Genomic DNA, 72,089 nt, shown 5'->3' on the forward strand with positions numbered 1-72,089 from the left:
CAATGTCCTACCAGTCAATGACTACTTCATCTTCAACTGCAACAATATAAGAGCACACAACAAATACAAACTCAAGGTTAACCGCTCCAAACTTGATTGCAGAAAGTACGACTTCAGCAACAGAGTGGTCAATGCCTGGAATGCACTACCTGACTCTGTTGTTACATCCTCTAACCCTCACTCCTTCAACCTCAAACTATCCACTATTGACCTCACCTCATTCCTAAGAGGTCTGTAAGAGGCATGCATAAGTGCACCATTGTGCCTCCCATCCCTGTCCTATTGTCCCCATTTATTTGTACCTATTTCCTGTATTCTTATTCATGTTTATACTTATATCTTTTCTTGTAAGTGATTGACAAATCAAATCAAATCAATAAATTTCTCAGTATTTTCTAAGGGCTTATGTAGAATATGTTATAATCGTCAAACTGCAAGTGAAAAAAACAGGTCTAGTGCTATGTACAATCACAACTGATGCATAGCTGAAGTTCTGCATAGGCATTATGACCATGACTTCTACTTCTATTCTATAGAAATCATAAGTTCAGAGTTCTCCCAGTTCATATATCTGCTCCTAGACAGATAGTACTTTCTATCAGAAACAATGATTTCCACAGCAACTCAGATTTACTAGTATTCAGCTTCTTCCTGTCATTTCTTAATCAGATACTAATACCCTGAACACTGATAAAAAAAATGTTTGACTACATTTCTCTTACTTTCCAGTATACATCATTCCATCCATTCCCAAACAAACCAGGATGGCTAGATCCAAGCATAGATGAAAACCAAGGTAGAACTCTACATGGCTTTTGGTCATAGAGCAGAAGGATCTCCAGAAAACAGAGTAAGCTGCTGACCCAGTCACCATCAAAGATATAGAGTCAAAATTGCAATATATTTTTATGGAAGTTTGCTTTTTTAAAAACCTTCCACACACTTAAATTTGCAGTATGTTTGGGATGTGTTTGTTCTTTTCTAAGAAGTGTAGTAATTAAAATATTAACATAATCTATAGCTATACACTGAAGAATTGTATAACATGCAAGACTTTTGCTATTAAGAAATTATATGAACATATATGTGAAAACTTCAGGATGCAACACAACAGACATATTGCTGTGATAAACAAAACAACAGATTGGGAGTTCCAATTTACAAATATCTGAAAGCTGTGTAACTAAAAAAAATACAAAAAATTCATATATTAAGTCAGAGGCTTTTTCTAAAGTATACTAACTTTTGGAAAGATAATAATTATTGAAATAGATGCTTTTGATCGGAAAGGATTTTAAAAAAGCATCAGTATCTAATTAGCCATCTAGGAATGATGGTACATAAGGAAAGCATCTAAAATGTTTTACTCTGTCAAGTTATAGAAATTCCAAAGGAAAACATATTTAACTAGCATTTTCATTGTTGGAAAGCAAATTTTAAATAAAAAAATAAGGCAATGCATCCATATGTAATCATTAAAAAAAAGAAAAGCTAGAAACTTTCTCCTGGTGATCCTTAGAGTTTTGTTCCAATCTACCATGAATAAAGCTTTCTTTAATATAGGGTGTTTTTTTCAGAGTATTCCTGAAAAGGAAAAGTCAAGTCTATTAGGAACTCTCTAGAAATGTTAAGGGAATTCAAGCACTGGAAGTGAAAAGAGACGTCGACCGTTGAAAAATGGATTTTAAAATTGACTGAATTAGCAGAGATGGTGAAATTAACTGCTTTGATCAGAGATAATGAACTAGACCACGGATGTCAAGGTCAATTTCATTGAGGGCCACATCAAGGTTGTGTTTGACTTCAGGGGGCTGGGTGGGCATGGTCAGTTCAACATCACACATGTTGGGAGCACAAGCACTCAGCCTGTGAAAATGAAGCTCAGTTTTTGCTGGCAAAGGCACTGCAGGACACTCCTTTGCTGTTTCCAGGGTGGGTCAGATCTAAGCACCCTGTGGGCCAGATTCAGCCTGTAGGCTTGAGTTTGACACCCTTGGACTAGACAGTTTTATAAGATGCTGGAAGCCATTTGTGGACTTTCTGTATGTTAAGTACAATGATGTTAAGTACAATAACAGAGGGATTTGAAGATTAACGTAATGTTTAGTTTAATCCTTAACCTGTTATTGTTCATATGTAACTGTGTGTGTGTATATAAGGGGAGGAGAATTTATTCTTTTCTCTTTTTTTTCAGCATCTAGCCAGGGTGGATTCTATATGTTTATTGTTAAATTTATTTGATATTTGGATCAACTTTTTTCCCTTTTTATACACCAGAACAATGGTTGTTAGTACTGGCTGTATGTTTTTGTTTGTTTGTTTGTTTTTGTGTTTTGTATTTTATTTTTAATGATAAAACAAAATAAATACACTTGAAAATAGAAATGCTAAAATGCTTTGATCAGAGATAATGGACTAGACCAGGGTTGTCAAGCTCAATTTCATTGAGGGTAACATGAGGGTCACTTGAGTTTGCAAAGACTTAAATGTCCAAATCCATCATGGTAGAGGGGGACAAAAAACCAATGATAACTGGGAGAAATTTTCTAGCTTCTCTTTTTTAAAAAATGAGATTACATATAGATACATTGCTTTATTCTTTTATTTAAATTTTGTTTTCCAACAATGAAAATACTATTTATAAGCATTGATAAGCAGGGAAAGTAAACACTGTTGCTTCTTTGTAGAAAAGGAAAAGATGCCTTAGGAAACCTTGGCAAATGTTCACTATATTTATTTCAGGAATGATACAAATATCACAACAAAATGGCAAATGTTCAGTAGCTAGTTGTTCTCATTTGGTAATAGATACATAATAATAATTATTTTAAATAGATGAATTCAATGACAATGTTTTTATTATTAAGTTTTATTATTAAATGTTCCAGATTTAGTTGCATATTATTATTGAAAAATGAAAAAAAAATTGTTTGAAGATTAAGGCCTACTTGATATCTTCTCCATTTTTACCATTCAAAATATTCTCAAAGCAGAAAACTATCTACAGTATCATGGATTATATTTATCTAATTTATATCCTGGCTTTTTATTCACAGTCACTGCACATATCAACTGAGTGTTTTTACTTGAGGCACAAGTGAGCAGGCTGAAATTATCCTATTTTGGATATAATAGGCTGTAATGCTGTCAAACATAGAAGAAAAGAAAAGAGGACAATCAGTATCATGGTTGCTAGATTCAGTGATAGAAGTGAGGGATGCACCATTGGAAGATCTGAAAGACCAAGCTGGGGTCTCTATCTCTATCACTGACTTAGTTAGGGTCTCTAATCAACCAGTGGAATATAACCAGTGGTGGGATTCAGCTAGTTAGCACTGGTTCACTAGAATCAGTAACTGTTTGTTCAGTTTGGTGAACCGGCTGAGGTCTTGACCCTACCCTCACAACCATTCTTCCCAGTGGTGGGATTCAATTTTTTTTACTATCAGTTCTGTGGCCATGGCTTGGTAGGCGTGGCAGGGAAAGGATACTGTAAAATATCCAGTCAGAGGTGGTATTTGCTACTCAACATTTCTGCTACCAGTTCTCCAGAACTGGTCAGAACCTGCTGAATACCACCTCGGATTCCTTCCCTCTCCTTGCTGGGATTCCTTGCTGGGCTGCTCAACTCATACATTGGGTGAGAGTAGGGGGCTATTGACAACCTGCTTCCCCTTCCCTCCTTATGCTGTGCCAAAGAGAGTCACTGCCTTTTTGTACTTTCCCGTCTGGCCAGATTGACGCCATTTCAAGCATCTTGGTGATCCCCTAACCACCCACTCTGCCTCTTCCAAGTATGTGACATCTGCGCAGGCAAAACCCCAAGGCATTTCTAAGGTATACAAGAGAAGGAAGCATGGGAGGAGAGCATATTGGCAACTGGACTCAGAGGAGCTCAGGGCCTGGTCGCGACAAGTCCCATGCTCCTGGGAAGATGGGGAAGAAGCTCTTCAGTTTGCTTGCCTCCCACTGTCACAGCAGAAGCAGCAGTAGCAGCCAGGGAGGAAGCTTGTGGAGATAGTACCTTAGCAACTGGACTGTTTCTCTCTGACCCCCTTTTCTGTTTTGTCTGCTGGATTGATGCAGGTGGATATCAACCCTAGTTTACTGTTCATTGCAGCTAGGAGTACTAAATAAGGCTGTAAACGAAAGTTTGTGTTGTACCCAGTCCAGACATTAGATTAGCCCCCTGCGAAGTCCTCATCTGCCAAGCTGAGGACTCACTTGCCACCTGCTTAGGTGCCTATACTTCCAGGGATGGGATAAGGTCCTTCAGGCACTTAGCTTGGCCACCGGTTTAGTAGCTCCAGCCCCGCTCTTTGTCACTGGGAGTCCAGGGATAAAAATGCTCAATGGTGCCTGGTATGGAAGGAAGCCCTGGATATAATAGGAAGCAGATTGGCATGATTGGCAGACATGATTGGCAGACAAATATTGATTGATCACTTCAGGGGAAACCATTAGCAATTTTGTGGCAGTTCTTCTGATTCAAATGACTGTCCATGACTGCTTTGATGCAAAACTTACACAGACAAAATGACATTGAGATCATCATGCAGCTCATGCCCTGAGGGTTTGAAATTGATATATTACAAAATGGCTTCAACTTTATGAACTTTACGAACCAATGTAAAAGTTAACCCTGATTAATCTAAACGTTATCTTATTTTGTTAAAAAATGTAACTGGATATTAAAAACTGAAGAAGACAATGAAATTAACTTGGAAGTAGAATTTTCTCTTTCTCCCTCATCAAATTTTAAGGCAATGCTTTCTGGAACATGTTTCAGCATCATTTAGAAGCAAATCATATATCTTTTCTTCAGAACAGTTGTCTTAGTCACATCAAATTAGGCCACAACAGTCAATTAATTAGTCAATGAACATTATTAATTTGAAAAGGCTGCTAGTTTTACGTGAAAGTAAATCTCATTGAACATGCTGGGATTTGCTTCTAAATAAATATAAAGTTAAATTGTCAAAGAAATTATTTATATTTAAGTTGTATATTTCTTTCCTCAAAACCAGGAGTGTAATTCTGAATAAATTTGCATAGGATCATTCTAGGAAATAATGTGTGTGAATGTTCTTATTTTTATATTACAAAGAAATTAAAATTCATATCATTTCTTAAAAAAAATAATCAGAATTCTCATTACTGAAAAACTTATTTGACAACTTCAAGTTCACTTAGTTCACGTCAATTGCTATAACTTTAACAAGCATGACTTTGTTTCATTCACTTGTCAAAATCTGACTAAAATCGAGACAGACATTTATGCTGCATATATGACCTACTGTCAATCTACACAGTTATACCTGAAAGTGCTCGAGAAAGTTACATCTTTGCAGTCTACCACCTGTCATGTCATTGGGGGTGGGGGTTTAGACAGAAAATTATTTTCAGTTTCTGATCTATGAATGCTGTCACACAATTTCAGATTATAAAAATATTTCTAGAAAAAGTAGTAATATTGTGTGGTATTTTTTTAAAAAACAAGAAACTGAGACATATTACACTTTCAGAAATTCACATCTATCACTAAGGGTTGCTTCAGATTATGTCAAAGATTTTTGTAAGCTGTACTTTAAGTAGGCATTAAATAATAGAATACAATATTCCTGATAAACTATATTAAACTTGTTGGCTGTTTCAGCTGTCCTTTAGGAAATTATGGCAAATCAAAGAAGCTATCTTCGTGTTCAGACTTGTACTGAGGCATTAAAAGTAGCATTTTAGATGAAGATGACTAATATTTACTACATATATATTTTATTTTATTTATTTATTTAGCTACCTATAATCTCCTTATTGGAGAAACATCTGTATAAATACATAATCAAGTAAGTAAATAAATATTTAAAAAGTATTGAAACTGCTAGCCAAAATAATCTGTTCAGATTTGATCTTAAGAAAGCAATCAATTATTTTAAAGCAAGTTTTTTATTTATTTATTTTAAGTCTGATCAGGTACGGAATTGATGAACTGTGTACTTTTTTTTAAGAACAAGTTTCTACACAGTAGCAAATAATACAATATTTGTGCCAAATACAATTTTGAGGATGCTATTAGTTCACAAATATATATTTAATTTTTAAGATGGATACTTTTGTAGTATAGCACAAATACTGCATAAGCTTTATGTATTCTTCTTGGATAAACTTCCATTTTTTACTTTTCAGGGTCAAAATGAAGTCATTTCTTTTTTCAATCACATTTAAGACTTCTTCTAGTCTGAGACAATTTCAGCAGCTATTGAGATAGCTATGCTTCCATTCCAATTTACACAGCTTCTTCTTGCCAGGAGAGTAAAGGGAAAGAAAGAAATACTTTTATAGGATGTGGAGGGTTAGCAAAAATAATAAAGGAAACACTGGAAGTCCCTCATTTACAAGCCTAGGTATATTACCAGGATGTCTTGTAGCATAATACAGACTAAGAATTATAATATTACCAGAATAATAGATAATATATTTTATTCACAAGGCTTTTAAATGTTTTTGGAAACCATTACTAATGTCCTTCAACTGCTATTGAGAATGACAGAAAACATTGGTATGCAGTTGAACAGGGTCACAAAGAGAATGCTTGACATTACAAATCTGGGATTTTTCTGACTGACCTGTAAGTCATCATAATATTTCAAGAGAGATGTGAAATTAATGCACACATGATTAGGCCAAGATTTTTTTTAACTTGGCTTGAAATTAAGGAGAATGTATCAAATGTCCAAATCACAACGGAATATAGCATAATCTCTCTTCTCTATCTCTCTATCATTTCTATTTTGGGCATTGTTGCAATGCTAGTCTCTCTCTCTCACTCTTTCTCCCCTCTTATAATGAAATTGTACATATATCATTTCCACACAAAATGGTTGCATCCTGCTTGTTGAAACAAGTCTCAGATATGGAAAGTACTGCATGAGTCATTCAGCAGTGTTGTCTGAATATGACAAAGTGGCAGGTGAGGCAGGTATCCATGTTCCACTATGAAATGCATTCAAATTAAAACTGTTCTCAGATAAAAATACTAACAGTTATCAAAAAAGTTATCAAAACAATGAACAGGAGCAAACTAACTCACCTGTACTAAAGCAACATGTTACCAGTGTTAGATATGGGCTAGATTCAAGAGGCAGGACAACGTGGAGAGGTAAAAAAAAGATCTCTTTATTCTGCTCCATGTAAAAGATTGCTCCAGGCCATGCCTGCTGCTCTTTTTATAGGCTACTGTCCAAACTTCAGCCACTAATGGCTGTTCATTTTCCCACCAGAAAATGAACCAATGGGGAAAGTCTGACATCACTGACTTTTCCCCATTGAAACCCCTCTCCTCCTGGAAGAAGTATTCATTCAATCAGCTTTCACTCACAGAACATAATCACATAAGTAGGCAGAACTCCTGTGGGTGTGACTGGACCTGCGCAGTTCAGTCTCACCAGTGGTGGTGACCTGACTAGTTGGGTCTGCTGCCATTCCAGAGCTGGCCCTTGGAACTTCCCTGAAGTTTTCTGGGGGTATGGCTGGCTCCGACGAAACAGAGGGTTCTGAGTTTCCTCGCTGGATTCCCTACCCCCAGCTAAGTTATCCTGCGGTGTACTGGGCTTTGAGTTTAGTCCTACATTGGGGAAGCTTGTGTTTTCAGTATTTTTAGTTGTCATGGTTGGTGTTTCCTCTCCATGTTGGATATCTGTCTCTGAGGCTTTCTGGTTGTTCTGATCCCAGTCCAGTCATCCTCTGAGTTGATCTATGTGTCTGCTCCATATTTTCCCATATTCTAGTCTACTCTATAAGATCGAGAGCCTGTGACTGCACTACTCATGCAGAGATCCATGACCCCGCCTCCCCTCATAGTTATGAGCATAAACCAATTGGCCTATGCCCAAATATCTGCATTTACTCATCAAATCTGCAGGTGTGCTTGGATTGTAGTGTGGATGTAATCTATCTAACGCTATCTTCTGCCACATTAAAAATTCTGCTGGACTTCTATGTGTGGCAGCTGAGGGTGTGATCTTGTTTATCATTAAGAATTTGTCTATTTTTGTTTGCCATTCCTCTGGTCCCATTTTTGCTAAGGTTTCCTTAGTGGATCTTATGACCCTTTATGCCTGCCCATTATTTTAGGGATACCGCAGTGCTGATAATGCATGGTGGATTCTCTGTTCAGCTAGAAAGCATTCAAAATTGTTTGCTGTGAATTGGGGCCCATTATCTGATTCCACAACATCTGGTAAGCCATGTGTGGCAAACAATTTCCTCAATACCTTAATCACAGTGTCTGCTGTGGTGGTTTTCATGATCGTTACTTCCACCCACTTTGAATATGCATCTACAGTTGTTAGAAATTTTTGCCCTAGCATTGGCTCTGCCAGGTCTATAATTATTCTAGACCAAGGTGCTTTTGGTGATTCCCATTCTTGGTGCTGAAGGGGGTGCGGGTCTGGATTCCAGATAAGGCATACAAACTGCAACCCATTTTTCAATTTCCTTATCCATTCCCAGCCACCAGGTATAATTCCTGGCTAATGCTTTCATTCATACTATCCTGGGTGGCCCTCATGCAACATTCTTAAAATTTGTTCTCTCAGTTTCTTGGGTATCACAACTCTATCCACCCACAACAAACACCCCTTAATTACAGTTCATTTTGCTGGATTTTAAATGGTTTAAAGTCACTTTCCAGTGCTCCTTCTGTCCATCCTCTCAACACCCAGTTTAAAATGCTTTGATCAGAGTTTTGTCTTTGGCTGATTGTTTGGCTATCTATGACACTGTGATAGGGCCAGTGGCAATGTCTTCAATGAGGAGTATGGATGTGGCTGGAGTGGAGTCTTCAACAGGTTCTGGAAGAGGGCAATCGTTGAGTGCATTTGCATGATTTATGGTCTTGCCCAGCCGATGTATAAGACAATAGTTATATGCAGCTAAGAAAACAGTCCATGTTGTCATTCTGGGGGATAATATGTTTGGTGTTGGTTTGTTCCCTGCTATGATGCAGAGGAGTGGTTTGTGGTCTGTGACTAGCTCAAATTGTCTCCCATAAAGATATTCGTGAAAATGCTTAATTGACTGCTACTGCAGCCAGTGCTTCCTTATCTAGCTGGCTGTAATTCCATTCAGCTTTGGATAAAGTTTTTGAGTAGAAAACAATGGGTGCTTCTCTGCCATTTGGGAATTTATGGCTGAGAATGGCCCCTATCCTAAAGGGGGATGCATCACATGTTAGTGAAAGCAGTAATGTTTCATTATATTGTACTAAAACACTGTTAGAAGTTAGGTGTCCTTTTATGGTTTTAAATGCAGATGCTTTTCTGTGTCCCCAAGTCCATTCTGCTTTTTTATTGAGAAGTCTGTGAAGTGGTTCAGCAACTGTTGCTTTCTGTGGTAGAAAAATACTGTAAAAGTTTAAAAGTCCCAGGAAAGTTTGTAATTCTGTTTTGTTTGTTGGGGGGGGGGCTTCTTTAATTGCTTTTATTTGACTATCTGTGGGGTATATACCTGTGTTATCAATTAAATATCCCAAAAATTCAATACTTGGTACTACTATGTGGCATTTCTCTTTTTTGATTTTAAGGCCAGCTTCTTGAAATCTGCTCAGGACTAACCTTAGTCTTTGTTTAAGTTGTTCTTTGTCCTCTACTGCCATGAGGACATTATCAAAATAAGGTACTACTCCCAAAATACCTGCAGTAAGCATTCCGTTAAGCTTTGAAGTAGTCCTGGGGCTACGCCAACCCCAAATTGCATTCTTTTGCATTTGAAAGCACCCCTGTGGGTTACAATGGTCTGAGCTTCTGCTGTTTCTTCATCCAAAGGTAACTGCTGATATGCTTGAGCCAAGTCTAATTTGGCAAAAAAAATCATTTTCCTATTGAATGCAACAGATATTGTTCTACTGGATATGTGGTCTGTTGCGATATTTATTGATATTTTATAATCAGCACATATCTTAATGGACACACCTGGTTTAACTGGGGTGACTATAGGGGTCTCCCACTTAGTATGATCAACTGGCTTAAGGACTCCTTGGGATATTAGTTTTCCTAATTGTTCATACACCTTGGGCCTCAGAGCAAAAGGGACTTGCCTTGGTTTTAATCTGACAGTGGCAACTTTGAGATCAAGGTTTGAAGAAATAAGGGTCTCCATATACTTGCCTAGGCTCCCATCGAAAATATCCTTGAATTCAGTCTGTAGGTCCTCTCTCATTTGATTGTAATCCTCTGCTTGCAGGGTGTGGATAGTCACTTCCACTCCTATGGCTCTAAACCACTCTATCCCAAGGAGGCTTGGTAGTTCTTTGTCCATGATAGTTAAAGGCAATTCACCAGTGAAATTTCTTGATTTTACTGGGAAAATTCCCCTTTCTAAGATGGGAATTCTGTTTACTTGGTAGTATTTTAGTGTTAAACATTGTGGTTTTAGTTGTTGTCGAGTTATGCCATGGATTGCTTCCTTTATAGTTGTCCAGGATACCATAGATCCGCAGTCAATTTCCATATCACAAGGTTTTTATCCTATTTCCATATCACAAGGTTTTTATCCTATTATCACTGTGATGTTGAATTTCTTTGATTTATGGGCATCAGAATGCCCCACTATTGTTTACTCATAGTCTCTGTCCCTCTCCATTCTATTATCTTCCCGCCTGTAGTTTGAATTTGGCAGTTTCTGGAATTCCCTTTGTTGTGGACCATGTGGCTGGTTAGGAAAACCAGCTTGTCTCTGATTGGGGTATGCATGCAGATTTGCTGCATGCTTCAGCAATATGCCCCCTTCTCTTGTATCAGTGGCAGGTTGCATTCCTGAATTTGCAAACCACCTGGGGATGGTTTCCTTTGCAGCCTGCACACCACAAGGGGCTCTGGCTGACCCCTTCGGGCCCTGTGTATTACTCTATGTATTTCTTCTTCCTCTTTGGATATTTCACCAATTTCCCCCTCTCCCTGATATTTGCCAGTTGTTCCCCATGCTGGGTGAACGCTTCTGGACTTTGCAATTGTGGTTGCCGGTTTCTCAAATATTTCTGCTGCTCAGACTTCCTCTATTACTTCTTTCAAAGATATGCTCTTTTTAGCTATTAGTTTCCTCTGTAATCTCAGGTCCCTCATTCCAACTACAATTCTATCTCTCAAATTTATTTCCACATTTTCAAACTCACAGCCTGCAGCAATGTCTTGCAGGTTTGTAAGGTAATCACTTATGGTCTCACCTGGTTTCTGTTCTCTGTGGAAAAAGTCAAGTCGGTGAGCCAGTGATGATGCAGTGGAAGCATAATGTTCTTCTAACATTTTTTTGTAATTCTTTCCATTCCATTGTTTCCACATCTTTGGGTGCAGCTAGGGTTCTAGATGTTTTGTAGAGGTGATTTCCGCAATGTCCCAGGAATAGAGCTCTGTTCCTCTGTTCTGTTGTATCATGCAATGAATTTGCTTCTAAAAACATTCAAAATTGTCCCATGTAGGTGACCCAGTCATGTTTTGTTGGATCAAAAGGTTCTGGTTGAGCGTGGGTGGACATTTTGGTGATCAACGAAGTGATACAAGTGTTCTGCTGTAAAAAAAATGTCCGCCTACACGTTTCCTTTGTTCTCTTCTAGTATCCGATCTTTGTTGCCAGTGTTAGATATGGGCTAGATTGAAGAGGCAGGACAATGTGGAGAGGTAAAAAAAAAAGATCTCTTTATTCTGCTCCATGTAAAAAACTGCTGCCAGGCGCACCTGCTGTTATTTTTACAGGCTGCTATCCAAACTTCAGTTACTGACGGCTGTTTGTTTCCTGCACGGAAAATGAACCAATGGGGGAAGTCTGACATCACTGACTTTTCCTCATTGAATATCTAACAACCAGCCTTCATATTAGAAAAAAAGAGGTAGAAATAACAAGAGTTTTCCCACTATAAACTGCCAGTATAAAAATGGTGTATTTGAAAGTAAGGTACACACTGGATTTTTGTCTTGTAATCTTATTATTCTTTATAATAAATACAATAAATTTGGACTCATAGGTACTTGGCAGGAAATCCTTTATAATTCCAGAGGCTCTCTCTACAAGTTTACTTGAGTATTGTCTCAAGTTCTTAGACACAAATCATGACAATTAATTCTCTCAATATAATGCGCAACACAATGAAATGTACAGTATAAGAACCAAGTACACTTGCACTGATTATGTAATTAATTCTAGCAGTCAGTCTGTGATATTACAGAAGGTAGAAGTCCAGCTATTACTGGCTGCTGCAGTGTTTCTGGTAAATTTGTTGCTTCAGACTTTTGTTCCTTGCCAGGTAAATTAGAACTACTGTTACTCACTATGAGGTATATAGAATAGAATAGAATAGAATAGAATAGAATAGAATAGAATAGAATAGAATAGAATAGAATAGAATAGAATACTTTATTGGCCAAGTGTGATTGGACACACAAGGAATTTGTCTTGGTGTAAATGCTCTCAGTATACATAAAGAAAAGATACATTTGTTAAGAATCAAGAATCATAACGTACAACACTTAATGATAGTCATAGGGTACAATCAACAATCAAATCATACTAGGAAAAAGTCAATATAAATCATAAGTGTTGCGGTATTCCCCATTAGGGGAATGAGTACACTCAGGGAAACGTAGTGAGAGTGGTGGGGAATAACACACAGCCGGCATACAGATACACTGAATAATAAAATGTAGCTTTTACTTCCTGTAAATGGGTAAACAAAGTCCAACAAACAGTCCAAATCATACAAGGTTAAAGTAGTTAGTATCAGTCCAGGGATAATCCAAAAACAAAGTCCAGTATCATAAACAAAGTTCAGTAAACGGAGTTTGCTAACAGTTTGCAAGACTCATAGCAATCCAAGCAGAATGACATTCAGGCAAAAAGCAACAAGGAAAATGCAAGAAGAGAACAAACCAGGTTTCTGGGTCCATCTTACGGCCGTTGGAGGAACCTCAACCAATCACAATTACAGCATTCTCTTAAAGATACAACAGTATTACATAACTATCCTGGTTTATATATTGCCAACCCAACTGTTAGGTGACTATCAATCCTAACAAAAAGGATACAAGCAACAAAGTCCTACAATCACAAGTGGGAGGGGATGGGTGATAAGGAGTGATGAGAAGATTAACAGTAATAGTAGTGCACACTTTGTAAATAGTTGAACAGTGTTGAGAGAATTATTTGTTTAGCAGAGTGATGGCTTTCAGGAAAAAAAAACTGTACTTGTGTCTAGTTGTTCTGGTGTGCAGTGCTCTATAGTGTCATCTTGAGGGAAAGAGTTGTAACAGTTCATCTCCAGGATGTGAGGGGTCTGTAAATAATTTCACAGCTTTGACTCATACAGGTCCTCGATTGAAGGCAGGTGGGTAGTAATTGTTTTTTCTGCAGTCCTAATTATCCTCTGAAGTCTGTGTCTGTCCTGTTGGGTTGCAGAACCAAACCAGACAGTAATAGAGGTGCAGATGATAGACTCAATAATTCCTCTGTAGAACTGTATCAGCAGCTCCTTGGGCAGTCTGAGCTTTCTGAGTTGCCACAGAAAGAACATTCTTTGTTGTGCTTTTCTGATGACATTTTTGATGTTAGGCGTCCATTTTAGGTCATGTGATATAGTAGAACCTAGAAATTTGAAGGTCTCTACTGTTGATACTGTGTTGTCTAGTATTGTAAGAGGTGGCAGTAAAGTCTACCACCATTTCTACGATTTTGAGTGTGTTCAGTTCCAGTTTGTTCTGGTTACATCACAAGGCAAGTGGCTCTCTGGCTCTCTGCCCTAATGATTTCTTCCAACAACCAGTTCACCAAACTGCTCAGAAAGTCAATAACCAGTTCTCCTGAAGTGGTATGAACTGACTGAATCTCACCACTGCATGTAAGGCATGCAGAAGGCAAGATACATCAAGTCAGCTATCTTAATGACAAGGAAAATGCAACATTGCATTATTTCTACACTCTTTTTCTTTTCTTCCTTTTGCACAACAAGAAGTCCCAGTGAGTTTACTGCATAGTTAGGCAGGGGGCTAATTTCTTAGTTCAAGTTACTCTAAAAATTACTGTTGTAAATATAAAATGAAGGATAATCCACCTATGAGCTACCTGCAGTTCTTAGAAGAAAAATGTGATCTAAATCAAACAACTAAAGGATACAAGTGTCATGTAGATACACATACTGAAATGTACAAAGTATGCTTTTTGAAGCTATTAAGGTACTAAGTTAAAAATCAATCAAGTATGTTTCATTTGACTATTGGACATTTTATCAAGCTAAGTAATAAGGAATATCCTGAAACAGAAGTGTGATGTTTATTCAATGTTTACTTTTGAATGAATGGATGATTAACTATTTGTGTGCATCAATAAGGATCTTCCTTAAAACATTGTCTGCCTTTCCAATTTGAACTGTTCTACAAAGCATTTACCTTCTTAAAAAGCAAATTCATTCATCATAATAGTATGTGATGCATTTGAAGTACAAAATTACAGTGCCATTTTGTTCGTATTGGGGCTCACATTTTATTTGCTTTGTGCCATTACCATGATAACTGTACAGTTGCATTTTAAGAAGCCACTTTTCTTGGGAAGGTTGGTAATGAGTTACTATTTTCAGAACTTAAATAAATAAGGGTATTCTTGATACTAGGACATGTTGCAGTTAAGTGTTATTAGAAAATAGGGTAAAATAGAAAAAATGTAGAATTATTTTTCAAAAATAAAAGACAGATGTAGGATGTGTCCTCCTGGATAAATAATCATTGATCCTTACTTTGGAATACAAAAAGGGTATGAATAATAGTGAAAAGTACCTGAAAAAATTAAATAAAGAAAAGCCTATAAATTAAATATTTTAATAGGGTCTGTCAATGTTTTAGATCAGAGCTCTCCAAACTTGGCAACTTTAAGCCTTGGAGACTTCAACTCCCAGAATTCTCCAGCCAGCTGGCTGGAAATTTCAAGTTGGCAAGTTTGGGGACCCCTGTTTTAGATATATGTTTTTCCAACAATTCCCACATTTTAATCTTAATTGGGTTAAAATATAAAAAAGCACCATAGAATGCTTTTATTATATGTAATAATGACATCATCCTGAAATTCTATATACAGTTCAGCATGAAAGGAATATACAAAAACAAAACCAAAGAACAGGTCATATTATTCTCATAGCACTAAGCAATAAACCAATTACTATAAGCAGAAATGAGTACTGTTTTCTACACAGTGCTGCTGTTTTCCAATAGGTAAATTTTATTTTAGCACTGCCCATTTTTAACTAAAATTGGAGGCCTTTAAATTTTCTAAATCTTTAGTTTGGAAATAATTCCCTTATCACTATAAAAATTGTTACTGTAACTGAAGGCATCCTTAAACAGATGTCGCTTTAGAAGTGCAGTTCTTAGTGATAAATCCACTGCTAGAAATATCAACAGATCATAAAAAGTGCCAACTATTTCATCTTGTACTTTGTAACCCTTTCCTTCCCTGTTCTACATAGGTAATCCTATGTATGCATGTATGTATTTGTAGATTTGATTTGGAACTTTTGGAATATGTTATGATATTCTGATAAACGTTATTTTAAAATTTAGCAGTACATGCAAGTGCTTTATTAAAGCAAAAAATAAAATAAAAAATAGGCCAATACTTACAAGGAGTGTTGCTTAATTTAATGATCCCCACAGTACTCATTGTAATTATATTTGAAAATAATGGGTAAATTATGTTTAACCATAGCATAATCTAATATTGAATGAAATAATCAGATTAATATGATGTCATTTATGATCTACTATATAGTATGCATTTTCCCGCTAATATTTCCTATCAACTATTCTATATCTTCCTCAGGTCCATGTCATCATTAATAAAATATATAGAAATTATATCTAAAATTGAAAAAAGTGTACATGAACATACTGTACATACATAAGAATTACATGTTGGAAGGAAAATTCTCTCTCCCTCTCTCTTCTCTTTCCTCTCTCCTCCTTTCTCTTCCAAAAGTAGAGTGTTAGTATAAGTTATTTTACCCACTAGAGACAGAATGGATAATTTTCATCAGAACCATCAAATAAAAAAGTTGCTTCTAGTATCTTCAAGCTTTGTTTTTTTCTTTCAAGAAATAGGGACATTAGAATTTAAGTCGGGCAACTTCCATCAGGTTCGGAGAGGAGTCAGCAAGGGTGGTAAAGTCATGGGGAAAGTCCTGCTGGAAAGTCATGGGGAACTGTATCTCCCTTCCCTGGCATGGAAAACCCCCTCCGAAGACAAGTGGTGGCCTAAAATGGCTATCATGAAGATAGGAAGTAATCTGGAAAACTAAGACTGCACTGGAGCGGAGAAGTATACTATAAGCAGATAATATAAGCAGAAAAGAATTATCATAAAGAACTAGGCTAGCAGCAATTGCAAAGTAAGAGAAAACTGGGAAATGCAAGGAAATTATTTTTGGAAAAAGAGAAATTGGATAAGATAGGAAGTAGAATGTAAAAAATGAATATATAACTATTGTCATATTTGCATGTAAAAGTGATGACCCCGACATATGTTGTCCACTGAAAAGAGCCTTTTAGTATTTGCAATGTGAAAAATTGAATAAAGAATATAAGATTGATGAATATAAAGAATGACTAAGAATAAAGAGAACAATATAAAGCAATGTATGAGAATATAAAAAGGAAAATTCGTAATAGATAATGATGTGAAATTAGACAAGAAAGTTGTATCTGTGATTATGGTCATGTTTGATTTAAAATGTTTAAAATGTTAAAAGCCTGGAACCACACTGTTTACTTAAGGGTGTATTTAAAGAAATAAAAATAAAAAAAAATATTAGTAAAAAAAGAAAAAAAGAATTTAAGGGAGGGCAAGGGACCAATTTATGACACCTCCAAGACACTGAAAAATACCACAAAAATACTATGATTTATATACTTGTAACACATGCTAGGAGGCAAATATGAAATAGTGGTATTTTCAGATGTTATCACATGGGTACCACTATTTTCGCATAATCTTCATTTTCTGCAGAAGTTTAATATGCATGTGCATTCTGATATAAGATCTCTTCAGTCTTTCAACTTGAAAATAGAAAGGACTTTTGTATCATTAGACATGAGTGGATGAATGTATTTAAGATACATTTTTTAATAAATTATAATGAAAATTTATTATTTGAAACCATAAAAAAACACCTTTATTCCCCAACTTGAAAGTTTTTTGGAATGCCCATTTTTCAAACACTCTAATCAATGTCTGATTTCAGCTAAAGATAGTAATTTACATTTTTTTTTGCACAATCAGATGCATCTTCCCACCCCACCTCAAAAGTGGATGGAAATGTCTATGCATCTTATAGAGCAAATGTTGCTGAAGCAACCCACACACACACACACACACACACACACACACCAGTTCCCACCCTTCAGCCATTTTCGGCCTCCTCACATCCCATTTTTGGCTTCTGCACACCCCATTTTTGGCCTCTGTGCAACCTGTTTTCAGCCTCCACGTGCCCTGTTTTCGACCTGTTCCAGGTGGCAGGGATCGCCACTGCTGCCTATTGCTGCCAATCACTGGTGTCAATCACTTGCTGCTGCCTCTTGCTGCCACCACTGCTTGCTTCTGCCACCACTTGCCATCACTTGCCACGGCTTGCCACCACCGTTTACCGCTGCCATAATACTTATGATTAAACAAAATGTGTTATATATTTTGGAAAAGTATTTTTACTAGTTTAATCCAAGACTTGTATTTCCCAGAATAATAGTTTGTTCACTAGTGCATTCTATCCTGTATTTGGATTTTTCAAAATCTGGTTGTTCTTTTGCATTTGTTTTTTTTTTTTTATAAAGCTAATAGTCTAATATTTTCTGACAAAATTTCTGAGTCAGCTAAACAGTTCTGAGAGAGTGAAAATTGCAAATTTGTTTTGCTACACATGAAATTCGATGGAAGAAAACGTATAATTTATATGCTAGCAGGACAGTTATATCCTGCTGATTAGTATATTTCAGTGAATTTCTTTTACTCATCACTATTAAAAAAAGTATATAGTGTTTTTCATAATGTTTTTTTTCAAGGCTTGCAAATTATATAATTGAAGCAATTTAAAGTAAATAAAAAGTTTAAAACTAATTGTATTATAATATACAATGCATTCGTTAAGTTAAAGTACCTATCTAAAAATGGAGAGATTGTAATTCCAGTTCTGCCTTAGGTATAAAGCCAACTGGGTGATTTTAGGCTAGTCATTCTGTTGGTAAAAAAACATTTTACCAAAAAAACAGCAAGGATTAATTCAGGCAGTTGCCAGGAGTCAACACTGACTTGAAGAGTGAATTAATTAATTAATTTCAGGTGAGGTTGTCAATATATGGCGTTCTAATAGCTCACTTATCATCCCATTATCTTGGTTCTGCAAGATCTGATGTGAATTTAGTTAACCCAGGCATTGTCCAAACTGTCATGACTCTCCTCATTTGTGACATCTCATATTTGAGGTTGACAGGTCTTTGCTTATAACCCCTACTGGTAAGGCAACTGGCAGGCAAAATTCAAACCCTGTTCTCCAACATCAAAGGCAGTGTTCTAGCTACTACTGTACCCTGCTGTTATCCAACTGATTATCCAACTGGTTGAAATGGATAGTAAGGGCTAAAGTGGTCCCAATGGTAAATACAACAGGATTAAATGTATTTGTCCTGGTGATTTACATTTCATTGAAGTAAATAGGTATTATTTTATCATGTTTCTATCAATCATGTTTTTCAATTTATTCTTTAAAAATAACTAATGGAAAACATAATTATTGTCATAGCAAAATAGAGGTTGAATAATTCTGCCTTTTATTTCTAACCTATTAACTTTCTACTATCTTGGCTGAACAATTATCTTTTCTTCTTTCTTCTCTTACTCATCCAAAGATACTATTTTTATTCTTTTCGGAAACAGAAAGCAACTACTTGAAGACTTTGTAATTCCAAGGCTGGCAAGAGACTATAGGTTAACTAACCAAGGTCCTCTGCTTAAAGTAGTATTGATTATATATTAATAGTGATAAGTGGTATTTCAGCTGGAACTAAGTGGCTCTGTGAATGAGCTACACCAGGTAATTTACTGAAGTAAAATGTATTTACCTTAGTAATTGTGTTTATTCTGTGTCAACTTCGAACAAAGTTGTATCTCTATAGTGTGGTTAGAGATTTTGCTCCTGGACTAAAGGCAGGATGTTATATTATATGTTAAGCCTTTTTGCCTTTACAACTGCTTCATAAACACTGTAAAACATTTGCTTACCTTAGCTCAGTGGTTCCCAAATTTTTTAAGTCCACCGCCCCCTTAGTGCTACAAACTCATCTTCGGTGCCCCACACCCAGGGGTGGGATGCAAATTTCTGGGGGCGTGCTTAATTTGAGGGTGTGCCTTCTGGTCACATGACTGGGTTGGCATGGCTTGCTGGTCATGTGACTGGGTGGGCATGGCCAGGTGACTGGCAAACCAAATACAAGTGGTCCTCACTTAATGGCTGGTTGTTTAGCAAGTGTTCTAAATGACTGGCCTCCCCAGACCTACTTGACCTGTTTTGGGAGTTTTGACAGCTTTAGATCAGGGGTCTAAATCTCACCCCTGCCTGTGTGTGAGAGAGAGAGGAAGAGAGAGAGGTTGGATCAGATCTCTTTCTCTCTCTCCCACCAATGCCAGAAAGCCACCGTCAATCAAAATTCATATTAATGGTCTCCGGGATTTAAAATTATGAGTTTGGTGGTCCCTGAGATCCAAAAGTTTGGTGACCCCTGATATAAAGGAGTGAGCCTGAGAGAGGGAAAGAGAGAGAGAAAAGAAAGAGAGAGAGAAAGAGAGGAAGAAAAGATAGAGAAAGGGGAAAGGAAGAAAAAGGGTCAAAGAAGGGGGGATGGAAGGAAGGGACAAAGAAAAATAAATGAAGAAGGAGGGAGGGAGGAGAAAGATAATGAGATATCTATTCTAGTCCAATCACCTGCGGTTTCTTCAGAATTGACACTGTAATACATTGGGGAAAAGTAATTTTTAGGGTGGATGTTTAAAGCCTCAACAAAATGTGAGAGCTTCATCATAGTCTTGACCATGTTTTGTTCACAAAACCTTTAATAGAGGCCAAAGAGATTTCAATGTGCTGGCAAAGATGTTTCAATGTGGAAAAGGGTCTCAGTCTAAACTAGGCCTCATTCAATCTGATGCATCAGGTCTCTCCCTCTTTCTCTCTCTCTCTCTCCTCCCCCTCCTTCCCTCCCTCTCAGACTGGCTTTACTCTACTTTCCCGATGTGCCTGTGGAGCCGGTGCTTCGAACATGGATGGATAGATGGAGAGAGAGAGAGAGAGAGAGGGAGTCAGGCAGGCAGACAGGCAGGCAGGCAGGCAGGCAGATAGATAGATATATATTGGTAGGTAGGTAGGTAGGTAGGTAGGTAGATAGATAGATAGATAGATAGATAGAGGGGGCTAGCAGAGGGGCACTAAGAGGTGGCAGGGGGCGTTCGAGGCACCAGCCACTCCTGCAGGTTCACCCACTGAGATGCCAGTTCCGGTGTGGTACAACAGTCAATGGGGTGAGCCTGCAGGGCTGGTGCCTCGAGGCCCCCCTGCTGCCTCTTGGCATCCCCAAGGGGGCTGGCAGAGAGCCGCTAAGAGGTGGCAGGGTGGCGTTCAAGGCTCCAGCTGGCCCTGCAGATTCACCCATTGATTAGCACTGTTCCAGAGCTGGTGCCTTCAATACAGAAGTGATGGCATGTTACATACCACCGTGGCTGTGTTCGATGTGCCACCCCCCTGCTGCTTCTTAGCACCTCTCTGCTGGCCCCCTTGGGGATGCTTAGAGGCAGCAAGGGGGTGGTAGAGGGCCGCTAAGAGGTGGCAGGGGGGCGTTCGAGGCACTGGCCCTGCAGATTCACCCATTGACTAGCACTGCTCCAGACCTGGCACCTCCAATGCAGAAATGGTGGCACATTACGTATGCCTCCCTGCTGCCACTTAGTGCCCCTCTGCCAGGTCCCTTGGGAATGCTAAGAGATGGCAGGGGGTGGCACATCAAATGCAGCCACGGCAGCACATGTGCCACCGTTTCCCTATTGCAGGCACCGGCTCCAGAGCGTTACTACAATCAATGGGTGAACCTGCAGGGCCGGTCCTCGAATGCCCCCTGCTGCCTCTTAGTGTTCCCAAGGGGGCCAGCAGAGGGATGCTAAGAAGCGGCAGGGGGGCTGCGCATCAAATGTGTCCATGGTGGCAAGTAATGTGCCACTGCTTCCACATTGGAGGGTCTGGCTCCAGAGCAGTGCTAGTCAATGGGTGAATCTGCAGGGCTGGCCGGCACCTCGAACACCCCCCTGTTGCCTCTTAGTACCTCCCTGCTGGGCCCCCTGGCCTCTTAGCACTCAGTTTGGGAACCACTACCTTAGCTCATTCTGAGCTTTAGTTTTTCTGTCTATAACTCTAAAGTCTTTCTTGATCAGCTGTATATATGTCATTTTAAAAAATGTCTAGATAATTAATCTATATATGAAACCACATTGGGCTCTGCTGCCTTCTTCTCACATGAATTAATTTCAGTTTTGCTTTTATTATATCCCTATAAAGAACTGTCTAATATTTTTTTCTCATTAATTTCAACTACGAACTTATGAACATTGATATAAGTTTATTAAAATCAGCTTTCCTGAACTGCAAGAATCATACTTGACTAAACTTACCTTCAATTTTTCTAAAAAACAAAAGTGTCCTATTTCACAATGGTTTGATCACAATGTTTCTTCTACTTCAATTTCATTGAGTTTTATGTATATGAGAGTCCTTTGGGTTTAAAGAAGACATACTGTTTTGCAGTTCATCTGTTGAAATGGAAGTAGCTTTGAAGTCCCAGCCTGAAAGCATGAACCAAGCACAATGGGAACATAGGATGTCTATTGTTGTAGTAACTGTGGGTGTTATTTTAAAATAGCACTCATGTTTTTCCCCAAGTTTTTGGTTATTCCTGTCTTCAAAGCTGTGGAGGTTTCATAGCACAGGGGTCAGTAGCAGATTTTGTCAGTATCCACATCTTTTAATTCCCTTGGCTGGATGTCATCATGGCATAAGATTTCTTTCATTGTATCTTTGTAGCACTTAACATCTTTTCCCAAACTCTAGTTCCACTGGTAGCAGTAATTCATTCTGATGATGCAAGGATGGGAAGTGTTCAGTGGTGGGATTCAAATTTTTTTACTACCGGTTCTGTTGGCATGGCTTTTGGCATGGCGTGGCTTGGTGGGCATGGCAGGGGAAGGATACTGTAAAATATTCCCACCGCACTTCAGGGGAAGGATACTGTAAAATCTCCATTCTCTCCCCACTCCAGGGAGAAGGTTATGCAAAATCCATTCCCACCCCACCCCACTAACCTGCTTTCCAGCTCCATTTTCCTGTGCAGGCAACAAAAGAAGATCCATCTGATCAGCTGGGACTCAGGAGACAGAGAATAGATGGAGGTGGGGCCAATCAGAAATGGTATTTGCCAGTTCTCCAAACTACTCAAAATTTCCACTACTGGTTCTCCAGAACTGGTCAGAACCTGCTGAATACCACCTCTGGAAGTGCTATCCTAAAATGGCTGCCCAGTTACCCTGGATGCTGCTGGAGTCTGGACATTCCTGCTTCTCCAGGATCTGAGATGAACAACCACTGTTCCAAGGGCTGGCTATATGCAGGCTTGTGACTGCAAATTCTAGTGATCATCTTTATCTGTCACTTCAACACTCCCCCATCATTATAGGACTAACAAATTCATTTTAGACATATGATTTTCAGATGAGTTGTAGGTGAAGATGAATTGCATAACAGAGAACTATGCACAATAGTCTTAAATAGACTTGCCATTGCACAGAGTGCAGTTGCACTTTCTTTTCAGAAGAGAGTGGTATGGAGAACCATTACCGCTAGTGATCTCTCTTGTTCAGTGAATGAATCAGACATTAAAGTGTCTTGCCATGCTCTTAAAACTTGAACACCTGAAAATCCTGTCTTCTTGACTGCGGGACTATTAATAAGTCTCTTCCACTCAGTCTGCTAGGGCTTCATACACACTGTGACAGACAAGATTGGTAAAAGTAAAGCTGAACCTCCTAACCCAGTTTAGTCTGCCCTAGTCTGAATAAACTTTTCCTTTATTCCCCAAAACAGAAATAAAGCAGCTTTGGATTTTTCTTTCTAAATCCCAGAAAAACAAAAGTTAATAAATTTCTGCTATGCCTGAAACACTAGGATTAGCTATATAAAGCTGAAGCTTTGCACATGGAAATTTTTTTAATGAAAAAAATCTCTTATAAAAATAATGAAGGCAAATCTGTAGGTATAAACAGGGAAACCTGGGGAAAGGGGAACCTATAGGTAAATCAAATGAAAACATAATCATAGAAGAATTGCAAATAAAAGCAATAAAATCAGCTTACCTGAAATAGCAACTTATTATTTCTTTGAATAACCTCTTGGCATTCAGCATTGAATGACTGGAGATAGATTGTCTATTTCAGCTGCTTAGAAGATTATATGCAAACCGTCATTTTGTTTTTGTTTTTCTAATTATTGTATAATTATTTGAAATTGGGCCACTCACATGGCCCAATTCCAAATAGGACATGGCCCAGTTGTGGGCTGTAGCCTGGCAGATGGATACCCCTAATCTAATAGAATACAAAATAAAATTGAAACAAAGTTTTTCTTTACGGTAATTACGTTTCTTGGTAGAACTAGAAATGTATACAGTAGTCTAATTTTCACAGTTCTGATACTGAATACAGGAGAAAGGTGTGTTCGTGTTTTTGTTTTGCTTTGTTTGTTTGTTTGTTTGATACAAAATATGATTTTTTTTTCAGTCCACTCAGTATGCAGTTAAGTACCAGATGATCTGGAAACACTATTATGCCATACAAAAATCCCCAGTATGGGCGTGTCAGTCTCTCTAATCAATGTCTGGCTTGACGCCTCCCTTCAAATTGTGATTGATGTTTCAATCTTCTCCTAGTTCTAGCATCAAGCCAACATCTGTCAGTTTCCTCCTCACTAGAAGCCTCTGGCTCATTTTGTGGATCAGCTGCTGTCATGTACAAAGTCGAAGGTTCTGGAGTGGATTGTTTCTCCATTCTCTCATCCTCCTGGCTCACATCTGTGTCCTCTGATAATTCAGACTCCACATTCACAGCAGGCTCAAACCTTCCATCTTCAGAGGCATCAGAGTCAAAACTCCCAGCAGGGTCAATCCTTCCAGTCACAACACTATCCCTCACCGCAGGGCCTTCCCCCAAGTCTGACGATCAGGATGTGGTTTTGAAGGAAAATGTGCATGATATATTCGAATAAGGTCTGGGGCATGCACCTTGGACATATCCTGCCAAGAACGAATCTCCGTTTCATTTTCCAGTCTCCCCACGAAGTACTGAAATTGCCCCTTCAACCATCGTGAATCATAAATTCCGACCACTGTAGTATCTGTAATAGGTTCAGTGCTGGGCCTGGATGGAGAACCCATATATTCTGGAGAATGGAGAGCACACGATGGGATGTCAGGTACTAACAGGGAGTGGTGAAAAACAGGGTGAATGCACATGGATGAGCTGATAAGCTGATGAGCTGATGAGCTGATAAGCTGATAAGCCACAGGATTAATAACTGCCTCGATAGGGAATTTTACTTATTTGTAAGTCCACAACCTCAGTGGAACATTTTGGTATAAACATGTACAAAATTATTTAAGGCATAGCTTTCAAACCAAGCATTTTACAGTGATTAGATTGTTTTTTTTCTTTATTTATTAGCTTGGTTGTTGCCTTGGTAGTGAAGTTTAGTCTTTAAAATTAAGAATCATATTCAAGTTTTGCTACATGTCACAGCTTTTAAAAAAGTTATTAAACTCAGGTGATTAGGCATTTAAACAGCTTTATAAAAGACAATAGTCTTTTCAGGAGCAAGTAAACCAGCTGTTTAAAGTTCAGGAGTCATTTTAATTAGTTTATTGTGATAGTATAAAGATCACCATAACACATGAGAAGCAGGACAACTTTAATATCAAAAATTTACATTTTATTTTCCTCCATTTATAACCCTTCTAAAATAGTTAATTACCAATAACATGGCTTAAATCAGAGGTGGTATTCAGCAGGTTCTGACCAGTTCTGGAGAACCAGAAAATTTGAGTAGTTCAGAGAATTTCATGTTTCAGATGTCTTGAAACAATCAATGAAAGCGAAATTTACATCAAATGCCACCTATGTGATAATCTAGCCCACCCTGCCTGCTTAAACACAAACAAAAGCCTAGCTGATATGGTTAAAAATTCAGATACATTCTTTTATCTATGTCCATCATGTTCTCCTAAGCTAAACAAACTGAGTACCCTGCCTGACAGAGTTGAAAGCATAGAATCACTCATTCATTCAATAGAAGAATGCTTCGCAACAAGTTTTGAAACAACTATACAAGCAAGCCTAATCTCTCTTGAAAAAAAAATACAGTACAGATAAGTGAGTACCTATCAGCTAAAAATCAAATCCCACAACAACCACAACAACTACCTTAACTACAATCACAACTACAACCAAAAATAACCACCAAACCACAGCCACAATTACTATCCCTTCAAATAATTCCACAAATAATATCTCCTTACTCATCAGAGACACTATGGAATGTGAACAGAAATATCCAAATGCCATCTTATTTGGTCTCGAAGACATCAACAAATCAGACGACATCACCAAAGTTCATGATATCATAAGCAACTCAAATACAACAAACATCTCTCCTGAAGATATCGTTGAAATAACCAAAGATGGCCCTGTGTGCAAATACAATGACGGCTCTGTGGCCCCAAGATTTTGTAGAATTGTATGCAAGAATGAGTCCAGCAAGCGCATATTCACTCATACAATAAATGCCATTGCAAAAACCAATCCCAACCACAAAAAACTTCACTCACGACCAGACTAATCCATACTGCAAAGAATCCGCTCCCATGAACTCCGAGCAGAACTCAAAAACCACCTAGACAATGGAGAAAAGGACCTATACATTGACTACAGAACTAATTGCATCAAAAGAAAGTCACACAACCCACAACTTCAAATCCAATCCCACCCCATCCAATCCAACATCATTCAAAACTAGGCATGCACACCCCTAAACTACCTCTATTCCAACCACAACTGGCCTTAAATGCAAGCTACTCAATGCAAGAAGCCTTGTAAATAAAATACCTGAATTTCTCCTCTTACTAAATATGTCTAAATTTGACATTATATTTGTCTGTGAAATATGGCTCAATGCATCTCTCCCTGATGCCATTACCACAGTAAAACACTATCATGTTTACCGATCAGATCGTGAAATCCATAAAGGAGGTGGTGTTGCTATCTTCTATAAAAAGTCCCTACATCTAAAAAAACATACAAGTTACCCAACAGCTTTCTCTTCCTGAGACCATTATCTGTGAATTGACCTTAAATATCACATTTTGGTTCTTACTATGTTACAGAGCCCCTGATTATGACATTGAACATGTAAACAAGCTAAATACACTACTAACATGGGCAGCATCCTGCCCACACGCTTTTATCTTTCTTGGTGACTTCAATCTACCTCATGTTAACTGGACCCTAAACGAATGTACGACTGAACCCATACATGCAACTTTCTACAATGCTGTAACAAATCTGGGACTGGAACAACTAGTAACCAACAATACTAGACTTAACAACTGCCTCGATCTCATCTTCTGCAATAGTTTGAATTTAATTTATGGAATACAAACCAAAGAACCCTTTTTCAACAGTGACCACAACATGATTGACTTTTGTCTCAACATACATCCAAACAAAAATCATCACAATGACGGAATTCCCAATTATAACTTCAAAAAAGGCAACTATGATCTTATAAACAATTATCTCTCTTACCTTGATTGGCAATTTCTATTCTCTGGATGCAATACTGTAGAAGACCATTACAACATATTTTTACTTGAAGTCAAAAGAGTCATCAAACTATATGTACCATTAACAAACTCCCAAAACCAGAAAAAACAAATTACCCATAACAATAAGGAACAACAATAGTCTATACAAACAATAATAGTCTATATTAACATGAACGTCTTCTAATAAATATCTTCTAATGAAACAAATGTACCATACTTGCACACTAGGATCTACTATTCCAAAAAGGTAAAAAGCTTAAAATATTCTTAGCATTACCTGCATCAGCATCATTAAAGATCATTCTAATGAGCAAAGAATGTTTGAACAAAATGGCTGATATTATTTATGTTTACAAATACAATGGAAAAAGACAAAACTGTAAAAATTGTAATCTTCTAATTCTAGGCCATAAATCATTTTTTAAACCTGTGCATAGTATTATATCAACTGCAAATTAGTATTTTTAGCTTCTCCTCTCTTGTTCGCAAATAATTTAATAAGAATAAATATTGATGTCAGCTGATTGAGGATAAAATTCTATACATGTCTTTTTAAAAGCAAATTATTCTGTATTTAGTGCAACTATCTTCCAACAAAGGAGATAAAGGTAAAGGTTCCCCTTGCACATCTGTGCTAGTCGTTCCTGGCTCTAGGGAGAGGTGCTCATCTCCACTACAAAGCTGAAGAGCCAATGCTGTCAGAAGATGTCTCTGTGGTCATGTGGATGGCATGATTAAACACTGGAGGTGCACAGAATGCTGTTACTTTCCCATCAAAGTGGTCCGTATTTTTTCTACTTGCATTTTTACATACTTTCAAACTGCTAGGTTGGCAGAAGCTGGGACAAGTAACAGAAGCTCATTCCATTGTGTGGTGCTAGGGATTCAAACCATTGAACTGCCGACCTTTCTGATCGACAAGCTTAGCGTCTTAGCGTCTTAGCCACTGAGCCACCGCATCCCTCTAACAAAGGAGATACAAGTCCCTAAATAATTGTACTTTTAATCTTGACTTGAATTTACTTCCAACTGTATTATTCCTATGTTGACATCCTAGAATCAAGTCATTATTTCATAGCTTCCTTGTGAATTGGAATGTGGGTAGCTTTCCAGTTGTTAAAGTTTGAGTTTTCCAAGGGGTAGGAGGTCCAGATCTCTAAAAGCTAACAAAGTTTCAGGCTAGGTATAGGTGACAGATTAAAAGGGGGGGGAGATTCTTTAGCTATAGCCTATGTCCTCTAAACTGAGGAAATTTAAATTAGATATTTTGCTAAACTAAAAATTTTATCTTCACTTGCTGTCTTTATTTTCAACTTCCCAAGTTACAAAAAAAAAATGTCATTAGTCTTACCAGGTAGATCAGATAGGAAACATGACCAGATAAGTTAATATTTTTATTGTAGAACTACATTAATATAATTATCCACCTGTCATCTTTATAACCAAATTTATATACTACTCCTCTCACCGATAACTATCAAGAGTTATCAGTAAGAGGTGTGGTGAATACATTTAATAAGTAAATAAAGTAAGAACTTAAGGAGGATCCCTTCTGAGCTTCTTTCTCCATCTACTGTGTAGCTGAAGGCTATGCTGTCTCTTATCTAAACATTTCCTAGGCAGCATTTCTTTACTTGGTTTCCCAAGGTCACTCCCACATACCCTTACATCAGGTATCTCATAGTATTCCAGCTTCAGAGCATTTGAAATAATTAATAGGATTGTTCTGCCAGGGGATTTTTGTAATTCACACAGTTAGTAAAACAACATAATAGATCTTCTTGTAAAATTATAAAGCAAAGGCAAGTTAAGTGCTTTAATGTATTATCGATTTTTACTGCAAACAATTTAAAATATATTTAAAGTAATATCATAACAGCACATAAGCTTGGCTGTGTTACCAGATTTGAGAATTCGTTTTGTCATAATGACCAACAATTTCTTATTTTCTTGGCTGCTGCAAGATGTAGGATGTACCAGAATAGTAAAACTCAGGGGCATTAAGGATAGCACCAGTACATTACTAAAGTAATAGGCTGCAATAATATTAGCTAGCTACTAGATTACCTGGTAATTGAGATTCTGGCTCCTTGCCATGTTAATATATGTAAGCCCAAACAATAAAAATGGGGTCATTTTTCACAGATTTATAATTGCTATTAGTTGTGTGTTACACCTGTCCCCTTCATTTTGGGCTACTCTCACAAGACATTTGAATTCACATATTAGAGACTACATTATCTGGTAAGTGCTAAAAGAAATGTTACAGATAAATCCAGAACATATCTCTGTTAATTCTTATTCATGAAGTCCCTGATAATACCAGTGTCAATCTTGTAGGTGGAGATTTAGGCTTATGAATGATTTACCATTTATTTACAGAAATACTGTTTATCAAGGGTGGTGTTCGGAAAAGACTAAGCCAAAGTCTTCACTCCGGTCTGTGTTTCCAGCAGGAACACGGACCGCTCCTATTGGCTGATGCTGTTTGACAGCTGGCTATAAAAGGGAGCTGTCAAACGGCATCAGCTGTTGCCTGCCAGCTGGCTGCCTTGTTAGCGCAGCAGCCACAGCAACCCTTTATTGTTTCAATAAAGTAAAAGATGAAATTCGCTCCTAGTTTGCCTCAGGTTATTCCGCCGCTCTACAACACTGGCAACGAGGGTGGGATCCCTATAAGAGGCAATCCAGCAAAGAATCACTGAGCGAAGTCACTACAAAAAGAGCCGAAGTCATTACCGAGCTGTATGTCACTTTAAGAGCTACTGTCACTATTCGTGAGCGCGAATTTCAACTTTCCTTGAAAGATACGGCTCCGTTGAATCAAGATGACTTAGAACCCTGCATTCCTGCCTTTCAGACCAACAGCGGAAACTTGGGAGTCCTACAGAAACTGATTTGACTGTTTTCTAGATGCCATAGACCTTGCTGACATTTCCGACCATAGGAAAAAGTCCTACTTTTTAAGTTTTTGTGGAGCATAGTGTTTGACACTGCTACGGCATTGTTGGTTTTGCGTTCAGTTAAGACTGTTCCATGGGAAGAATTGCAGGAAATTCTTTCCAACCACTATTCCCCTAAGCCATCCCAAATTGCCAGGTGTCATGCTTTTAGGAGATGGATTCAGGCTGAGGGAGAGACTATTAGTGGGTACATGGCTGCCCTACGAACAGCCGCCTTGCATTGTGGGTTTAGAGACTATCTGGAAGACATGTTATTAGACCAACTAGTTTGTGGAGTCAGGGATTTAAGGCTACAAAAGCATCTATTGGCTAAAAGAGATTTAAGAGAGTTTCAAGCTGCTGAACTATCTGCACTTTCAGCAGCAGAAATTCAGGGAAATCCAATTAGCCAGGGCAGCTCTGCCATCCATTATGATGAAGCCTCCACAGAAGAAGGCTCTGAAGAGGCTAATGATGTAAATCACCTAAGGCAGCAAAAAAACAGTCAAGGGGAAAATAGGCCAAACCCCAATCTACTTCCACGGCATTAGCCCATTTGTCTAAGCTGTGGGGGAAACCACCTCAGGGCATCCTGCAAGTTCAGGGATGCCATTTGTCTAAAATGCCAAAGGAAGGATCATTTAGCCAGGGTCTGTCAAGCAGGAGAGACTTTTGCCCCAAAGCCTCAGACAACCCAACATTTCCAAAAACAAGTTGAAGACTGTTTTTCCTGCTATCAAGCCAAGCTGACTAACAAAGGTTCTAACAAAATTAGTGTTTTTGTTTCTATAGAAGGAAATCCTTGCAGGATGGAGGTTGACACAGGCTCAGCACTATCCATCATCTTCTGGAGCACCTTGAAACAACTACTTCCCAGAATGGCTAAGAAGAAGCTTCTCGGCTGCCAGTTAATCCTACGCAACTACCAAGGCAGAACCATTCCAGTCATCTGAAAAGGCAAGTTTTTTGAACAATTTCAAAATTTTAAAGGTCACTTGCCTTTAGTGGTAGTGGATGGTGCCCTCCCTAGCCTGCTGGGGTTAGACTGGTTCCCTGCCCTTGGCCTCCATATAAGCGGAATCCACTCTATTACAAATGCTGATGTGGACCCCTTGTGTAATGACTATGCTGATATGTTCAGCGAGGGGCTGGGCTGTTATTCAGGAACCCCAATATCTTTCAACTTGGACCCTCAGGCAATACCAATCCGTTTAAAGCCTCAAAGGGTACCTTTTGCAATCCACCCCAAATTAGACACGGAGCTTGACAAATTAATTAAACAAGGTGTATTAGAGCCTATGGACTTCGCAAAATGGGAAACCCCAATAGTGACACCCCTGAAGAAAGATGGGAGCGTGAGAATCTGCGGGGATTACAAGATGTAATTGAATAAATATTTACAAATCAGTGCCTATCCAGTCCCTGTTATCCAGCACCTACTACATTCTTTTGAGCCAGGAACCATTTTTGCTAAATTAGACATGTCACAGGCCTATAAACAGTTCCCTGTTGACCTGCTCCACCCATATCCACTCCAGGCAGGTGGGAAGATTCTGTGGCCCCTTGGTCCCGGGTGCATATTGATCTGGCTGGCCCCGTTCGTGGGCATACATTCCTGGTGATGGTTGATTCTTTTTCTAAATTGGTAGAGCTGACCTTGATGACCGTCACAACTTCAGAAGCTGTCACTAAGGCTCTATCAAGGATATTTGCTACCCATGGCCTCCCTGACACCATCGTGTCTGATAACAGCCCCCAGTTTACTTCCTGTGAGTTTGAGGTTTTCCTAGCCAACCTAGGAATAAGGCATGCACTTATAGCTCCTTTCCACTGTGCCAGTAATGGTCTGGCTGAAAGGGCAGTCAGATCAGTTAAGGAGGCCCTGGCAAGGTTTAGGCCTATAGATTGGCACTCTAGGCTTGCTAAGTACCTCTTGACCCAGCACACAACCCCCTGTGCCACCACTAATAAGTCTCCAGCTGAACTTCTCATGGGTAGACATCTGAGGACCACCCTAGACAGACTTCACCTGCATTATGCCCCAGTCACACCCCTAGGGTCAAAAAGCCAGGCAAGGGAGTTCGCTGAGAATGACCAGGTCTATGCCCAGAACTATGCGGGACACCCTTTGTGGATGCGTGGGCAAATTGTGGTGGTGACTGGTCCTAAGTCTTACAGGGTCCTACTGCAAGATGGGCACATCTGGTGCTGCCATATCAATCAGCTTAGAAGGCATTGGAGTGCGTTTGCAGATGGCCCTCAAGACGTTCCTGCAACAGAGAAACCGCTGTGCTCAAAGAAACTTTCCTCAGATCTGACAAGAATGCAAGCCTACCTGACTTCCAGCTTGTGGTGCTTCGGCGCAGGCAGGAATCCGCGACTGTGCGCGGTCTCTGCCTGTGTTCACTGCCTGAGTGCCCCGAGCCATTTGGCTTCAGGGCTAAGCCACCTTTGTAGAAGGTGGCGAAGACTGGGGGGTTCTGGCAGGGATGAGAGACATCGCATCTCTCTTCCCTAGCCGGCTAAATCTCCTTCTCCGAAGGCAGCTGAGCAGCGGTCTGTAATGGCCGCCACATAGAAGAGCTCAGCCGGGAAAAGAAAGTGTTGGAGGAGCTTGTGAAGAAGTGAAAGTGATTTTGCTGACCGGGACAAAGGAACAGTGAAAGTATCCTGGTATTTAACACCTACTAAAGACACATTGTTCCCAGACTGAGTAAGCAGCGAATGGATATTAAAGGGAAAACTTTTTTTCTTTTCACTCTCCTTCCAAATGGAACAGCTTTGAGAGAAATTGGAAAACCCGCATTGAAGGTATGCTAAATGCTAAAGACTATGCTAATGCCAAAGGGATATGGATTTCTAAATATTTAAAGAAAAAATTTTCTTTTGCTGTTAGTGGGAACAGAGAGGAAAAAAATTGAAGTAGAAGTTGAAAATAAGGAGCAGGCTGCCTAGAATTTTAAAGAGCCAGTTGAACATTAATAAGACTTCATAAAGACATATTTTAATTGGAATTTTGTGATTTAATAGCAACCCCAGAAAAAGAAATGGAAGAAGGGAAAAAGTGCTCAAAGAAATAGTCTATCTGGATTGTTTGGTGACTTTGGATCTTTTGGGAAATTTTTTTTCTTTGTTTAAAAACACTCGGGTGGTTGTTTTGGGAAAAATTTTTCCTCTTTATAATGGCATCATCCTTGGATGAATCTAAAACTAAATATCCAAAATATAAAAAGGAAGAACAAGACTGGAAAGATACCTTGGACATTCTTTTTCAATCTCTAGAAATGGCGGTGCATTCCTATGGAGAATTGATTGCGCAGCAGGATAATTGGGACAAAGAAGAAACTATCTTTGATGAACATGTGATCCTATTTGGGGAGAAGAAGAAAGAGGAAAAGGAAAAAGGGATTTTAAAACCTAAAAAAACAACCAAAAAAGATAAAAATGAGTTGAAAGGTGGATATAAGGTTAGAAAACAACAGGAAGGGGGAAAGCAGAAGAAGAAAAGGGAGGTGGAGAGACAAAGGGGTAAAAAGGGTAAGGAAAAGAATAAGCAAGGGAGAAAGGAAGGGGTGAGAAGTCTCAACGATGGGAAGCAAGATTTAAAGAAACAAAATTTATTTAGAGACAATGGGTAAATCTAATTGAAAAAGGGATTCTGTAAGGTACATAAGATTGTGTTATTATAGGCATTTTTAGAATAAAATGTTTAAGATATAAATGAGTATTAATATGTATGATTAAAATGGTTTTGACAGGGGTACTAGCTATATTATATATTTATAAATTTGTTTCTTTGTTATTGTTGTTCTTTCTTTCTTTTTCTTTTTCTCTCTATATAATATATTGTGTAACTTTAGGATGTGCTAAACAGAATCCCAATACAAGTTATGTGTGATATTAAGTATTACTAGGTTAGGGGAAAGAGTTAAAGGTGTCATACTCCAATTAGTGTACAGGAGAGGTTTTGTTTAAAGAGAAAAATGAATGGATAGTTGAGAACAGACAAAGAATGATAAGTATTATGACTTGAACTGAGATAAGTAGAATAAAACTAAGAGAGTTAAAAAAAGGAAGAAGCTATATAGAAAATGGAAAACGGTAATAAGATATGGAATGATATATAAAAGGAACATGATTTTTGAAGTGGTGTCTGTACGATGAGTTTTAACCTGGGATCAAGCAACTTTCAGAAAAGATGTTTTATGTTTTTATGTTTTATGTCTTGTTTGTTTTTGTATTGGAAGAGAATAATGAAAATGTATAAGACAGATGGATATAAAAAATGTATACAATCTAAAGTTAAAGAGATATAATTTGAATAAATAGAAGGAAAGGAAGTAATAAAGAGAAGTTTGGGATAAGATATGAAGATGAACAGATAAGGTAAATATATATATTAAATTGTGTTTGTATGGAAATGTGATAACTTGGAATAATTCTGTCTTTAAATAAGATGTTGTATTGGTTTTTTTAGAAAAAGATTTCTTATGTCATTATATTTTATGTTTTGTTTGTTTGTGTATTGTTTTGTAAAATCAATAAAATTTGTTTAAAAAAAAAAAGACTGCAAGCCTACCTGAACAGCCATCGGTTCCTCGCCCAGAAACACCTGAAGCCAAGACGTCAGCTTTGTCGGCACCAGAAGCTGCCCAGCAAGCAGAGAAGTTCTTTCCAGCAGCAGCTTCATCAGGACTTAGAAGATCTGGCCGCCTGTGCAAGCACCGGAGTTATCTAAAGGACTACGCATGCTCCGTTCTGGGGGAAAGGAGTGTGGCGTTCGGAAAAGACTAAGCCGAAGTTTTCACTCCAGTCCGTGTTTCCAGCAGAAACATGGACCTCTCCTATTGGCTGATGCCATTCGACAGCCGGCTATAAAAGGGAGCTGTCAAATGGCATCAGCTGTTGTCTGCCATCTGGCTTCCTTGTTAGCGCAGCAGCCGCGGCAACCCTTTATTGTTTCAATAAAGTAAAAGCTGAAGTTCGCTCCGAGTTTGCCTCAGGTTATTCCGCCGCTCTACAACAAAAACATTTCCAGCCTGAGCTGATTATAGACACTGCACATTTTATAACTCCAGACAGCACTTTTATGCAGAGAATTAGAAGCAAAAAAAAACCCAGTAATTTTATGAACAATCACTTCAACAGTAAAGCCAAAAGTAAAAATGAGCAGCAAAATGTAGAAGATTCATGGTTATCTTGGAATAAGGCTTTGTGGAGTTTATGGGCTTTGCTTCTGCACAAGCAGAAATAGTACGGAGGAAGATGTTGAATTATTCCTGTGACCATGAAAAGCCATTTTCAGCGAACAGAAAGAGTAGAGGACTATGCAAAGGAGACATTGGCCAGAGCCTTTAGGCTGGCGAGGGAGGAAAGGAAAGAGAAATGATTGTGTAACCAACCAGAAGCACTTCAGCTTAGTAGGAGGCTGAATCTATGATTCAGACAGACTCTGTGCCCTCTGGTCACAAAAACCATGTGCTAAGAGGAAGCCTCCCTTCCAAAACAACAAAACTCTGAAATGCTTTTAACTCCGCCAGATTCTACTAGAAATGTTTTTCCGTATTATTATTATTCATTAGCCAACTAATGAAAATGCTAAAGCCTTAGGTTCTCCATTAAATACCCTATTCAGAATTACAGGCTTTTAAGAATTTGACTCACAGATCGTAACATTTGAATTCACATATTAGAGACTACATTATCTGGTAAGTGCTAAAAGAAATGTTACAGATAAATCCAGAACATATCTCTGTTAATTCTTATTTATGAAGTCCCTGATAATACCAGTGTCAATCTTGTAGGTGGAGATTTAGGCTTATGAATGATTTACCATTTATTTACAGAAATACTGTTTATCAAGAACAAAAGTTAGTGTTTTTTTAACTTGATGTTTTTGTTGCACTTTTACTTTGTGTAATTCATAGAATTCTACCATGCTGTGGTCGGGATTAGGGTGGAAAGTAATACATCATCTTTCATCTTTTATCTATATTTATTGTTCTTCAATCTTTTTTTCTTATTAGAGGATATCCTTAAAGGAATGAAGAACATAATAATTTCATATTTTTATTCATAACCTAAAATACATTCAGCTGAAAGCATTTTAGTGAACATACTATGTTGAGAGTCATTAAATATCAGTATTAAATCTTCAACAGATGCTTATAAAATTCTACAAGTTCTTCATATTTTTAACTGAAGAATACAGCACTGTCACTCAGATGATTTGATATTTTCTGAACTGGAACACATACTTTTTAAACAGTGTACTGATATACAGTAAGTCAAAGCAGTTTACAGGAACTGCAAGAGGAAGCAGCTAATGTCTAATACTTTTCAAGAATGCCTATCCATATATTAAACTTGTCATATTAAATACTTTGTCAACTGATCTTGCATAAGATTTGAAAGATCTAGGAAAACAGATGTATCTTACTTTTCATAAATGCTTTGTTCAGACAATTTAGATCAGTAATATCTGCACTGGTTAGCAATAAATTTCAATTTCAATTCAGAGATTTTTCAATTGCTACCTATAAACCAGAATTGAATCCAACATATACTACATGCAAAATGTGTATTTTGTGATTTCTTTAAAGAAGGGGTGTCAAACTTGATTTCATTGAGTGCCACATCAGGATTGTGTTTGACCAGACGACATCCTCATCGACAGACCAAAGACTGTGATCATCCACAGCTTCGGTCACTGCTCTCCCATTGGAGGACCCCGATCATCCTGATTTGGAGCTGGAGCCACCCTATAAGGGGTGGTGAAGAAAGGGGAGATCACCAGCTGAGTCAAAGGGAGCTGCATCTCCCCTCCTTGGCTTGGCACATACTCCCCTCCGAAGACGGATGTAGCAGTGGTCTAAAATGGCCACCCTGAAGAGGAAGAGCTAGCCAGGATAAGATCGTGTAGGAGTGGTGAGGACAGCTTGAACAACTGGGCTAATCTGGTGCAACAATTGAATACAAGGTACTCCAAAATTAAATTTTAAAGAATTTTTAAGAGAATTAATTAAAGTGGTGGACAAGGACAGTGAGGGAAAGGAAGAAAAAAAAACTTTTGACAGCTGAAAGTGGCTTTGAATTTTGAAAGAGAAGCCTGAAGAAGATACTTGTTTAAATTGGAGAATATATTATTTTGACACTAAATAGGCAAATTTAAAGTTGAAACTGAATGTTTCAAAGGAAAAATAAAAACATAGTAACTGATATCTGGATTTATTGGAACTTTGGATTTAGAAGCCCTAAACAGAGAAAAAACTGAGAAAAAAAGGTAGAATATGGACATAACAGAGAGTGCCATCTAGTGCTTAAAAGAAAATTATTTATGAATTTCTGTAACCTGGATTCTTTAAAGACTGGATCAGATACAAAATATGTGAAACCTTGCTACAACAAAACAGAGCCCCTGGAAAATGAAAAGTAGAATATTGGACTTTGGGGGGCGGGGGGGAAGAAGTAGAAAGAAATTGATTTGGGATTGTTTTGCGATCTTGATATAAACATGGATATTGGATTACTTGATGGTACTGAAAGAAGAATTAATAAAAGCTAATCATTGGAAATAAATATTTTATACATTGACTGAACTAAATCACTGGATAGAAGTGGTCAAAGATTGCAGAACATTTTTTTGGAATTAAAAATGAAACTGAGAAATATGAAAGAAATGCTACAAGAAAGAGGCAAATCATTTGGCTTTGCACTACAATTTCTAGAAATGGTGATTTTAGTGCATGAAGAACAACAAGAATTGTCAGAAGAAGAGGAGGAGTTAATTAAAGAAGAGGCCATTTTCAATGAGCAATTGGAGCAATGGGGTTTAAAAGCAAAAAGGGGAAAGAAAGGGAATTACAAAGTTGAGATTTGAGGAGGCAATTAAAAAGGGGAATATTTTGAGAACAAAACAAAGTAAAAGGAAACAGCAGAAAAGGGATTTGCAGAAAGAAGTTTTAAAAAGGGAGGGGGATAAAAATTGGAGTAAGAAAAGGAGGGAAAAAAATGAAGGGGAAATAAGCATTACAAAACAGAACCAGGAAAGAAAGAAATATGAAAATCATACAAAAATGAAAAGAAATTGTTTATTTAAAAGACATAGAGATAATGGTTAACTAAGAATTGAGAAAGAGGATACTGCAAGGTGTTAAGGTGTAGTAGAATTATATTGGAAGTATTAAACTGTCGCGTTGAGCGACCGGTCTGTTGTTTCGCCTTTCTGGTTGATTGCTGAATTCCTCTCAGAAAATAACCCTCTCCAGGGTGAGATTTAAAGTAGCCCTCGCAAGGGCGAGACAGTGGGACCCTCGCAAGGGTGAGGCCAGGCAAGACTCACAAAAGAGTGATTGCCAAGCAAGCACAAGAAATAAAACACACAAAACACAAGAAATCTTCAAAATGAGGCAGCACTTTGAGCCTGGGGGAGATGGGATTTCCTGGCTGCCATGGAACAGATGGAAAAATCCAGGCTTCTCTCCTCCTCCTCCTCCTTTCTTCCCCTTTTCCTTCTTCTCTCTCCCCAGGCTTTTGCTGTCCTCTTTTATTGTGCTAATTCAAGGGAGGGGTCAGAGAGGAAATTTACAGAAAGGTAAAGAGATGCAATGTTAATCTTTTTAGACCAGTTTACGTGACATGAGCCACATCCTCTATAGCTGCTATAGACAGGCATATCTTATTTGAATACACATTATTGTCTCGGGTTATTCTTTTATTTAACTTCCTTCTTGTCAGTGCTTTCCTGCTGAGCTGAATACGTGCTTTCCAGCAAGATTTCTTCTTGTGGAAAAATACAAGACAGAACCAAGGTAAAATAGTCACAATTCCTCCTTTCTTTTATTTTTTTGTGCTCATGACTCTAGATAGAGTTCTTTCTCCTCCAGAGTAGTCTCACAAGGTGGCAACAAGCCCTTCGGTTTGTTGATGCCTTGCAGAACCAACTCATACGAGGAGAAGTCCTCATCCCAGTCGTGGCTGGACCTAGTTAAGAAATTTTCTTTGGGAGAAAAGAAGTTATTAATGTCTATTTCCTCCTCTGACTCTTGGTCAGAGTACCATTCAACAGCGGTTTTTGACCAGATCTTTTGATTCAATGCTGGATGTAAGAAAGCTAACTGTTTTTGAGTATTGTTAATTTCATTGTCAAGTGTTTTCAAGCGATCCTTCAATAATTTTAGTAAACGTCCTATTACACATGGACCAATAGTACATGCAAGAAGCAATAACACAAGAGGACCTATTAAGGCTGATAAGAGTGTTGTTAACCAGGGAGAAAAATTAAACATGCTTTGATACCATGGCTGTCCTTGTTGTCTTTCATTCTCTCTATCCTTCAACCGTTTACGTAATTCAGCCATGGAATCTTTAACAATTCCTGAATGATCAGCATAAAAACAACACTCTTCTTTTAATGCTACACATAATCCCCCTTTGTTTAAAAATAATAAATCCAGACCTCTTCTGTTCTGGAGAGTCACTTCAGCCAGAGATGAGAGAGAATTTTGAAGAGCAGTAATTGAAGTCTCTATTCGTTTGAGATCTTCATCTATTTGTAAACTAAGAGTAGCTAACTGTTGATGACCAACAGCTAAAGCTGCTGCACCTGTGACTGCACCTGCTGCCCCAAGGCCTAACAATACAGATAGTGTTATAGCTGTTATTACTTCTCTTTTTGATGAAGGGGAAATTGTGGAGGTTCAAGTTTATTAATAAGTTCTGACCCTGGATAAATTGTGATCTTTGGAATCAGTGTTACCTGAATGCAAAAGGATTTCTGAGCAATAAGAACATCACCATGAACACAAGCAGTTGCTCCTGTGGAGCATGCCCATATAAATTATTACCTGGGATAAAGAATTGTCCTTTGAGACGAGCTGTGAGATTGCCATTGGAGGTGGTGTATACAGGAGCATAGCCTCCAATGTTAAGGCCTAATCTTTCTTTTGGTAAATATACATCACAGTGATATCCAGATGAAACCTTCTGACAATATTGAGAGTGACTGGCAGGTATGTTTCCTAGGCAACATCCCTTACCTACTATGTTAGTGATAGTGATGGAGGAAGTATTCCATCTGCATTGTGTGTCACTGGTGGAGTTACTAATAGGTTCATTGGAAGCTACTGCTTCATAGAATGGTGGCAATTCAGATAAGCAAAGCCAACATTGATCAATTTTGGATGAGTCATTAAGTGTAGTTGCTAGCAATTTGTAAGAAGAATTAACCAATTGTACTAATGGATTCACCTGAATATTGGGTTTTTGTAGAAAGTTTGATTTCAAATTGTGATTGGGACCAATATCATAATTAGACATAGATATAGAAAACGCAATTGTAAAAATATTCCCTTCATCTCCTTGAGCATCCCACTGACGTCCTCCCAAGTAAACCCAACCATCCATTGTTTTTTGTAAGTGTTTTTCCTTTTGCAGTAAATGTGATTCTGAGTGGATTTAGTCTCTGTCCACAACAAGGCATTGAAGAGCAGGGAAGATGTTCTTGAGCACGGGTAATATGAATATAGTCATTTTTGGTAGGTGTTTCCCACCAGATATGACCTGTGGATACACAACTCCATTTTTACAATATCTGTCAACTACCCCACCGCAGGCAGCACGAAAGCACCAGTACTGTGAGCAGGACAAAAATATAGTCTAAAGTTGTGAGCAGGTGCTGGAGAACAGGAGCCTTGCTTGTCCCATATATCAGCTTGTAGTTCTTTATCTGCAAATTTTTCTACTCCTGTCCCCATTTCAGCAAAATCCATGAAAAGCTGAGGAAACCATGGCCATCTAGTATAATTAGTGGTGGTGTTTAAAATATTTCCTTGAAAATCAAGGATAGTCCAGGTATATTTTTGAGGTTGATGTTCATTTGTAGAAGGTTGTATGCTTGAGGAATGCGATGATAGCCAAATCTTGGAACAGCACGAGATGCAGACCGCTTAGAGATGGAGTTGTCAGCGATGAAGACAGGATACCCAAGATGGCGAGCTCGAATGGGAGCTGTAGTCTTACGATGAGTGTCATCAGGGATGAGGTGGCGTCTTCGCACGACAGGTGTTTTGTAGTGAACAGGAACCCAGGAAGATGAATGATGCAATATGCATTTGGTGACATCACAGGGTGGAAAGCAGCAACGAAGATGCCATTGCAGTTTGTCTCCAGGAAAAGTTGTCTCAGAATTAGCTTGAGATGGCAATGTAGGAAAAGCAGAGGATAGTGGAGGAGATGCCAGTGAAGGAGTGGAAAGTAATAGAACAGTGTGATTAAAGTATGTGTGATTGTGAAAAATCCTAAGCAAGAATAAGATCCTATAGTAGATAGAGTAACATGTATAGTTAAAAATATTAAACAAGGAGAATAGTAATAGTGAACAGTAATGTCAGAAGTAGGCGAAAGAAAGCTACCATTGTGTTGGAAAACATAATTACATGTAGAAAGGAGATTATCTTTAAAAATAAAGGTAACAGTGTCAGCAAGAAAAGTAAATATAGCATCAGGAGATGCCCTGAATTGAGAAAAGACAGGAAATATTGATATCAGAAGAAAAATTAGAGTTAGAGTTAGGTTTGCCATGGTAAGGTCTGACACAGCGAGCAGGAACCCAAAGCACTCGATCAGGAAGTTGGACAGCAGCGTAACCTTTTCCCCAGGTGATGAGCTGTGCAGGACCTTTCCATGCAGGATCTGGAAGCTGTCTGAAATAAACAAGAGGACGGGAAGAGGGAACTACTGGCTTGGTGAAGTGGCGAGAAGCCGCTGTGGAAGAAGGAGAGCCAGTAAGATTAAGAAAGTTAAGAGAATAGAGAGTAATGTTCAAGATGTTTTGTAACGCTGGGAGGTTCGGGGCCTAAGCCTTTTTCCCTATTTGCCGATCAAGGGCATTTTTCAGAGTTTGGTTTGCCCTTTCCACAATAGCCTGACCTTGGCTATTGAAAGGTATGCCAAATTTATGTGTGATGGCCCACTTATGGCAAAACTCAGCAAAGGGAGAACTGACATAAGCAGGACCATTATCTGTTTTGAGAATTTTTGGACATCCCAACGTTACGAATGACCGAATACAGTGATTAATAACATTTTTAGTAGCCTCTCCTCTTTGTAATGTTGCCATAATAAACCCTGAATATGTATCAACTGATACATGAATGTATTTCCAGGGAGCAAAGGGAGGATAATGAGTTACATCCATTTGCCATGTATCACAGGCTTGAGTACCCCTAGGATTAACACCTTCAGGGATACCTTTGGCCTGCAAGCTACATGTTGGACATTGTTGAATTATTGCTATGGCTTCTTGATACGTAATCCCAAATTGCTGTACCAAGGCCTTCTTATTTTGATGGAAATAGTCATGACTCTCCCCAGCTGAAAGCTGTTGTGAAAGAGGAGAGGAGGCCATAATTTTATAAGCCTCATCTGCCATATGATTGCCTTCTGCCAGGAATCCAGGCAGTTGCTGATGACTTCTGATATGAGCTACAAATAAAGGTTTCCTCGCTTTTTCAGCAGTGTCTGAAGCTGTAAAAAAGTGTCATGAGAGAAGGAGGGTAACAGGAGAAATATATGCATCGAAAATATGAGCAACCATCTGAGTAACATACATGCTATCAGATATTACATTTAAAGATTCCTGTGGAAAAAGAGACAAGGCCAAAGAAAAAGCAGCTAACTCAGCTTGTTGTGCTGAGTTCTGTGGGGCAGTTAAACGTTTGTTCCATTGAGCATTTTCACACCATGCACATGCTCCAATATTTTTGAACCGTCAGTAAAGACAGTTAAGCCTTCCTTCAATGGCTGTTGGACAAAAGGTGATTGTAAAACAAAAGGAACTGTCTTCAACACCTGCAGTCTTGAATCAGATGGAAGGTGGCATGACACTTGGCCACACCAATCTTCCAATGCATCCTGCAGTGTTGTGGAGGTCTGAAAAAGAGGTTCCCATTGACTAATCTTAAAAGGAATATACAATGTAAAAATATCCATTCCCATCAGGGCTTTGGTTCTCTTGCGCCTTTTTGTATAAGAAAAGCCATTTGTGCTGCTTTAGTAAAAATAGAGGTTTTTGGAGTATGTGGTAAGTGTAACCATTCCAAGAAATGAAGATTTTTTGCATTAGATACTTGAACAATTATTGCAGTCAGTAATTGATGAGTGGGAATAATAGCAAGAGAAGGTGGTGTGTCTGCAAGTGCACGGTTTACCCATTGAGTTGCTAGGGCTGTGTTTACTTGCTTTAAAGCTTCTAGATGCTGAGCTGAGAGATAGACCTTATCTGCAGGATTTTTTTTCCTACTAGTGCTTGAAAAAGCGGTGATAGCATCTGTGTAGTTAGAGCAAGATATGGTCTAGCCCAGTTAATAATTCCCAAGTACTGCTGTAATTGAACCAATGTGGTTGGCTGTGGAAGTGTGAGTGAAGGAATATGTGGAAATGCTGAGGAAGCTAAAACCTTGTGACCTAAATATTGCATTGGGTAGTGAGACTGGATTTTTCAGGTGCTATATGTAACCCTGCTTTTGCTAATGTGGTCAAGAGGATCGGAAAAGTTTTTGTACTGTCCCCTTTGGCCCATCAGCTGCAATTAAGATATCATCCATGTAATGATATACAAGAAAATTAGGAAATTGAGATCTATAAGGATGCAGAGCCTCATTGACAAAATATTGACACATAGTTGGTGAATTAAGCATACCTTGTGGAAGAACTTTCCATTGATACCTAGATGTGGGTTTAGAGTTATTGAGTTCTGGCACTGTAAATGCAAAGATGATTCTATCCTTTTGTGCCAGAGGTATAGAAAAGAAACAGTCCTTTAAATCTATTATTATGAGATCAAATCCAGCTGGGATCAAATTAGGATTAGGCAGACCATTGAGTGTAACAGAAAGAGTTGGTTTTGAAGCTTGAACAGGTTGCTGTAATGCAAGCAAAGAAGGAGGTTCAAAAAGAGGCAAAATTACAAGTGTAGCAACTACTGTCCTCTTTTTTAAAGAAAAGCAACGATCTCCTATTGCAGCCAATGCAAGATTATTAAGAGCAGAAGAATCATATAAGTAAGGAGCTGCAACCACACCCTCTATTGTAAGAGAAGAATTGGGAATAAGCAAGACAGGTGTGGAAGGAGGAAGAGGTTTGAAAAGCGTTGCAGTTAAAGGAAGAGTAAAAACAGCACCAGGATCATCATACACAAGATCCTCTAACAATACCACAGGAAACGTTGTGGCAGTTAGTTCAGCCTTTGTGGCGGGGCTAGCTGAAGACCCCTCAATTAGTATTCAGATTGCCACACAACATATTGTGCTGGAGTCATAAGCATAGAAAAAAGCATTTTCCAATCATACAATAACATAACTGTATTAGCTGTAACCAAAGAATCAAGTATTCCCCTAGTAAAAGGAGAATGCAATCCATAAGTTGTAACTGCATCTTTTATATTTTTCAAAACTTTAAACTCAATATTACTATGAACATTGCCTCCTCCCCAGGGATGATAGTCATAGGATAAGCAGAAGGTTCTTCTGTTTCTAAAGATAGAGGTGATGACAAAAGATTGGTTATGATTCCTCCCATAGGATTCATAATAGGAGAATCAGAAAGAGAAGGAAGAGGAGGAGGAGGGGGGGAAGAAATATCTGAATAAGGAGGTGGTAAGGAAGAGTTTGATTCCAAATGAGCTGCAAGAGGCTTAGAAGTTTTTGAATTAGAAGAGTGGGAGTCAGAAGAAACAGGAGAAAAGGAATTTTCAGGAAGACTAGAAGGAGGATATATAATTGTAATAGCAGCCATTATTGCTCTCCAGGAAATAAGTATATCCATGGGAGCTCTGGGAACTTTATGTAAATATTTTCCTAATTTTTCCCAGTTAGAATGGTTAAGAGTTCCAGCAGATGGATAGGCTGGACAGTGTGCCTCAATATAAATTATAAATTTATTTAAAGATTTCTTAGAAATAGGGTACACAGTGGTACCATTGGTTTTTGAAAGGAATTAGCTTTCTTCACTAGATTATAAAGTTCGTCCCTATGCCCTGACGAAAAACTTGAGAAATCGAGGAGCCCATTCTTACCTTTTTTTCGACGTAGCCTATTCCAGGCGAATAAGAATGAGATGAAGAAGATGCACTTCTAGACAAAAGTCACACCTTGGAACCTGAAAGGTGAAGGGATCCCAGACGATTAGAGATCCCGGACGAGCCCCCAGCTGTCGCGTTGAGCGACCGGTCTGTTGTTTCGCCTTTCTGGTTGATTGCTGAATTCCTCTCAGAAAATAACCCTCTCCAGGGTGAGATTTAAAGTAGCCCTCGCAAGGGCGAGACAGTGGGACCTCGCAAGGGTGAGGCCAGGCAAGACTCACAAAGAGTGATTGCCAAGCAAGCACAAGAAATAAAACACACAAAACACAAGAAATCTTCAAAATGAGGCAGCACTTTGAGCCTGGGGGAGATGGGATTTCCTGGCTGCCATGGAACAGATGGAAAAATCCAGGCTTCTCTCCTCCTCCTCCTCCTTTCTTCCCCTTTTTCCTTCTTCTCTCTCCCCCAGGCTTTTTGCTGTCCTCTTTTATTGTGCTAATTCAAGGGAGGGGGTCAGAGAGAAATTTACAGAAAGGTAAAGAGATGCAATGTTAATCTTTTTAGACCAGTTTACGTGACATGAGCCACATCCTCTATAGCTGCTATAGACAGGCATATCTTATTTGAATACACATTATTGTCTCGGGTTATTCTTTTATTTAACTTCCTTCTTGTCAGTGCTTTCCTGCTGAGCTGAATACGTGCTTTCCAGCAAGATTTCTTCTTGTGGAAAAATACAAGACAGAACCAAGGTAAAATAGTCACATTAAACTATTTAGAAAGTAGGGAAATATAGATTAATAAAATGTAAGATTGGAGCTGATATTTTTTGTAATTTTGGAATACCATTTTTTTGGTTAAACTAAATATACAGATAAATTAAACTACTGTGATAGAAATTATGATAAACCTACTATCTAAGTTTGATAAAGTTATGGAATATATAGTTAAAATGAATTACGAAGATTGTTGTAATGTGATAATAAGGTGGGGAAATGGAAGAATGTGAACAAAGAGAAATTATAATAAGTTTAATAAATAGGTTTAATGATCTTATAGAATACAGTTGAAATGAAATATGAGAATTATTGTAATGAAATTAATATCAGTTCTTTATGATGAATTGAATAGATTAATTTTTCTTGTTATACCATAAATGTTTTTGATGTAATTGAAGGGGAAAACACCATGCAGAATCTGATATAAAAGGTATATTTGTTAGGTAGTTGTTAGTAGATGACTGTTATAAATGTTTAAGGTTAAATGATTATTGGTGCGCCTGAAGGCGAAAATCTATAACTCTGTGGTGCGCCCCGTGGCCATATACGGCGCAGAGTGCTGGCCGACGACCAAAGAAGTCGAAAGCAGACTCCAGATAATGGAGATGCGAATGCTCCGATGGTCGGTAGGCCTCACCCTACTCGATCGCGTCAGGAACGAAGAAGTGCGTAGACGGTTCAACGTCGTGTCCATCCCCACGGTCATGAGGCAGTCCCGGCTACGATGGTTCGGCCACGTGAGCCGCGCCAAGGAAGAATCCATCATCAAATCTGCAATGAAGGTGACTGTCGGAGGAGCGAGACCGCGTGGTAGACCTAAGCAACGTTGGATGGACACGATCAAGGCCGATCTAGAGATCGCAAAGGCAGACCCGACGTATGTGGTAGACAGAGAGGTGTGGAAGCAGTACTCAAGGACATTAGCGGACCTCGCCAGAGCGCGAGACAAACGCTGAAGAAAAAGAAAAAGAAGTTAAATGATTATTGGGATTTAAAAGGGAACTCATTAGATCATACATAAGCTATAGGGGCGGCACACGTTAATTGATATTTGTAGGGGAAAATTTTGTTTTAAAGTGTTTGAATTAAGATGGAATTTTTGAAATGATGAAATGAGAATATGCAATGAAATTGTAATGAAAGTATAATTATAATGAATATGATGATATGGGAATTATTTAAAACTAAAAGGAATAGTTCAGAAATGAATTGAAAATTCCTAAATAAGCCTGAGGAAAATATCTGTGAAAAATCATAGAAAATATGTAAAGTAGAGGTAGATAGAATTAAATGTCAAAGATGAATATATAAACTACACTATGTCTGTATGGAGATGTGAAAACCTAGAGTCATGCTGTTCACATAAAAGAGATATTTCTTTAAAAAATATGAAAAATTGAAAAATGATTGTGTTTGACCTTGGGGGACAAGGGTGGGTGTGGCCAACTTGACATCACTTGTGTTGGGCACCTATGGTGGCCCGAGTGCTCTGCCAGCAAAAATGGGCTCTCAAGTTCCGTTTTTGGCCAGAGAAAATGGAGCTAGTGAGGGCCATGGGCATCCCTCCTAAGCTCCATTTTCACTGACAGAGGCACTGCGGCCTGATCCTTTGCTGTTTCCAGGCAGCCCCACAGAATAGATCTAATCATACTGGGGGCTGGATCTGGCCCCTGAGCCTTGAGTTTTACACCCCTGCTCTAGAAGCTAATGCCGGGAGTCACCAGGAATGGTGAGTCAACAATGACTCAAAGGGACAAAGAAAACAAAATAACTACATAGTACATCTTTAGAGTTTTTCTGCTTATTATCACTTCTCCCTCTGCCCTATTTTTAAAATAGTACTAAAATAACATTTTCCCATATATACAAAACACTTTGTGAAAGAGCTGGGGTCTAGAAGCTTTTGAGTTCTTCCTTAAAGTATTTTTATTCAAGTATTTTAATTGTTGCAAGTTTCTCACATTTTTTTATACTTTTTTATTTCCTTTTTATTTTTTTGTTACATCTTATAACCTTTATTGATGGGAATATGCTCCCTAGACTGGTTTGCAACCTCCTAGCTTCAAAGTTCTTGCTTGAGGACAGGTAGCAATTGTGACTAGGAAGAGTACTGTAAATATTTCTTCACCAAGATGTCAAACTCAATTCCATAGAAGACCGCATCAGGATTGTGTTTGACCTCAGGAGGAGGTGGAGTTTGTGTGGCCAAGGTGAGTGTGGCCAACTCAACATCACTTCTGTTGGGGGCACCTGTGGTGCCCTGAGCATTCTGCCAGTGAAAATGGGCTCCCAAACTCCATTTTCAGCTGTCATGGCCTCCTGCAACCCTCTGCCAGTGCAAACAGAACTCCAGGAGCTCATTTTCACTGACAGAAGCACTGCAGGCCAGTCCTTTGCTATTTCCAGGGCAGCCCCATGGGCCAGATCCAGCCCCTGGGCCTTGAGTTTGACACCTCTGTTTTAAGTTTCCTTGGTGCTGTTGTCACCTTTAAAGCCCTGTATGATTTAATAATTTTTTTTTATAAAAAACCACTGTTTTCTTTCAGTGGATTTTGCTTCACCAAGTAAGATTAGGAAAAGTAAGTTTCATCCCTTATTATATTCATAAACCGCACTAATGTGTGTAATATGTAATTGTAATGTGTAATGTGTGTAATTTGCTAGACCAATACTTGAATACAGCTCATCAGTCTAGAACCCACACAGTTGAGAAAGTCCAGAAATATTTCACAAGAAGAGTTCTCCACTCTTCTACTCGTTGTAAAATACATGATGCCACCAGACTTGAAATTCTCAGCCTAGAAAACCTTGAATTATGTTGTCTTCAGTCTGATCTAAGTATGGTATATAAAATCATACATTGCAATGACTTACCTGTCAATGGATACTTCAGCTTCAGCCATAACAATACAAGAGCAAACAATAGATACAAACTCAAGGTTAATCGCACCAAACTTGATTGCAGGAAATACGACGTCAGCAACAGAGTGGTCAATGTCTGGAATACTCTACCTGACTCTGTGGTTTCTTCCCCAAACTCCAAAAACTTTAACCTTAGACTGTCTATTACTGACCTCACCCCTTTCCTAAGAGGTCTGTAGGGGGTGTGCATAAGCGCACCAACGTGTCTACCGTCCCTGTCCTATTGTTTCTTTTATTTTTCTTATATGTACCTATTTCATGTATTCATAACTATGTATATAATTATATCTATTATCTTGTAAGCGATTAACAAATCAAAATAAATAAAATAACAAATAAAATATAGACCCTCTTCTTCAGAAATAGCATAAAATTAGGCTCCCACCCTATTGGCTTTTGTAAAATTATAAATACTAGTTTATTTAGACAGCTTTGATAACATATTAGTGATTATGGAAAATCTCCTAATATGTGATTAGTGTGATGACCCGGCGTGTGGCACAACACAGTCAAATGAACGAGAAGAGTCCCTTTATTATCTTCAACTTTGCTCCCAATGTCCAGGTTACCTTTGGCTGGAGAAAAACTTTCTCAGGAACAGTCTTTAAGTGGAGGAAATTCTGTCTGAAAACAAAGTACATACAAACTGTAACTAAAAATCCAAACAAACCACGCTGCAGTAATTAACTTGACAGGGCAGGAGAAGGAATTGCAGACTTGAAAGTCCAGCAAAACACATAAAGTTGGGAAGACACCAGGAACACCAATAAGCCTCGACAAAACCAGATAATTCACAATTTGCTCTCAACAACTTTGCTGTGCACAGCTTCCCTTTTTAAACATTGTTCCCAGCTGCAGTTAATGAAGGGAATCAGGTTGTTTTTCTCCCCATGCAACTCACATTGTTCCCTTCTCTGTTCCTCCCTGTATGCCCTAGGATGAAGAGGGGATAGGCCTGGGTCCTCCTCCGAACACCCTCTCCCTTGCTTTACCTCTCCCCTGCTCTGCCCAGCCAGACTTTTTTTGTCTTTCTTATCAACAATTGTTCAATATGGGGTATTATGTGTCAGATGTAACATAACACACCAATCTATTTAAACTCTAAAGTACCAGAGTATTTTAGCGATTTCATTTTCTATTACTTTGCACAGTTTATAGTTGTGCTTGCAGGCAAGTGGCATTTTTTGCAGATTTTCCGATGCACAATTGTTGCTAATTTGTCGTGCTATTGTTGAAATCAATCTGTGCAATCTTTGGCAGCAGCTAACTAGAGTCTACGGTTTCTTCAGCTTCTTTGCAAATATTACTTTATTGTATATGCATTTATTCTTAAGGCTTAATCCTTCTGTCTCTTTCTTCAACTTTTCTGGTCTTAAGCATTTTCAAGTATTGTTGTTATCTGCTTTACCTTCTATTTTTTTTATATGCTGGCCACATAATACTTTGCCTTGCCATATCTCTTATATATTTTTCATTTAACCTTTCTTTTAGATCAATTTGGTCTCTTTGGTTTTCATTTGGTCTCTTTATGGTGTATTAATATCAGTGCATCTTCTTCATTTTATTTCTGATACTCTTCCCTTTTTTGTACAAATTTCTGCTGTACATACAACATTTCGTGGTTATGTATGCTGTTTTGTAAACAGAATCTATCAACACTACTCTTCGATGAAGATCATAATTCATTTTCATTAATTTTTTGTCTTCCTGTCAGCTTGAATCTACTTCAGCTTGAGTCTAGTCCACTATTTTAGATATATATTAATAACTGGATTCTTTGTCTTGGAATTTTCTCCACTGGGTTTGTACTTGGACTTTATGATTTTTGGTATATTTACTACTAACCTTCTTTTTGATTGAATTTGATGTTCTTGCTGTTGTTGAGATGAGGAGGAGGAGGAGGGGGATATTTTAATGTTATAGGATGCTTTCAGCTTTGTTGGGTTAAGTTTTGTAATCAAGTAAGTAATAAATAATAAGATAAGCAGTAGACAGGTAAATCCAAGCAGCAATAATTTCTAATAAACATTAACAAATGAGCAAGTGAAAAATGCCGCAAATAATTGGCAGTAAAGTTAATATTACTAAAACACAATAAATATAACATTCAAGCTAATTGTAATAATTGTGCTGACATAAATATATATGCTACTTAATAAAAAGAAAAAAATGATTTGACCAACTATTTTTCATATAACCAATATGATATCTACAAAGCAATTGTAAAATGAAGTACACCAAAATCCTGCCCAAATTGAAAGCAATGTATTGTAAACAATTAATAAGAACTCAAATATTATTTTACCAGCATAAAAGATATATTATGTGAATCTTATTAATTGTTCTAAATGATACTTTAAAAGTCAAATGAATTCACCAAAATGTCATATTATGTCTATTTTCTTCTATTTTGGGGAGAGAAAAGTTTGTAATGGCCAAAGGAAAAAAAGAAAACCATTGCGAATAAAATGTACTTGCATAATATAATCAAGTATAAATAAAGGAAAAATGAAGTTCTATATAAAAATGGTAGAGCTACAATGGAACAAGAAGATAGCAGAATAGAATTAAGCAAGATAACAAAAACAGAAACAGAATATGAAAATTGCACAAAAGATTAATCTGATTAAAACTATTTTTTTTTCTGGTACCTGAAAAATTGGACATTAAGGGAGCCTATCCTTGGGAATATTGTAAAAATAATAACTTGATTGTCAGTCAAGAATTGTGATAAAAATGAATGAGCAGTTTCCAATGTTCACAGAAATAGTAGATAAAAGATCTAGCACTATGAGGAAACTAATGATAATCATCATTAATAGACATACTAAATTAGAGGTTGGAGAAAAACAAGGAAGTATTTTTAAAAATCACCTAAAAATTTATAATGGTTAAAAAGCTTACAAGCCTTGACACTGAACAGTAGTTTATTCAATCAGAGACCTATAATAGTACAAATTAGCTCAGGAAACCATACATCAATGCATAAATATGTGTCAATACAGTATTGCTTTAAAGGATTATTAGCAAGTAATTCAGTTAAATGTTTCTCTGATGTACTAACAAATGTAAATTAAAAAAAATGAATATGTGTTTTAATATTTATATTTTTACATTAAAGAATGATAAGCAATAGACAAATTTACCTCTTTATTGACTTCCTTCATATCAAACAGACTTTATTTCTAAAATAGGTATCATTTTAGAACATCCTGAATCTAACCAATAGTTAGGCAATCTTTTTTTTTAATATAAATTTTATTTGGGTTTTCACAAAAACATAATACAAATAAAACATCTTTTTTTTTTTTTGAGAATAGCATGATCCCGGGTTATCACTTCTTCATATAGACACAAACTCAATTTCATATTGATCTTTGTGTTCTATTCCATATCTTATTACTGTTTTAACATTTTCTCCATAATTTTTCCCCTCCCTTGGTTTTCTCAACTTTATTTTTAATCATCTCATATCTAAATTCAATTATATATATTTTTCTAAGTTTCAATGTCTTTCCAATCATTATATTCATACTTTTGTCTGCACTGTTTCAATTTCATATTATCTTTTCTCATTAAACAAATTTTCCCCTGTAGTTACTAATTGAAATATGCCACCTTTATATCTTTTAATTTTATGAATTCAACTCTTATTTAAACTTCAATTTATGCCTTTAAAATTATAACATTCAATATAGTACATAACTTCCAGTCGAATTCTGCTTGGTACATTCTTAAAATACACACTATGCTCTTAAAAATTATATATATATATATATATATATATATATATATATATATATATATATATATATATATATATATATATATATATATGTAGATCTTTGGTTGTTCGGTTTTCTCCCGCGTAAGATTTGAAGTATCTAGGCAACGTTTCGATGAAGTCTCATTCATCATCTTCAGGCTTCTGTCTCCAGCTCTGTGCTTCTCAGAGTAATGGAGATTGCAGCTGCTTCCTCCTTTTAACTGCCAGTGGGGGTGGAACTTGATTGGGTGGGGGCTTGGCTGTGTTCTGATTGGGTGGGGTGTGTTCTCATTGGTAGGGGGTTTGGCTGTGTTCTGATTGGTTGGGGGTTAGCCATGTTCTGATTGGTTGGAGGCGTGTTCTGTTCAGGAGGGGCTTGGTTGTGCTCAGGTTAGTTTTAGTTGCTGGGGATTTGAGCTGGAGAGTTGTGATCTTGCTGTTTGGCTTCTAGTTCGTGGTCCTGCTGCATCTTCATAGTGGGTGTTGGTTTGCTTCATGTATGGCTCAGAGGGGTTTGAAGTGGGTAGTGATGCAGCTGCAGTGCAGCTTCTGGTCCATGGTCGTTTCTCATTTTCTGAATGGGTGGGAGTCTGTTTTCTACATGGAAGTGTGGTGGTGGCCACACGGGAAAGAAAAACTGAACAACTTCCTCACATACCTCAACAGTCTACACCCCAAAATACAATTCACCATGGAAACAGAAGCCAACAATCAACTTCCCTTCCTAGATGTCTTGGTATACAAAAGATCCGATGGCTCCCTAGGACACACCATCTACCAGAAGAAAACACATACTAACCGCTATCTACATGCACTCTCACACCACCACCCAGCACAGATCAATTCCGTAGCCAAGACACTCATCTCCAGAACAAAATGCTTAGCCGATGAACAACACCAAAAAACCGAACTACACACTCTCACCAACGTACTCACAGCCAATGGATTCCAAAGAAAGAAGATTACCCACCTAATCCAAAAAGAAGCCCCAACCAAAATCCAAGACAGAGAACAAGAAAACGGAAAAGCCCTCCTCCCATATATAAAAGGCACTACAGACAAAATTAGCAAGATCCTCCAAAAACACAACATCAAAACAGCATTCTGCACAAACAAAAAAATATCCACCATCCTAAGAAACCCCAAAGACAAAATCGAATTAGAAAACCAAGGAGTATACGAAATCCCTGCACAGCCTGCCCTAACACATACATTGGACAAACTAACAGAAGAATAAGCGCACGCATTGAAGAACATAAGAACTCAATCAAAAAAGAAGAAACGACCTCTTCCTGGTCCAACACCTCAAAGCCACAGGACATGAAATTGATTTTAAAAATACCAGAACTATCGCCAAAACCGAACACTTCAACAGCAGAATAATCAGAGAAGCCATAGAGATAAAAAACGCCCACACAGCATGAACAAACGAGATGACACCTCCGCCTTCCAGCCATTTGGAAACCCGCCCTCATGAACAGGCAGTACCTAACATGAAGAAGGACACTGGACCCACACCCATGAGAGCCACACAAGATGCCACCACCACACTTCCATGTAGAAAACAGACTCCCACCCATTCAGAAAATGAGAAACGACCATGGACCAGAAGCTGCACTGCAGCTGCATCACTACCCACTTCAAACCCCTCTGAGCCATACATGAAGCAAACCAACACCCACTATGAAGATGCAGCAGGACCACGAACTAGAAGCCAAACAGCAAGATCACAACTCTCCAGCTCAAATCCCCCAGCAACTAAAACTAACCTGAGCACAACCAAGCCCCTCCTGAACAGAACACGCCTCCAACCAATCAGAACACGGCAACCCCCAACCAATCAGAACACAGCCAAACCCCCTACCAATGAGAACACACCCCACCCAATCAGAACACAGCCAAGCCCCCACCCAATCAAGTTCCACCCCACTGGCAGTTAAAAGGAGGAAGCAGCTGCAATCTCCATTACTCTGAGAAGCACAGAGCTGGAGACAGAAGCCTGAAGATGATGAATGAGACTTCATCGAAACGTTGCCTAGATACTTCAAATCTTACGCGGGAGAAACCCAACAACCAAAGATCTACATATAAATACCCTTGAGAACCTCAGAAAACATATATATATATATATATATATATATATATATATATCTATTATCTTTGTTGTTCGGGTTTTCTCCCACGTAAGATTCAAGTATCTAGGCAACGTTTGATGAAGTCTCATTCATCATCTTCAGGCTTCTGTCTTCGGCTCTTGCTTCTCAGAGTGATGTGAGATTGCAGCTGCTTCTTCCTTTTAACTGCTAGTGGGGTGGGACTTGATTGGGTGGGGGCTTGGCTGTGTTCTGATTGGGTGGGGGTGTGTTCTCATTGGTAGGGGGTTTGGCTGTGTTCTGATTGGTTGGGGGTGGCCGTGTTCTGATTGGTTAGAGGCGTGTTCTGTTCAGGTGGGGCTTGGTTGTGCTCAGGTTAGTCTTAGTTGCTGGGGGATTTGAGTTGGTGAGATGTGATCTTGCTGTTTGGCTTCGAGTTCGTGATCGTGCTGCATCTTCATAGTGGGTGTCGGTTTGCTTCATGTATGGCTCAGAGGGGTTTGAAGTGGGTAGTGATGCAGCTGCAGTGCAGCTTCTGGTCCATGGTCGTGTCTCATCTTCTGAGTGGGTGGGAGTCTGTTTTCTACATGGAAGTGTGGTGGTGGCATCTTGTGTGTCTCTCATGGGTGTGGGTCTGGTGTCCTTCTTCATGTTAGGTACTCGTCTGTTCATGAGGGCGGGTTTCCAAATGGCTGGAAGGCGGGAGGTGTCATCTTGATTGTTCATGCTGTGTGGGCGTTTTTCTATCTCTATGGCTTCTCTGATTATTCTGCTGTTGAAGTGTTCGGTTTTGGCGATAGTTCTGGTATTTTTAAAATCAATTTCATGTCCTGTGGCTTTGAGGTGTTGGACCAGGGAAGAGGTTGTTTCTTCTTTTTTGATTGAGTTCTTATGTTCTTCAATGCGTGCACTTATTCTTCTGTTAGTTTGTCCAATGTATGTGATAGGGCAGGCAGTGCAGGGGATTTCGTATACTCCTTGGTTTTCTAATTCGATTTTGTCTTTGGGGTTTCTTAGGATGGTGGATATTTTTCTGTTTGTGCAGAATGCTGTTTTGATGTTGTGTTTTTGGAGGATCTTGCTGATTTTGTCTGTAGTGCCTTTTATATATGGGAGGAGGGCTTTGCCGTTTTTCTTGTTCTCTGTCTTGGATTTTGGTTGGGGTTTCTTTTTGGATTAGGTGGGTAATCTTCTTTCTTTGGAATCCATTGGCTGTAAGTACGTTGGTGAGAGTGTGTAGTTCGGTTTTTTGGTGTTGTTCATCGGCTAAGCATTTTGTTCTGGAGATGAGTGTCTTGGCTACGGAATTGATCTGTGCTGGGTGGTGGTGTGAGAGTGCATGTAGATAGCGGTTTGTATGTGTTTTCTTCTGGTAGATGGTGTGTCCTAGGGAGCCATTGGATCTTTTGTATACCAAGACATCTAGGAAGGGAAGTTGATTGTTGGCTTCTGTTTCCATGGTGAATTGTATTTTGGGGTGTAGGCTGTTGAGGTGTGTGAGGAAGTTGTTCAGTTTTTCTTTCCCGTGTGGCCAGATTATGAAGGTGTCATCTACGTATCTGAGCCAGAGTTTGGGTTTATATATATATATATATATATGAGACAATAGTAAATAAAACATTCATTCCATTCCAATTCAGTTCTAGTTAGGCAATCTAGTTAGGCCTTATCTTATTTGCATTTACCCACTGTATGGGCATCCCTGGTGAATATCTTTACTTTTCAATTTATCATTATATATTTTTTATCTCATTCCCAGCAATTACCAAGGAAATATAACATTATGCAGAGTGGTTCTATTTTAAAGTGTTATTTTTCCTTTAAGCCAGGAGTGCCAAACTTGTAGCCCATGGGCCAGATGTGTCACGTGCTGGTCGCGCACCTGCCTGGTTTAGCAAAGGGGGAAAAAGTCCCAATAGATCATGTGACACCACTGTGATGTTTGACACCCCTGCTTTAAGCCATGACAGTTTTTTTCATGAGTGAAATCTGATGTGCTTCATCAACCATTCCATTGGTGTTTCTGTCAGGTGACCTCTAGAAGTAAACTCAGTCTGGTCCAGGGTTGGGATTCAAATTTTATAACAACCAGTTCTGTGGGCATAGCTTAGTTGGTGGATGTGGCTTGGTGGTCATGTTATGGCTGGCTGTGGCCAACTGAATATCACTCACATCGCGGCATGCATCTCCTTGCCTGGCTTCTTATAACTGTGAGGATGCTGCAACAGTCATAAGTGTGAAAAATGGTCATAAATCACTTTTTTCAGTGCCATTGTAACTTTGAATGGTCACTCCACACAAGCAAAGTACCAACAAAGGAGGGAAAAAAGCCTCTAGAGAAGTTCCTGCATCAGGAAGTCAAGTCCTGCCAAGAATGTAATAAGGGTTAATGGAGAGGCAGTTTCTCTAAGGAATACCAAAATGTTTCCTTCCTGCCTTCCTTACAGGATTAGGCCAGTATTTTCTTCTAACAACTCATTCTCTGAACTGCTTAGAATGTTAACAACCAGTTCTAGCGAATAGGTGCAAACTGGTAGAATCCCACCCCTGGTCTGGTCCAATTTGCCACTTGTACGTATGCTCCTTCCCTTCACCCACTGGGCATTTCATTCACAATCATTCTGTCTTTCCACCTGTGGTCACCAGGCCTCTGAGATTATCACTGGGTCAGATTACATAGCAACTGCCATTTAGGGCAGTAGGAAACAGTCTTGCTCTCACTTTCACCACTTTAAGGTATAGCTATAGGCCTGTTAGCTATTATTAAGCTAGTTTAAACCATGGGCTTTCTCTTCTGGAATAGACAAAACTATAGGTCAGATGAGCCAAACAGCTTTGTTTTGGCAGGGCTATTTGTTTCAGAGGCTTTTGAAAGGAGCCCAATTATCAGCTAAGTTCCAATAAAGTATGAAAATCCTGTCCAAAGAAAGACCCTTGAAATTAGCCACACAAGGTGCTTGTATCAAAGCAGAATGAGTGTTGCCAAATTCCTAGTCCCAATAATATATCTTCTCCTAGCCATCCTACACAGTAGAAAATTGCAGATGGATGTGATCCTGATAACTGGTGATGTTCAATGGGATAGGTAGGAAACAAAGTTGGGGTAATCCACCAATTCTTCACATATTCCATAAATTATTTTTAAAGGACAACATTACTTTTAACATTTTGCTCTTGGAAGAGTGGGAATTATCAATGAAGACAGCAGATCCTATATTCTTATATGTTTCTGTCAAATCCAGGATAGCTAACTCAGCTATAAGAGCAACTAACTCAACTTTTTCATGGTGGTATATTGGGTTGTAATGGGACAACTTGCCACAGCCAACTACTATGCCCAGCTCTCACAAGACAACTTGCTGAGGGACAAATTAAAAAATCCAATTTAATTATTTTTTAAAAAAAATATTTTGTGCCATTCACATTTCATTCTGTCCCTCCTTTTACATCCTTTCTTTAATGATCCTATTCCACCATTCCTTTGATATTAGTGCAACTCTTATCTGCAAACAGAATTTCTGTTGCTCACAGAAGTAAAGTTACAGTATAATTATTTATTCTTTATAAATAGTGTTGGTCAGTTTTTGTGAGTGTGAGTTTAATGCTGATATGAATATTTTTTTTATTGTTTGGTTGTAAATTATTTGTAAATTGATAAGATATTGAGCTAAAGAAGAAATCTTTAGAGAAATAAACGTCAAAACATTATAGAAAGAATTTAAAAGCTAGAAATGTCTATTTCCTTCTTTTTAGATTATGGAACTGATATGATTCAATTTCCTAAAATACTTTTAATCCTCTGTAAAATTTGAATTACAAAACCAATAAAAACTTATAAAATATATATTTGCTATAAAAGTAAATATTAATCTGTATTATGCAATTATCTTTCATAATTTAAATAAATATAATCTCATAATATATTTAATGAAACAATCTCATTAAAAGGATGCTTGGGAATGTATGATACATCTGACAATCAGTGTAGAAGAGCCTACAATGAGCATAATCTCTCTGGAAAGATTTGACAATCTTTTTTTTTTTAATAAAGTTTTATTTGGGTTTTCACACATACCAAATACAAGTAAAACATCTTTTTTGAAAATAGCATAGTCCCGGGTTGAACTTCTTTATACAGACACAAAACTCAATTTCATGCTCCTTTTTGTGTTCTATTCCATATTTTATACTATTCTACATTTTCTATATAGTTTTCCCTTCTTTTAATTTTCTCAATTTTATTCTGATTATCTCATCTCAATTCAAATCATTATATTTATACTTTTGTCTGTTCTGTTTCAATTTCATATTATCTTTTCTCATTAAACAAATTTTCTCCTGTAGTTACTAATTGGAGTATGACACCTTTATATCTTTTAGTTACATCCATTCAACTCTTATTTAAACTTCAATATATACCTTAAGGTTATGACCTTCAATATAATACATAATACATAATACATAACTTCCAATCGAATTCTCCTTGTTACATTCTTATAATACACACTATATTCTTTAAAAAAAAGATTATAAATATATGTAATTATAAACACTCATTCCATTCCAATTCAGTTCTATCAGTAATTAAAACCATATCATCTTTAACACTTCTTTTCAATTAAATATCATACTTCCTTAAAGACACATATAATCTCCATAATTAATTTTTCCCTTATTTCTCTTCACGTATGTTTTGTAAATCATTAAATATTCATTTTGTTACATTTATTTATTCACAAGCATTCCACTGAATTATGATAGCTATTTTATCAAACATTTTAATCATACATTGTTTCATATTTTCTAAAATTATTTCTGTTTCTAGTATAGCAATACTATCTTATGTACCTTTGCAGAATCCCCTTTTCCATTAAATTTTCACCCATTATCTCAAAATAGGCCCTGTTTCTCTATATTTTGTTTCTATCCTTTATAACTTCTTTTCCTTTCTTTCTTCCCTCTCATCTTCTCCCTCCCCTTTTTACCCCCTTGTCTCTCTACTTCTAATTCTGTCTTTTACATTTCCCTCTTCTGTTGCTTTCTGATTTTATACTTATATTTCACTCTATTTTATGCATAGGCCAAAGAGGAAAGAGTCTTTGATTGTGATATTACAATTTCCAATTCCAATTTCTGTTGACATTTTAATAGAAAAAAATACATCCATTAAAATAAACCAAGAATGCTGCTCATTCCTCTTCTTTTTTTCAAGAAGTGACAAATTTGCATTTCACTTTATTTCAGACATTTATTCTATTTATGAAACTTAACCCCAGATTCTGAGTGCCTTCATGAGATTAATACAAAATATTAAGTTTTAATATTAAGTTAATATGAAATATTAAGCTCTAAGTACATACAGAATAACGACTTTTATGAAATTACCTTGTTCTAAATCTGTTATCCATGATGCAAACTATATTCATGGAAATTTTTCATAAATGTTCATCATTTGAGAAGAAATTCTATGATGGAATCTTTACTTGAGTTGTTAGAGCTATGATGCTCCAAACCCAAATAATTCAAGACAGGGGATCTCAGGGACCACCAAACTTTTAATTTTAAATCCCGCAGACCAGAGACCCTGGGAAAATCCCCCAAAAAGTCTGCAGGAAAATTCCCCACCCCGTTTTCCTACTGATCGATCATTCTTTAGTTGGGATTGCAGGATACTGTCTGTAGCTCTGTTCTCAGGGGGAGAGAGAGAGAGAAACTTTTGACTTCATACAAGGAAAGTAGCAGAAGCAGCAGAAGTCTTTCTTTCTCTCCCCCAAACTTCACCAGAAATGAGTCTTGGTGAGACTTGTTGCACTGACACAGCCTATTGGAGCAGGATGCCTTACAGGGTCCCAAAGACTCATTTCTGGCAGAGTTTGGGGGAGAGAAAGAAAGAATTTTGCTGCTTTCCTTTTGTGCAGCCAAAAGCAGAAAAAGAAAGAAATGGAAAGAAGCATCCCAGTGGCCAGGAAAGGCGCATGGGGCAAGTTCCCCTTTCCCCCATCCCCTCGCTACCTCATATTATTTGCAATGCAAGCGATGCAGTCTTGTATCCCCACACAGCCTGAATTAATTGCTTTGGGGTGTGCTTTGGGGGTGACATTTCTCTGCGGACCACCAAAACTTTCTCATGGACCACCAGTGGTCCCTGGCCCACTGGTTGGTAACCACTGATTTAAGAAATCTCCTTTTTAGGATTGTTTTTAATAAAAATAGGCTAACATTAATTCAATAATAAAATTAATAGTGGGAGAAGTTAAAAAGCTGCATCATGATTCAGAAATAAACTGAACCAGTTTAATTTAATTCTAACATAATATTATTCAAGCCTTGAAAGAGTTCACCACTGGACACTATGTGCTATGTGTACACATCATAAAATGAAGAGGGTTATTTAAATACTAACTTCCTATTGGAAACTGAAGGTGACATATAGAGTGCCAGGGTCACAAGCTGCTGTCAGTTCCTGTAATGACTTTTCTTATCTGAAATTATACAGCAAACTAACACTGTGGCAAACAATGAATAGCATCCTGATTTAGAATAACAAGTATAAGTAGCTTAATAATGTTAATAACAGATGATTAACATAGTTTTCAAGACTAAATTCTTTTACAATGGATTGCATCATGCTGAAGACAGACAAGCATAAATAAATAATCCTCTACGTTATTTGCATTGTGGAACCTGAAATGCTAGCAGATTACAGGGTAGTTTGAAATTTACTTTTAACATTCACTAACAATTTTCTTCTAAATTGTTGTGACTTTTAGGATTGTAGAAATTTTAAGATTGACTTCCTTTTCCTGATAACTTTGACTAAAAATTGTGTTTATACAGCATAGAACTTGTTCTCCTGTGGGTCTGACCTGCTAGGTAAAAAAATTAGATCGTTTGTTTCAATTCTTCCAGTCCCATATATCTTCTAGTAGGTAATTTCATTTGATGTTCTAATATTGAGCTGGGGTTTTTTTTTTGGGGGGGGGGGGAGCATGGCTGTTGATTTTACTGAAATGACAAATATATGAATGAAACCTTTAATTACATACATGTTCTAATAGTAGGAAATGTGTTTGGTCAGGAGTGAACTGTTATGTTCATGATGTTCTATGAGCTAAGTTGGTTTTTTTACAAACATTTTCTTTCCAAACAACAAATTTAGACATTGTGAAATTTAAAGATTGTTTATACATACAGTAGTTGCTCACCCTTGGTTGATATGTGGGTTCTTCTTTGATAATTCCTTGATTAGGGTATTGTTTCTTCTTTGATTTTTATTTGCTGCTGTATATGGCAGTTACACAAGAATTGCTTTGGGTTACTTCCTTTTTGAACGAAGGAGGAAAGCTCCTTCCTTCCTTTTAAATATGAATATATAGAATTCAAATATGCAATTAAACATCTTAATTAATGAGTCTTTAGGATTACTTAAGATCTTTTGGAAGTTTTTTATTGGTTTGTGTGCTATATTGATAGTAAGAGGTTTGATAGATTGAAGGAGAGAGCAAATCAAGCCACTACGGAGTCACCTATGGAGCAAACTGAATAGCTAAATATTATTTGGGTTTAGTTTCTTGTTCCTTCTTCCATTTATATACTTCTAGACTGTAGGTGCATGTGTGAAGATTTTCTTTGCATTGCTGTCTGAGTATGTAAAGGAAGTTCAGGTAGAAGCAAAATAATAAAACACAAGTCATAATGGCATGATTCAAAATAAAGAAGGATGTGGCATTACAGATTGGAATAACCAACCGGTTAAACTTTCTTCCTAAATTACTACAACTAGAAGTGGAGCTCAGAAAGCAGGGGAGGCATTATAGCTATGTGTCTAATTCATAACATATGTTGGTGGTTGATGAGAATATAATTGAGAGACAGTGTGAGACAGATAACCAGGAGAATTGCATTCCTCCATACCTAGTAGGTCTATGATTCATGGAAATATAGATTTTAAACCTTGCTCAAGTCTGAACTCTGACTAAAAAAAATCCAGATCCTAAAAAGGATCTTCTTCTAGGATAGGGGTGTCAAACTGGATTTCAAGGGCTGGATCAGCATTGTAGTTCTCCTCCGCAGGCCAGCTTGGGGGAGGGGCAGAAGATAGGACAGACACCTCCTGTAGCATCCTGCTGATCAAAACGGGGCACAGTGGGCATGTATTTTGGTGGGTGAAGTGCTGCAGGGGACTATCCAGGCCGAAAACAGGGTATGTGTTTGCATCCCATTTTGGCTGCCGGAGGCACCACAGCAGGGGTGGGATTCTACCAGTTTACACCTATTTCCTAGAACTGGTTGTTAACATTCTAAACAGTTTGGAGAACCGGTTGTTAGAATAAATTACTGGCCTAATCCTGTAAGGAAGGCAGGAAGGAAACATTCTGGTGTTGCTTACAGAAACTGCCTCTCCATTAACCCTTATTACATTCTTGCAGGACTAAACTTCCTGTCTCAGGAACGTCTCTGAAGGTTTTTTTCTCCCTTCTTTGCTGGTACTTTGCTTGTGTGGAGTGACCGTTCAAAGTTATGATGGCACTGAAAAAAGTGACTTATGACTGTTTTTCACACTTATGACTGTTGCAGCATCCCCACAGTCATGAGAGGCCAGGCAAGGAGATGCATGCTGCGATGTGAGTGATGTTGAGTTGGCCACACCCATCCAATAACATGACCACCAAGCCATGCCCACCCAGTCACATATCCACAAAGCCACACCCACCAACTAAGCCACGCCCACAGAACCGGTTGTTAAAAAAATTGAATCCCACCCCTGCACTACAGGCCAATCCTTTGCCATTTCCAGACTGGCCCCACAGACCAGATTTAAGCAGCCCACAGGCCAGATCCATCCTAAGGGCCTTGAGTTTGATACCCCTATTCTAGGATATTTTGTTCTAATATTCTAATATATCTTCTAATATAAAAGATATGTAATTTTATAATACTTATTATCTATAAATAGCTAGAAAATTTTATTTAGAATTAATGCAATTTATTTATTGATGTGACTAGCAGCCAAATGCCCAACCAAATTTCTTTCCCATTAAAAATGCCACTTTGTTTTGATAGCTATTGTATATGAATTCACACACACACACAAACACACACACAAAGATGCCCCTAAATGGATTCCAAATGATTCCTTGGAGTCATCCCTTCTATCTTAAGCATTTTAATATGGCCCAAACATAGCAAAGTGACAAATTTCTGTATAAATACTTCCAGTGAGAGCACAGCATCAAAGGTCTGTGAGAAAGCTGTTTTCCACATATAGCAAAGCAAGTGAACAGATAGGAAGACTGCTAGATTGTACATTAAACTGCCCTCCCACTTTATAATTTCTATATATCCAAGTTTTCAAAAATAAGGATCTAAAAATGTAAATCAGAAAGTGAGAATGAAGCAAATGCCACTTTTTTGCATTCTCTGATTAGTTAGAGAATTAGATTCCCTGGAAGGAAGACTTGGCATATAGCATTACAATTACTTCTGTAGATACTGCTTTTAAAGACTTCAGATTTTATGTATAGGGATGAATGGATGGGTGGATGGATGGATGTTTATTAGAATGCATAAATGGAGGTACTTTAGCTAAAATGCTAGTACTTTAAGGATGCAGTTACTCAAAGATAGTATATAATATTTGCATAAAAAATAATAAAAGAACAAATATGCATTTAAGTTACTATTACTATTTAATGAGTATATATGCAATTAGTTTGATCTTGACTTCATTTTATTTCATATTTATTTCATCAGACAAAACATCATTACAGGCAATTATTTATTTTATTGTGCTGTTTATAATATATTTCATGTCATATTATAATAAGTTTTTTATGTATGACTTACACTATTTTGATAAAGTAAGTAACATCCTTTTGAAAAATGCCAAGCAATGAATATTTACTACATCATTTTAATGACTGGGAGATAGTTCTCAGAGGTCTGATGAATCAGGTTTATGACTTCCAGGTTTATGTTCAAACATGTGGAAGAAGCGACTAATTGAGTTGCATCAGGTTTTAATACGAGTTTTCATCACTTGGTTATATGCAACATGTATAAACAAGAATAATGCAAATTTTGCATGAAGAAAATGAAATGTCTGATGGAAATCTGTTGACAAGCTATTACATTCTTCCTTGCTTCTTTGGCAAACGTGTATTTTCCAAGAACTCCGCTCTAATTATTTTTAACCTTTTTGTTCATGGTGTTATTAAATCTTTATATTACCTTCTCTTTTCAATCAAGTGCCAGAAGCACATTCTGATGGAATTGAATGGCTTTTGGATCTAGTTGTCCAAAGGACAGATTAATTTTCACCCTGCTCTATCTTTAAAAAGAAACTGTTGAAATTCTAACTTGTAAAAATGTCTGTATTTTTGCCCCAAGTTCTCACTAATTTATTATACTTTGGTTTAATCAGTATACACTACTTTTTTTGGACATGCAGTAGAATTTGGGGTATTATTACCTTCTTACATAGAAGACATAAACAGAATTTTCAGAAAATTCAAATGAGATAAAAATGTGCTTCTATGTTATATGAATTTCTGTACTATACAAATTGCTCCAAAGCTTCAAACACAGTATAACTTAGATGTGGAAGAACTGGTTCATTAACAAGTTGGTAACAGATTCTTCAATTCACACAGTGAGAGGAAACAATATAAGAAGGTCTATAACTATATTTAATCAAACTTTTTTTCTAATTAGCTCAATACTGCCATTGTTCAATAATAATAACTTGTCAACATCTCAGTCGGAAACCTTTTCCAACTTTGCCTGAAGGTGTGTGTATGTTGATATATATATATATATGTGTGTGTGTGTGTGTGTGTGTGTGTGTGTGTGTGTGTGTGTATGTGTGTGAAACAAACATATATATTTGTTTTCTTATGTTTTTGCAGGTATTTATATGTACGGTATTCAGCTTTGTTCGGGTATTTTCCCATGTTTTTATAGTTGTGCTTTTAAAGTTGTAGCAACGTTTTGGCAGAATCTTATCTGCCATCATTAGGCTTGTGTATACAAGCTGAATACCATACATACATACATGTTGTGGCCCCAATTCCCAAGCCTATGCTGTCAGAGGAAGAGGACCTGGAAGATGATAGGAAGGAACTGGGAATGCCTTCTTCTCCAGGACCTTCCTCCCTGGCAATGCCTTCCTCCCCAAGACCTTCCTCCCTGGTAATGCCTCAGGTTCCATCAGACAACCGAGAGGAACAGCCTGAGATGAATCAGGAGGAAGGCATGTCGGAGCAGCCCCTGACAGGGAGTGAAGAGGAGTATTGGCTCAACCCCAAGCAGCATCGTAGGGAGAAATGTGAGCAGCAATGTAGGAGGCCTGGGAGGGTCAGAGAGTGAACTGAGTCATTGAGCCACACCCCACAGGGGATAAAAGTGGGTGTGTTTTCTCCTTAAACTTTGTACAGGACAAACTTTAACCTTACTTCAGATTTTCTTCATGAATAATTGTTTTGTGGACTATCTTGTGATTTTTATGAAGTAAAATAACCATTTATCTCTGTGAGTAAAACTTTATTTTATAATTGCTGCCAGCTCAGACTTGGCAGGCAGGACATAGTGGAATGCCAAGAATATTATCAGTTCCAAAGAATTAACTCTGTGAAGTCCGAGCCAGCTTGCCTGCCTGTGTTTGTGTGTGTGTGTGTGTACTCCCTCATCTTTTGAGGGAAGGGAAGGCAAGACAGAACATTTTTGTCCCGTACCTGACTTAAATCATCTTCTACCTAAGATGGGCCAGCAGCAGCAGCAGTTTCAACAACAGCAACAAAATCAAACTCTACAACAGCAAGTGGCTCAATTAACAGCCAAACTTACTTTGCTGCAGGCTCATGCAGCTCCTCCTCCCCCTCCCCATCAGAAATGCCTGGTGGCTGTGCCAGATAAGTTTTCTGGGCAGCCTGAGATGTTCCCGGCTTTCATGGGACAGTGCCAGTTATTCATGGATATGAGGCCAGAGGATTTCCCACATGATCGGGCTCGGGTGGGGTTTGTGATAAGCCTCCTTTCTGTCTTGGCTGCCCGATGGGCCATGCCTTTGTTGCTCAAGAACAGCCCATTATTAACTAATTACCAGGGTTTTTGGCAACACCTGCACCACATGTATGAAGACCCCATATGAATGCAGACGGCAGCCAGGCATCTTAAGGATCTTTGCCAAGGGAAGCACCCCCTGAAAGAGTTTATTTCTGAATCTTGGCTTTTGTTCCTGGACTCCAACTGGAATGAGGCAGTGTTAATGACGCCTTCCAGGATGGCCTGACAGATGAGCTGCAGGACGAGTTAGTTCAACTGGAAGTGCCCCAGACCCTCGACGCTCTGGTGGTGCAATGCTTGCGCATCGATGCATGTCTCCAATGGCAAAAGAACCATCGCAACATCCAGGAGCAGCCATCTGCATCTGTACCACCACACCCTGTGCTAACAGTGCCCTGGGTCACCCCACATGTTGGAGGAGGAGCCAATGGAGTTGGGAGTGGCCAGACCTCACCTGATGGCTCAGGAGTGAATGCAGAGATGCCAAGGGGGTTTGTGCCTGTATTGTGGGGGGGCGGACATTTTGCTATTTCTTGTCCTCTAAAGTGAAGCGGGGCGCTCAAGCCTATGCCTGAATCTTGGCATGATCAGTTGGGAAACAGGGCAGGCCCGACCTGGAGGGAAACCCTAGGCCGGGCATGTATCAAACACCCACCTGAATTAGCGGAGGTTGACTCTGGGCTCCCTCGGCATCTGATTTTGGACACTTGGGTTTTCTTTGCTAACAAGTTGGAAGGGATTCCGGCGAATGCACTGGTGGACTCAGGGGCCACAATTAACTTTATGGACCAGGCCTTTGCAGCCCATTTTGATGTCCCCTTGGTTCTGGTGGAACCTCCGATGAGGGTCGAGACTATTGATGGGCAGGAACTTATTGGAGGACCCATTAAATTCACCACCCAGCCTTTGCACCTAGTCATTGGAGTACATGAGGAGGCAACCCGCTTTTATGTCACTGCGGACCTCCATTTCCCATTGATACTCAGGATGGCTTGGCTTAGGATTCATGATCCTCAGGTGGCATGGTCACGGAACGCCGTTTCTTTTTCTAGTCTACAGTGCGTGGACCACTTCCTCCACACCTGTGCTGGCCAGAACATCTCCACCTCTGCAGTCCAGGAACTGGTGGACTTGCAGATTCAGGTGCAAGAGGCACAGTGCCTGGACACTTGGTTGCAGTGTCGGGGCCAGTTGTACATATCCACGGGGCCGCTTCAAGCCCTTATTATGACTCAGTGTCACAACAACCCTGTAGCCGGCCATTTTGGGTCCTTTAAGACCCTCCACCTTGTAATGTGGACTTTTTGGTGGCCTCAAGTATGGCATGATGTCCACACATTTGTCACATCCTGTGTGTCATGCCGGCAAGCGAAAACCACGACGGGTGTGCCTCCTGGTTTCCTCCAACCTCTGCCGACTCCAGAAAGACCATGGGGAGCAATTTCCATGGACTTCTTGACTCATTTGCCACCATCCTCTGGATTTACAACTGTGCTGGTGGTGGTCAATATGTTGACAAAAATGGCCCACTTCATTCCATGTCGTACACTGCCAACGGCCCATATAACTGCCCGTCTGTCCTTGCAGCATTTTTTTCGTTTCCATGGTCTGCCGGACAGGGTAGTTTCTGACCGTGGTGTACAATTTACAGCCCAATAAAGAAGCTGGACCATTGGTTCATCGGCCCGTTTCCCATCGAGGCAGTAATCAACCCCGTAGCCTATCAACTAACTCTACCGCGCTCCATGCAGATTCATCCAGTCTTCCACTGTTCCCTTTTGGTCCCTGATGCCCCTTCATGTTATCTATGACATCCCATAGCTGTTGATTCACCACCTGCGCCCAGTGAAGATGGCGCAGTAGAAGGTAAAGTGGCCAGCATTAGGGATTCCGCTGGCTGAAAGGGCAGTTTCAGTATTTGATTGAGAGGCAGGGGGATGCTTCCATGATCCACGCCCCAAACCTTACACAGATGTTCCATGACCATTTCCCCTTGGGACCATGTCCTGACCGTCAGACTCGGGGGAAGGGCCCTGCGGTGGGGGATAGTGTTGTGGCCCTGATTCCCAAGCCTATGCTGTCAGAGGAAGAGGACCTAGAAGATGATAGGAAGGAACTGGGAATGCCTTCTTCTTCAGGACCTTCCTCCCTGGCAATGCCTTCCTCCCCAAGACCTTCCTCCCTGGTAATGCCTCAGGTTCCATCAGACAACTGAGAGAAACAGCCTGAGATGAATCAGGAGGAAGGCATGTCAGAGCAGCCCCTGACAGTGAGTGAAGAGGAGGAGTATTGGCTCAACCCCAAGCAGCGTCGTAGGGAGAAATGTGAGCAGCAACATAGGAGGTGTGGGAGGGTCAGAGAGTGAGCTGAGTCATTGAGCCACACCCCACAGGGGATAAAAGTTCTCCTTAAACTTTGTACAGGACAAAGTTTAATCTTACTTCAGATATTCTTCATGAATGATTGTTTTGTGGACTACCTTGTGATTTTTATGAAGTAAAATAACCATGTGAATAAAACTTTATTTTATAATTGCTGTCAGCTTGGACTTGGCAGGCAGGACATGGTGGAATGCCAAGAATATTATCAATTCCAAAGAATTAACTCTGTGAAGTCTGAGCCAGCTTGCCTGCCTGTGTTTGTGTGTGTGTGTGTGTACTCCCTCATCTTTTGAGGGAAGGGAAGGCAAGACAGAATATATATATATGTGGCATATATATGGAAAAATATCTGGAAAAAATAACCAAGAAGAAAATTATAACCAGCGACATGAGCAAAGAGATCCAACAGATGATCATCCCAAGAGAAAAATCTTCCAGATGCCCTAAGCTATACGGCCTCCCAAAAATACAGAAAGAAGGCATACCTCTCAGACCCATAGTCAGCTCCAGAGGAGCACCACTACAAAACCTAGCCAAATACCTTGCAAAGCAGCTACTGCCCCATGCTGAAGCAGCAGCTTCACAAAACTCATACCACCTCTTGGAAATGATCAAAGATCTCCCCATGGAACAAGAAGATCTGTTTGTAAGTTTTGACGTGGTTTCACTATTCACTCAAGTCCCAATAAAAGAAATTCTCGAAATCATCAAAAATAAATACCAACCATCCAAACATCTCATGGAACTGACAGAACACTGCTTAACCAACATATATTTCATATACGAAGGACAAAGATACAAGCAAATTGAAGGAGCCCCTATGGGATTACCACTGTCACCCATCATTGCAAACCTGTTCATGGAAGAATTTGAATCCAGAGCCCTAGAAAATGCCACCCACAAACCCAAATTATGGTTAAGATACATCAATGACACATTTGTGATTTGGCCCCATGGAAAATAAAACCTTAACAATTTCCTAACACACCTAAACAGCACACACCCCAAAATCAAATTCACCATGAAAATGGAAACAAACAAACAACTACCATTCCTAGATGTACTAATCTACAAAAAAAAAAAAAAAAACAGATGGCACACTAGGACACACCATATACCAGAAGAAAACACACACCAACCGCTACCTCAATGCCCAATCCCACCACCACCCAGCACAGATAAACTCTGTGGCCAAAACACTAATTGCCAGAACCAAACACCTGGCAGACAAGACACACATAAAGACTGCACAATGCACCCTGACTAAAGTACTGACAGCCAACAGCTTCCACAAAAGCAAAATCACTGGCTTGGTCCACAAAAACACTGAGACATAATGGAGACCTAAAAGATGAACAGACCTATGGAACAGCTGTCCTGCCCTACATAAGAGGTACTACAGACAAAATCAGTAGGATACTACACAGGCATCACATCAAGACTGCCTTCAAAACAGACAGAAAAATAGCAGCCATCCTAAGAAACCCCAAAGATAAAATTGACCTGGAAAACCAAGGCATATATGAAGTCCCCTGTGCATCATGGCCTGCCACATACATTGGACAGACCAATAGACGAATAAGTACCCACCTAGATGAACACAAAAATGCAGTCAAAAAGCTGGAACACACTTCCTCACTAGTCCAACACATGAAAGCCACAGGTCATAGCATCGACTTCAATGGCACCAAAACCCTAGCCATTATAGAAAACCCCAGCTACAGAATTATCAGAGAAGCTATAGAGATTGAAAAAGCATGAATAGAAGAGATGAGTCCACCAGACTGTCAATTATCTGGAAGCCTGCACTCTCAAAAAAAAAAAAAAAATTCTCCACACCACAAGCCAAACAAACATCTGGGCACAAACAGACTCTCCCTGATACCTCCAGCTCAAACACACCCCAACCAGGCACCCAGATGAAACCTAGCTTCCTAATAAATGATAGCCGTCCATTTACTCAGAGCCAAGCTGCACTAAAAGCCTCCAATACAGGAAACACAATGTTGCCAGCCAATCAAGAAAAAAAAAGCTACAAAACAGACAGAAGATATTAGAAACACTAACCAAGCAGAACACAGCAAACTCCAAGACCAATAAACACAGACCAAGACTCCCAACCAATCAGGATGAAGAAAAAAACATTCTGGCACAGCAGATGGCTAGCACCAAATTTAAATCTGAAACCACTGTAAAAGTCTGACTCACAGATGAACACTATACAGAAGCCTGATGATGGCAGATGATATTCTGCTGAAACGTTGCTACAACTTTAAAAGCACAACTACAATGACGTGGGAAAATACCCGAACAAAGCTGAATTTTATAGATAGATATATATATATAAAACATTGTTAAAAAATATCCTTCAGTATATCCAAAGTTAAATATTTTGCTTCATTCCTAATTAGTAAATTGAATTTCAGTATTCTTTTCCTTTAATTGTAATCTTTAGTTCCTTCCAGTTTGCTATAGGGTCCATTTTTGAAAGTCTTATGTTTGTTTGTTTGTTTAAAAAATATTCAAAACAAAAACATTATTTATAATGAATTCCCAGTTTTCCCCCATCCTTTTGTAAGTTTATAAAATCAAAGTTTAACCACTCTTTTAAGGGAAAAAAAAATTCCTTAAATTTTTATTTAAAACTTCGCTCATTAAGGATTGAAGGATATTCACCCAGTGCTGCAAAACTTGTCAAGCAAAAGGTTTCTAATCACTGGAAAAAAAAAATAACAAGCAATTTTAAAAAGGAAATAGCATGGACCCTGGTTTATGCAATATGGCTATTCCCTCATGTCCTCACAAGGTGCAACTTGTGGGCCATCTCAGTTTTCTTCCCTCATCTGCCAGTTCTTCATTCCACTGCAGTTGTTGGGCCTGCTTTTTGCAGAAACATGTTCAGCTTGCTATTTTTTCCCAAAGCAACACTACCTTCAAAATGGGAGAATAAAGCTCTCCTTGTTTTATTTCTGAAATAAGATATATTTAAATGTTGTCAAACTTCAGTGTCAAAAGAATTTCAGCAACAGAGTGGTCAATGTCTGGAATACTCTAGCTGACTCTGTGGTTTCTTCCCCAAACCC

The sequence above is a fragment of the Pseudonaja textilis genome, chromosome 6 (assembly GCF_049901715.1).
Source record: "Pseudonaja textilis isolate UNSWEBS1 chromosome 6, rPseTex1.2, whole genome shotgun sequence".
Taxonomy (NCBI): Eukaryota; Metazoa; Chordata; class Lepidosauria; order Squamata; family Elapidae; genus Pseudonaja; species Pseudonaja textilis.